Here is a 72,089-nt window from a genome sequence, read left to right as displayed (position 1 = left end):
TCTGTGAATACTTATTCATACACTGTTTAGTGTACGAGTATTTCGAAAACCGTAGCATTCGATCAAATACCTACTCATTCAAATACTACTTGCTCATCTCTAATGTTTTTTCATTATTTTTAGATGTGGCATGATGAAGGTCATTGGACCGAAACGTCCCTGCTTAACATTGGATCAATTTTTCATGTATACCTAAATACCGTTCTTTCCATGGCGCATCAACCTATGTTATCTTCACAATAAATGTATTTGTTTATTCATCACTAAATCAAGAGTGTGCAGCAGATAATATCTTTTTTAGTCTCACAAGAAGACAGGGCACTGAAGAAAGGAGGAGGGGAGGGACTACCATTCCTTTACTTTACCAGCCTCCCTGCAGAATATGCCATCTTCCCAAGTGTCCGGTGTCTGCTAAAATAATTGGATATGAATGAAATGTAAAAAAAAAATAAATAATAATAATAATAATTCAGGGCCACACAGTGGCTCAGTGATTAGCACTGCAGCCTTGCGGCACTGGAGTCCTGGTGTTCAAATCCCAACAAGGCCAAAAAAACATTTGTAAAGAATTTGTATGTTCTCCCCATGTTTGCATGGATTTCCATCCCATATTCCAAAGACATACTGATAGGGGGAAAAAATGTACATTGTGAGCTCTATGTGGGGCTCACAATCTACATTAAAAAAAAAAAAAATCAAATGGAAGTAATCTGAAAGAAAGATGACATATTTTCATTGTTCATTTGCATTTTGACAAAAAGTGTGATATCTCAGCAACAGAAGGAAAGATTACCAAGGGAAAACACTGATTCATGTGACCCTAGCCTACCTATCTATCTACAGAGCTGGGGTAATGATGCTGGGTTATGGTGATAGAATCTCTTTAAAATATATTAAAATCTTAGCTGACAAAGTAAAATACATTGGCGCAATCACAGCTAAGGGCTCGTTCACATCTGCGTTGTTCGGTCCTTATTGCAGGTTTCCGTTTCCTGCATAAAACAGATGCAGGAGACGGAAGCCTGCAGGAGACTTTCTCACCCATTCATTTGAATGGGTGAGAAAGCTGTCCGGCCGTGCGCGGCAGTGAGCGTTTTGCGCTCTCCGCCGCGAAACCGGGTTTTATAATCCGGACACAGAGTCGGACATGCACTACTCTGTGTCAGGATAAAAAAAATCCGGTTTCGCGGCGGAGAGCCTAAAACGCTCACCGCCGCGCACGGCTGGACCCGGTCTATGGTTTCCGTCTTCTGCCATGCAGAAGACGGAAACCATAGTACAGAGACATGAACGCAGGTGTGAACCCAGCGTAAGTCATATACAGAACAGATTTCAAAGATTAATTTAGACCCAATGATGCAACGTTCTCACCTTAAATATTTAATACATTGCTCTTCTTTTCAGTTTTACAAACCTATTGCTAGTATTGATAGGGATTTGTAAAATCACCGTCACTCTGGTGCCAGAAAAGTTACAATTAGGCATTGTTGGTGTGTGTTCAGACATGCTGTGTTTCTGGTAACCAGTGGAGACCTTTTAATAAGTGGTGGCTTCATAGTTTCTGTGTAGTCCTTTCAAAGTACTCCCAAAGAGACTCCAGCTTATACTGTAGATTACCTATTCAGAAAATCACTTCTAATGACTTGTATTCTGAAAAGTTTCTCTTGTGGATCAATGCATAACATTTTTTATTCTATTAGATAGTCATAGCTAGGGTTGAGCCAATCTTGAAATTTCAGGATCGCTTTTAAAATCCGATTTCCAATCATTTTCCATCTGACCTCGATTTCGATCCTAATGCAAGTCAATGGGATTTTTTTTAATTATCGAAGATCGGATTTTAAAAACGATCCTATTCACTACACAGCATGAGTCCAAAAATTGTTTAAATTTTTTGGAATCCACGCTGTGTAGTGATTAAAAAAAAATCCCCCGGCTACTTAGCCCCCCTGGAGTCCGCTTGCCTTCACAGATCCCCTGCCGCTCCCCGTTCTTCTCAGTCCAGTCCTCTCTCATTGACATGCCTTCAGAGCGCTGTGCATGCCCCCACCTCCCTAGGCTAGTGTTAGAGATGATGGGAGAAGAACATTCCCAATCTTTTTTAGGCGGGATCGGAACCCGATTGCGATAGTGAAATTTACTCAATCGCCAATCAGGATCCGATCTTTTCCAATCCCGATCGCTCAACCTTAGTCACAGCGCTTCTAGGAGTTGTGAAGACACTTTTAACAGCCTTGGTTTTTTGGTCTTCTTACTGAGTGGTCTTCAGTTTGCTAGGGCTCGGATAGATTTTAGCGCACATGCTCAGTGGAGGGCTATTTTTGTTTTTTTCTGGTAGTGTAACTGAAAGGTTAGCCTACATTCAGATAACCAAGGTGCAAAATGGCCAGAAAACATGAATTTTTCATAGTCATCTTGAGGGACACCTATTTTCACAGAACACACCATAACTTTTGAGTGTATGAAATGATCCCTACAAATGGCCAAAAGTAAGACATGACCTATATTTTGACAGTCTGTGACAATGGACTGTCAAATAAACAGTCATATGAATAGCCCCTATTCACTGACATTGAATTGCTATGTTACAAAAAACAGACGTCACATGGCCATTGATCACTGTAGTGTGAATGTAGCCCTATGACTCATTTGGAGGGTTGGGGTAGTGTGTTTTCAACACTGTATTATATTCTAGTTGGAATGGTTAAAGAGGATCTTTCACAACCTCTACTGCCTAAGTCTCTTTAGTAGGAATCTCAGTATGTATTCTCCTCACTGCAATACTGTTCCCTGCCATTGTTTTTAAGGTTGTCATGCTGACATAAGAAGTTTTCACTGACTTTGAAACTAATCAAAGTTCTGTAATATTGAACCATTCAACAGCTGAGTAGGGATATTGAACACCCTCCTGCCTCAGCCACTTTACGGCTAAGGCCCCATGTAGTGAGCTGCAGCCAAAAAGTAAGGGGAAAAAGACCGCATAGGAAACGGATTACAGAAATCCATGCAAGCACCACATGATACACATTGCACAAATCTGAAATAGTGACCTGAAAAAAGGGTGAAAAGCTTCATGTTAGAATTGCTTGAAAGTAATTCCCAGTAACAGCTGCTAGGGAAAGGGAAGACAGAGCTAGTGAACCCAAAAACTAGGCCCACCCCGTGTCCCTACCTATTTGCCAAAACTGTCCTAATGACATGGAGAACAGGACAACAAACTCTACTCTATCTAAGTGATACATAGAACAAGACAACACAGAAGAGGAGTCAGCAAGCCAAGGGACAAACCAGAAAGACAGAACAGTACCAAATTACAATCCAAGAGAGTAGTCAAAAAGCCAAAAACCAGAGGTCACTAAATACCATACAAGGCAAGGAAAAATGCTTAGAAAGTTCAGAGAAAAAAAATAGCCCGCAACCAAGCGTGGGCTGCTGGTCAATTAAGGAAATCCAGAACCCGCCCCAGGCTTGATTGGCAGATAAGCCTTCAATCACAAGCACATAAAACTTAACCCTAAGGCTCTATTCACACAGAGTAACGCCAGGAGTCATTTGTGTGTAATTTGTGTGTCTTTTACGGCCGTCATAAAACGTTTACATAGAGTTCTATAGGAAAAGACGTCCGTAATTTACGGCCGTCATTTACGGCCGTCATTTACGGCCGTAAATGATGGCCGTAAATTACGGACGTCTTTTCCTATAGAACTCTATGTAAACATTTTACATAGAGAATATGAGAATATGATTCATATTCTAGTTCTCCATGAATCACCACAGTGGTGGGTGGACTAGATGAAAGAATGACAGGCGTAATGTACTTTTTCAAAGGAGATTTATGAAACACATTGTGAATATGGAATGTCTTAGGCAGTCATAGTTTAAATGACACCGGATTAATGACATCAGAGATGGTGTACGGCCCAATATAATGCAGAGCTAATTTTGCAGATGGGACACTAAGGCGCAGATTTTTAGTGGACAGCCAAAGCCGATCTCCCACCTTATAATCAGGACCTAGTAAGCGTCTCTTGTTTCCCGGACTCTTTTGATTTTATGGGGCTTTTATCCGTCTCAACAGTTCATACTGTGTAAAGTTGTCTATAAGTCTGTTCAACAGTAGGATTTATAGATTCAGTTTTACGAAAAATGAATACCTTGGGTTAAAACCAGTGTTACAGTTAAATGGCGACATCTAAGGGTGGAGCTCCTTCTGTTATTTATTTTTTTTATGTAGATTGTGAGCCAATATAGGGCTCACAATGTACATTTTCTCCCTATCGGTATGTCTTTGGAATATGGGATGGAAATCTATGCAAACACGGGGAGAACATACAAACTCCTTACAGATGTTTTTTTTTTTTTTTTTCCCATGGCAGGATTTGAACCAAGGACTCCAGCACCACAAGGCTGCAGTGTTAACCAGTGTGCAGTGTGTTATTGATCGAAAACTCCATCAAAGGAAGAAACTTCTTTCATTGTTCCTGGGTATCCGACATGCAACATCTCAGGTATTGTTCAAGAGACTGGTTGAGGCTCTCCATTTGTCCATTGGTCTTCAGATGGAATGTGAGGAAAAAGACCCTGAGACGGCCACAAAATTCCCTCCAAAACCTGGAAACAAATTGTACTCCTCGATCAGACACAATATTTTCTGGTACCCCGTGCAAACAAAGTATGTGGTTAATAAACAGAGATATTAAGTGTTGAGAACTAGGGGTATGAAAGGGCACATTTTATATAATCTATCCACCCCCACCCATACCATCATTTTCCCTTGAAAAACAGGCAGATCAGTAATGAAATCCATTGAAAGATGGGACCACGGTCTTTTAGGTATAGGGAGAGGGTAAAGAAGTCCCTCTGGTAACCTTCTAGGTACCCTCTGCCTAACACATACCTCGCAGACTGAAACAAACTCATATACATCTCAGGACCATCTAGGTCACCAGTATGAACATAAGAGCAGATATTTGGTACCACCAATGCCAGTATTTCCCTCTAAAGTGAAGCAGTGAAATTCCTCCAGCACATGATGAAGATGAGATGAAGATTTGGGGTTACAAATAATTTCCAAGTAGGGGTATTCTTGGGAGCAAGTTCTTGTGGCTAGATCAGAGTTTATAGTGGCAACTACCACTCCAGGGGACAGGATTTTTCGAGGTTGTTTTCTGGGGCATCACTGGCACAAAAGATCATCGGCTCACACGTTTATAGTTTGCTGGATACAAGGTTACAACAAAGTTAAAATGCATGAAGAACAATGCCCAGGAGACAAGGCCTATGAGACAATCACTTAGTCCCATCCAAATACTATAAATTCTCATGTTTACTAATTACTGTAATTTTATGCTTAGCCCTCTCGAGGAAGTGTCTCCATTCTTCGAATGCCCACTTAATAGCTAAGAGTTCATGATTACTCACATCATAATTGTGCTCAGTGGGGGAGAACTTCCTCGAAAAAAAGGCCACAGGTCACAATTGTGTGAGGGTCACTGGGGCCTGAGACAAAACTGAACCAACCCCTTAATTCTACATCAACCTCTAAAACAAATGGTTCATTCAAGTCTGATGGCACCAAAACAGGAGGCTCAACACAATATGCAGTGGCATAACTACCACCATAGCAGCAGAGGCAGCTGCCACAGAGCCAAGAACATTAGGGGCCCGGCGACAGCTACCCCTGCTACCCCCGCTCTTATCATAGACAAATTGTTGTAACTACGATAAGAGCAGGGGAAAGCTTGTAGGATCTGTAGGAGAAGGACCTTGTGTGACGTCACCCGTCACATGACTAGGTGGGCGTGTCTTTATATCCTGTGCAGTCCTGGAAGAGAAGGAGAGATTTGCTGCTAGGTACTGAAGGGGAGGTGGAAGGGAGATGCAGGATGGAGAGTGTCTGTCTGTCTGTGTGTAAGTGTGTGTGAGTGTGTATGTGTGTGTGTGAGTATGTATGTGTGGTGTGGAGGAGGGGAGAGGAAAGTGTCCTGATATCTGTGTATTAGGAGGAGAGGTCTGTGTGCTGATATCTGTGTATTAGGAGGAGAGGTCTGTGTGCTGATATCTGTGTATTAGGAGGAGAGGAAATTGTACTGAGATCTGTGTATTAGGAGGAGGGGAGAGGTCAGTGTCCTGATATCTGTGTATTAGGAGGAGGGGACAGTATCCTGATATCTGTGTATTAGGAGGAGAGGAAATTGTACTGAGATCTGTGTATTAGGAGGAGGGGAGAGGTCAGTGTCCTGATATCTGTGTATTAGGAGGAGGGGACAGTATCCTGATATCTATGTATTAGGAGGAGGGGGAGGTCAGTGTCAGTAGCTGGATCAGTACTCTACACATTGTTTGTATTCAGACTTGTCTGCAATTGCTGTTATTAATGACTGTCTAATAGTAGTCAGGGGGCGCTCTGTGTATTGTATTGTATTGTACTGAAGTGGAGGGGGATGTGAGATGCAGGATGGAGAGTATGTGTCTGTGTGTGAGTGTGTATGTATGTGTGGTGTGGAGCAATTGAGGAGCAACAGTAACCTAGGGGCAGAGATGGAGGGGAGGATATGAAAATGGGGGTAGAGATGAGGGGTGCATGAAATTGGGGGCAGATGGAGGGAGGGCATGAAATGTCACGTGACATCCGTGCATTATTAAAGATGGCCAACACCACCAAAGACTGCAGCGGAGCCGGGGACAAGTAAGTAACTTTTTTTTTTTTTTTATGTCTGTATCTCCCCTCGGTCTCCGATTATTATACTCTGGGGTCTGAAAATACCCCAGAGTATAATAATTGTTCGTGGGTGTTCATTGGGCAGGGGCCACAATGGGGTATAATACTGTGTGCAGGGGCCACTATGGAACATAATAGACCGCGCAGGAATGCAGCGTGGGGGGGGGGGGTCGTCAGTCAATAGGTTTTAAGTTGCTCAAATTCCCATACAGCCTCAAGAGTCCAGTTGGTCAAATTGGCATCTTTCTTAGTGAGATCTGTCAATGGCTTAGCTATGATAGAGAAATTTTGATAAATTTCCAATAGTAATTGGAAAAGCCCAAGAAGCATTGCAGCACCTTAAGACTAAAAGAGTTTTCACAATGTTTAATAGCCATGACCTTGAATGGATCCATACAAAAAGATTCAGGAGTAATGACATAACCCAGGAAGGCGACTCTTTAGACTCCGAAAAGTTATTTGGACAGACATTTGGCAAAAAGATTATTTTGACTTAACAGCAGCAAAACATTCCTAACGTATTCAACACGTGTAACCAAATCAGGAGAGAAAACTAGGATATCGTCCAGATAGACAACCACATACCGGCCGTGCAGATCTCTAAATATATCATTGATAAAATGATGCAAAACTGCTGGTGAATTAGACAATCTGAAGGGCATAACCAGATACTCAAAGTGACCCTCCGGGATGTTAAAAGCAGTTTTCCACTCATCTCCCTCCCTGATTCGGATCAGATTGTAGGCCCCCTGGCAATCAATCTTTGAAAACCAGCAGGCACCCATTATCTGATTGAAAAGATCAGGAATCAATGGAAGAGGGTACTGGTTCCAGACAGTAATCTTACTTAGTTTATGGTAATCAATGAACGGACGCAAACTCCCATCAACAAAGAAGAAACCAGTTCCATGGGAGAATTAGATGGCAGGATATGTCCTTTCAAAAGACTATCGTGGATGTATTCTTGCATAGCATCACATTCAGGAGCTGAGATTGAAGATCCTTCCCCTGGAATATTTGGAGAATCAGAAGAACGGGAAAACCAGTCGCGGTCACACGAAAAGGTGGAAAAACAAATCCAGAGGACCCAAGAGTGGAAAAAATGTCTCTTTAATACCAGCAATGTAGCACTGGGATATTTGGAATCAGGAAGGAGATCAGCACCACAATCATAAGGTCTATGTGGGGTTAAGCTGTTAGGACCTGAACCTAGGAACTTTAGTATCCCAGACTGCAGTTATTCCAACTGAGCTATTCCCAACTTCCTGGGCAGCTCCGGTGCTGATCTGAAGCCTACTTCACATAAGACAGGTAAGTTATGATTGCCGACACAGAGCGCAGCTGTTAACACTTTAGTTGCCACAGTAAAACACGAGAGGACAGTGATCAGTTGCCATGATAGCCTATTGAAGGTTCCCAGGCTTGTCATTAGTATGGTTCTATTACATGCTTGCCAAAGGCAGCGTGTAATAGAAGTCAATTAATTTTACTATAGGCTGCAGTACATTAATATTGCAGTGTATAATATTAGCGATCAAAACTCCTATGGTTCAAGGTCTCTAGAAGGGTCTGAAAATAAAAGTAGAAAATTTTTTTTTTCCAATTCCTCATTCTGCAATTTATTTCCAGCTGAGCAGTACACTCCACAGGATATTGAATGGTGTCATTATAAAGTACAATTTTCATTCGCAAACAATAATGAGGGGAGGGAAAAATGGGAATGCAAAAACAAAAATTGGCTCAGTCCTGAAGGGGTTAATGAAACGGCAGCCAATCAGTCAGTGACGTTATCTTTTGCCAGAATTGTATCTCACTGTCTATCAAAGGTGTGACATATAACAAAACACTAGATAGTGTACGACTGTATGACTGTATGATGGGATACTTTTCTGATATGTGCACTTTTGTACACAGAACTATATTTACACAGCATAAAGGTTTCAATATTGTAGCATAATGTCAAGGACAATAAGCAGACATTCAGGGAGTGTACTTTTGTGTACATTGGTGCAGCATCCACGATGGATACAAATTTACTTTAACTTAATGATCAAGCAATTATCTTTCATCGATATAGGATATCCACAGCCCTATATATGGAGGATTTGCACCAATCTCTAAAATGTACTCCCCCAGGCCCTATACCCTGCTACTTAACTGACAGGAACCTTGCTATGAAGACTTTCAGCTATGGTGAGGTTTTGCGGAAACAAGGTAGCTCTGAGCTACAAACAGCATAGATCAGTGAACTATGTTGTTTCCCTACTTCCCATAGAAGTAAATGGGACTTACTGAAACTACATAGATCAGTGAGCAATGCTGTTTCCGTAACTCCCATGCACTTCTATTGGAATTCCGGAAACAGCATAACTCAGAGCAAACTGGAAAACTTTAACTTGACTTTTAACTCTATATACCCCATGATGTAAAAAACCTTTTCTTGATAATTTCTGTTGCAATTATTTTTATTAAATCTAAACATATGAAAAGTTATAATAGTGATGAAATACAATTGTATGTATGAAAACAGAATTGTTAACATAACTAAGAAATAACTCTTGTGTCTCCTGCTACCAATTGTGTCACCCGTCTATCTCATAGATTGTAAGCTTTTGCGAGCAGGACCCTTTATGTGAATTGACTATTACTCTGTAATGTCTTTTTGTCTGTATTTGAACCCTACAATTTGGAAAGTGCTATATGTTGTCGCTATATAAATAAAATGTATTATTATTTTTATTATTAAGAATTCTTAAATATTTTGGCTCTTTGTCGAAAGAAGAGGAAGGAAAAAATAGGAAAAAAGGAAATCATTATGAGCAATAACTGGCAGAACAATATGTTAAAAGGTGAAGTTCAGCAATGAGAAATCAGTGACCAGCACAACCAGTTGTCCCGGAACTTAAGTAAACCTATGCTGGCTACATGTCAATAAGATTTTGCAATGGTATTTGTTACTGAGTCTTATAGTAATATCTGGTAAATAGGAGATGTCAGGATAGCACCGTAGTACAAACCGGCACAAAAGAGATGGTAATCACATGAATAAAATCACGTGAACAAAGTCACATGATCAAAAAATTAAGAATACTGCTGCATACTAGTACAGCAGTGTAAGCCGAAAAAGCCAGCACAAGACAGACGATGGTCAAAGTCACATGATACGCGCGTATCACATTGAAACCAATAGGGAAAAAAGCAGCCCATTCATTTCAATGCGGAGCACTCGTATGCTGGCTCCCATTGAAACGAATGGGATCTGCTTTGTACGCGCTGATTCTGAACATGCTTTACGTTCAGAATCAGCTCAGTGTGTACTTAGTGTGAATGCACCCTAATAACGCAATGGATGTGAATAGACCCCTATTGTTTCCATCTGGAAACCTGGATTGCAATTTCCATATCCAAAAAGCTTATTTTTTAAGAAGTAATTGACGCCAGTCATCCCCACGTACTGGTCATGTGACAATCTCTATAGCAAAAAGTGTAAATGAAGTGACATCCCTGTTATGGGTGGTGACGAAATGTTTCACCAGACTGAAAAGGATTTGGAACAGTCTGACATATGTTCAGAAATGCGCACCTTAACCGGTGTAATTGTGTAGCCCACGTGTAAAAGATCACATGATCTGCACCTAATAATATAGACAACATGATGACTATTACAGTGGATATAATTATTGTTCTTGTAAGTTGTTAATTTATCCTTGGGTTGAAAGTAAGAAGTTTTCATGGCAAACTGACATACTGAACACCTTGAAAAAACACACCTATAGAAACCTTTTACATATAACCATGTGGGAGAAAATTGACTATGATTTTTGGATGTGAAAAGACTGGGTAATAATAGATCTCTTAATGAACGTCCTCTACATGAAACATAATTAATCCCAGTACCTAAAATCCGATTGATATTAGGATCAGCTTGCAGAATGGGAAGATTTTTCTAAATAATGTGAACAATGTCCCTATATTGAAGACTGAAAGCAGTTGAGAAAGTGATTTTGGTGGAATAATCATTACTTCTTTCTGCAGTATCAGACTGTAATAAAGATAAACACCAATAGATCACCAATAGATTTTGCTCTATTCAGGTACCATTGAGGATATTTGTGATCTCATTATCTATGTAAAATCTGAGAACTGTATGTCTCATAATCCAAATCTGATGAACAAACACATCTAGTTCGTATTAACTCACCAACAGGGATAGATGTTATTGTGTGCTTTGGATGACTACTGGTTGCTAATAAAATTGCGTTGCCAGCTGTAGATTTACAATGTAATGTAGTAACAACTTTACCGCTGTGTACATCACCTGTTAATGTAATATCTAAAAAACATAATATTGCGGTTAAAATTGTAAGTGAACTGTAAATTACAATTATAGTCATTAATGTATTGGATGAAGTTTGGTATGGGCATTACATCTCCACACCAGACAGTCAAAATATCGTCAATATAGTGCCCATACCAATGTAAGTATCTTAAAGAGAACCTTTCATCAGATTGGGCACAGGCAGTTCCATATACTGCTGGAAAGCTGACAGTGCACTGAATTCAGCGCACTATCGGCTTTCCCGATCTGTGCCCAGGGGTAAAGCGCTATCGGTCCCGGTACTGTAGCGCTTTACAGCTAGAAGGGCATTTCTGACAGTTAGGGACGCCCTTCTGCCCAGCAGCGCCTATCGCGCTGTACTGTGGAGCCGGGAGGAACTCCCCTCTCAATCTCCTGATAATACTCGTCTATGGACGAGCACTGTGAGCAGAGGGAGGGGGCGTTCCTCCCCGCTCACAGCAACAGTAGCATTTGTTGCTTTAAGGTTGTTTAAAATTCCATCTATATAGCGTTTTGTAACACAGCTTGTGATGATCTGAACTGAAGATCTAACTATTATGTTAAAGGGATTCTATCATTAAAATGCCTCTCCCTGCGTGTTCTTCTGGCGCTGCCTTCAAACTTCTACACATGCGCAGTTGGCTCTGCCGTCAGACTGCGCATGCCCTTGGCCATTTTCTTGTGGCCACTTACCCCAGCTTACTGTGAAAACAGCCACAAGAAAATGGCCACTTACACCAGTTTACTGTGTAATTGGCCACAGGAAAATTACCACGGGCAGAGCTGACTGCACATGCCTAGAAGTTTGAAGCCAGCGCTGGAAGAAGACGCATAGAGAGGCCGTTCCATTTGAAGATAGAGGCAGCGCTGGAGACTTCTGTCGCAGCATTGGGGATGCCACCAGTGCTGCGAGAGAACTCATTTGCATACAGAAGAATACCGGGATTTCTACCGAACGGTGGCAGGAGAAGAATAGCCTTTCTTAAGTCTATTCCTACGTGGTAGGGACAAAAAAATAGCATTTTAATGATAGAATCCCTTTAATGAATTAATGCACTTTTCTTTTGTGAACTGAAAGCTTATTACACAATTCCATTTGAATAGGTGTCCGAAAATGAGGACCAGATACTACACTAGATGCTGAGCGCTGCTGTGCCCTTCGTATTTTTGAACTAGCACGATTTGAATATGTGCACCATTGTGTCAAAATCTAACAAGATAAAAAGCAGAAACTCCCTTCTAAGATTTTGTTTGGTTATACAAGTACCTCAATACAGTATGCAGCAAAGACTTTTTTTGACATTTTCAATTATATGCGATTTGGGAAGGTGGGGGGAGGGGTGAGGTTCAGGATTGCACCATTAACACTCCAAAAACCCTTGTACAATGTGTTTCTTGCTGTGACTGTCAGGACAATTCTTTACAGGAAAAATATTTCTAAGAAATGATCTTATGAAGAAGAAATGATTTTATGAACATGTGCACACTATCAAGTCGGCACATTTTTGCTGATCTGTGGCATATCTCAGCCTGTGCTCCTCATTCGCCACTTTTGTAGACAGAATGGCGTGCGTTATACCACAAATCTACGACATTCCTTGACCTGGTGTGGAATGAATGTAGACTGGCGTAAGAATTGCTAAACTTAATAATTTCTCTCCAATGTGAGAATAAAGCATTCTGTAACATAAGCCTGGGTACAAGATGATATAGTTCTCTTTTATCAGCTCCTCTTGATCATCATGGATCAGAGAATGACCAGTCCGATATCCTGTGTTTCCTTTAATATACAGAGCAGTAGGTGATATGTATTAAAGCAAAAGGGTCCCTTTAAATTTGTCATGACTCTGACATGTACCACGATATACAGTATATCATGACTCTGACATGTTGTGCCGTGATACAGTTTTATATTAGTTGCGGTCACTGTTACATATCTGTAACAAGTGCTGAGCTCTTATTCCCACATTGTGTTTTTGATTTCAGGTGTTTTTGCCATGCTGACTTGTCGAAATTCTGTAGAGTGTACAATGCATGTAGCCTTGGCCTAAAGGTCTCCATACACATTAAATGTAAGTCAGCCAAACCCTCTGAGTTTGGACAAAGGGTTATTTGTAGCACAATGAACATTAGTTTACAAACTGCTTCATCTGTAAGCTAGTCCCAGTCTCCGGTATTAAAATGACATGTATAATTGGTTAAGTGTGCATGAGTATGGAAGAATTGGGAGGAATAGCTGTCATCCTCGCAATTCGGCCTGAAAACACTCCCTCCTCCGGACTAGGTCCATTCATTGGGCTTAATTCGGAGCAGAGTGCGTGGCTGGATGCCGGTGCAGTTCACCGGCTTTCAGTCGCGGCTACCTGGTTTTTGGATCAGAACGCCTCAGGTTCCGATCCAAAAAACCCTGTGTGAACTTACCCTTAGGCTGAGTTCACACAGAGTTTTTTTGGACAGGAATTTGGTCAGGAATCCACCTCAAAATCAGCCTCCAAAAAAAGCCTCCCAATAGAATTCTAACACTGGACTAACACTGTTATATGTTAAGCCAATCTAAGTAAAGGAGATCATTGGAGTGATTTGCACCAAATTTATTAAAATAATTTCAAAATAAACTTGGCTTATATAAACCCATCAGAGAATCACATGTATGTCTGCTATGTGCAAGGGGTTGGGACTGCACCTACAGAACTTTACCATCCATACATCACCATACAGTTGTGGGAATAGGTGAGAATACCGCATTAAAGATCTTTATTCCCCTCCTATTAGCATTGCATTTTGCTGTCTTGCTGGTGATATAATGCAGTATACACCTGCTGGCTTTGTTCTGACCTTAGGCTATAAAAACCTGGGATCAGTTTTATTTGTAAAGGTATAAGAGATAAAAGCAACGGACATGAACAATAGTAGAGTAATGGACAGACGGATCCTCCTTTGTCTGTGTCAGTTCCCATTGACTATAAAATACATGACAGACATTTTCTTCCATCATGTTTGTTCACTTTTGTAAAGGGAGAAAAATCCTGTCTATAGAACTTTTTGTTTTATCAGAAAAGTAAAAAACATGATGAAAAAAAACTTATAAAGGGTTTCTGTCTGCATCTGTGATTTAATGTCCGTTGCTCTCATCCTGTGATACATGAGAGTGTTATTAAGGCGTTCAATTTTCATACACCCCTAGACCTGAGGATAGGCAAGGTGGAGGGGTAGATGTCCTATCACCACAATGTACTTTTCAGGTCATTCCTCCTGTACCATCGCTCTCTTTCCCCTCGTTTGAGATCCACACTATCAGATTCTTCCACCCTTTCTCCATGCAAGAAGCTGTCATCTGCCTCCCCCCTAGTTCCCCCTATCAGTTTTTAGATCAATTTTCTCTATGGCTTCCCAACTTCCTATCATGTGAAATTTCTACTCTCATTATGGGTGACTTTAACATTCCAATTTATACCTCAATCTCCCCATCTACCTCTCACTGTCTATCACTAGCCGTCTCTCTTGGTCTCTCTCAGCTTCTTTTCTCACACACAAAGATGGTAATAGCTTTGATCTTGTCTTCTTACAGCTCTGTTCTGTCCCTGACTTTACTAACACTCGCCTACCGATTTCTGACCACAACCTTCGTTCCTTTAACATCAAAGGCTCTCGTTTTTCGCAAAACACACTAACCTACCACACATACAGAAATCTATGGTCTGTAAACACACAGCACCTCTCAGACACACTACAGTCATCACTGTCTCCCGTTTCTTCTCTCTCCTGTCCTGAACTGGCCACCAAACACTACAATGAGAAACCACCCTGGATAAAGTAGCACCCTTGACCATCCCAAAATCCCTACACAGACACTGGCAACATAAGCACACTCCTCAAACATGTTTTCTTCAGTGATGTGCCAAATGTCTATGGTGAAAATCTAACACATCTGCAGATTTTCTTCACTTCAAGTTTATGCTCAAAACCTATAACTGTGCCCTTCACCTTGCCAAACAAGCCTAGTTCACCTCTATCATCTCTTCTCTCTCCAATAACCCTAAATGGATCTTTCACACCTTTCACTCCCTCCTAACGTCTAAGGTGCAGGTGCCTGCCACAGACCCCAATGCTCAAGACATGGCCTTGTACTTTAATAACAAAATTGACAAAATCCATGAGGAAATAACCCAATCTCCAAGCAGCATCAGTCCCCTTCTCTCTCTTGCTCCTCATTCTGAATTTTCATTATTTTTATTTTCAGTAACAGAAGAAGTCTCTTCTGGAATCTTTCCCTCCTCCTTCAAACATGCTGTCATAACCCTACTACTGAAAAACCCTCCCTTGACCCATACTGTGCTGCTAACTACTGACCTATCTCCAACCACCCCTTCATCTCTAAGCTCCTAGAACACTTAGTCTATTCCTGCCTAATCTGCTATGTCTCTGCTAACCCTCTTCTGGACCCCATACAATCAGGTTTTCATGCACCACATTCTATAGAAACAGCCCTTATAAAAGTCTCCAACAATCTCTTGACAGCTAAATCTAAAGTGAACTATTCACTACTTATTCTTCTGGATCTCTCAGCATTTGACAATGTAGACCACCAACTCCTCCTCACTATGCTCCGCTCTATTGGCCTGAGGGACAACGCTCTCTCCTGATTTTCTTCCTATATCTCTGGCTGCACATTTAATGTATCATTTGCTAGTGCTATTTCTTCTCTGCTCTTTGCGATTGGGGTTCCTCAAGTCTCAGTCCTAAGCCCCCTCCTCTTCTCTCTTTATACAGTCCCACTTGGACAAACCATCAGCAGATTTTGTTTTCAAAGAGAGACGGATTTATGACTACAAGTTTATGACCCTGCTTCAAACGTTGCAGAAAGGGATGAATCTGTCACATGGGTTCATGGCATCCTACAGAAATCACTGAACTGAGACAGCCATAAAAGACATTCTCTGAACTGATAAGAACATTGCAAACTGATGAATTGTTTATTTGTATGCAGCAATAACCAACCTTCTTCCACCCTCCCTCCTAGAATTCTATTCCTGAGTGTCCTTTTGTAAATAAATGTGCAGCCTTCAGAAATTGTTTTTAGATATACCTGAAGAAGCCGAGAGCTTCGAAACGTTGTAATGTACCATCATTATTAGTTAGCCATTAAAAAAGGTATCAACTACTGAAGACTCTCAAGTTTTGTTTTTTTATCTTTATGCTGATGATACCCAACTATATACCTCATCCTGTGACACCACCCATGCACTACTACAGAACACCAGTGACTGTCTCTCTGCCATCTCTATCACCATATTTTCTCTTTATCTGAAATTGAATCTTTCAAAAACTGAACTTCTTGTGTTACCTCCATCTTCTAACTAACCTAACCCTGATACCTCCATTTCTGTCTGTGGCCTTGTTATTACACCGAGGCAGCATGTCCACTGTCTGGGGGTTGTACTTGACTAAAATCTCACCTTTACCCCACATATTCAGACACTTGTTTGCTCTTTCCACCTGCACTGCTGGTGGTAGTAGGTTTTTCCTAGGGCACTTCCTGTAGTAATATCTCCTGCTTGATGGAGGTTGGGGTGCCCTTGATGGTGTGGTGCAGAATTAAAGAAAAGAGGAGACAGTGGGAAATGTTGCAAATAACTGAAGACTCTTTACTGTAGTCAGCAAGGCACATGCAATTTTCAAACATTGTGCAAAGAGTCATCTAAAAATGGATACACACAGTGCCGCACCTCCCATGAGGCGACGTGAAGCGAGCGCTTCAGGCGGCACTATGCCAGGGCCTCAGGGAGGGCGGCATTTTTGCTAACCTAAGCCAGTCCAGGACAAGCTGTCCTGGACTGGCTTATCACCGAGCGGTGGTTTGGGGAGGCCACTGGAGCAGTGCTGCTCCAGCAGCCTCCCCTCACGCTCAGGCAGAGAGCAGGCAGTCTCCGGGCCTACTCTCTGCCGGTGAACGGGGCTAAGCCCCGCCCCCTTCACTCGGACACGCCCCGATCCGCCGACCACGCCCCCGATCTGCCGGTCACACCCCCGATCCGCCCCCTCCTCCCGGCGAGGGGGGGGGCGGCTTTCTGCAGTTAGCCTCGGGCGGCAAAAGGAGCAGGCTCACCCCTGGATACACAGTATCTTGAACCTTCTGGGCTGGAGCAGGGACCCAGAGACATTTCTGGAGAGAGTTACCATGTCTTAATCCCTGTAATGAAGGTTCTAGCCTACAGTGTGCATTTCTTCCAAAATTTCAAATCTAATGTCCAGACTGCAGGATGTAAGTGCAGTCAAGGGTGTCAGGCACCGCCAGAAATTTAGTAAATTTGGTGTCTATCATCACTGAGAGTTGTGGAGAACTGGTTAAAACATAACTTTTAATAGGTGTCAGGTAAAAGAGTAACATAGATACAATAAATCCAAACTATATTAGCCGTATACACCAAGTCAAATCTAAAAATTGAAGACATTTAATGTATTAGTGTATGGAGACTCAAAATCAACCCAGAAATTACATGTATGCATAAGATTATACCAGGTGTTGTTAACCCTTTCAGGACCAAGGGTCATTGATACCCCAGTGCTCAGGCAAAATTTAGCAGTTTTGGTATTCATTGCTTTACACAGCAATATCTTTTTAATGGCTATTTTTACCATGGGTTTTTTCAGAACACATAATGCTTAAAATAAGTAGCTGTTAAATAAATCCTATTAATATTATAAAGGTGAAAGTTTGTGAGTTTGTGAGCTTGTGGGTTTGTGTGTTTGGATGTTTGTGAGTTTGTTCCTCAATCACAGCCAAACGACTGAATGGATTTTGGGGAAATTTCACACACACACACACACACACACACACACACACACACACACACACACACACACACACACACACACACACACATATTTGCCAGGAAAAGGTAGTAGGCTACTTAAAATGTGGGTCACTCACCCCAAATCGCCACCGTAACCCTCCAAACAATCCTCCGGGCTCGCCTGTAGAGCCTGGCATTCTGCCAGTGCTGGTCTGTCCATGCACCTCCTATTGGTGCATGGCAGGCTGTGGGCGGGCTATAGAGCCAGGACTGCGGCACCATAGGTTGGGGGCTGAATGTGGGCGTGCCGATTGAGCAGGGACACAGTGAAGAAGATGGCGGCAGCCCACATCGTCCCAGAGCCGCAGCTATCCAAGCCCACCTGCACACATGCCGGACGGAGGAGGCTGCTGCACCCGACACTAGACATACAGGTCAGTGCAGCGGGGGGAGGGGGTGTCCCGGAGGGAGGGGGTGTCTTGGGGGAAGGGGGTGTCCCCAGGGATCAACCACGTTCCCCAGCTTCATGTCTCCCTCCTACATCGGCCCCAGTGTATTAGCATTTACCTTGGCCACGCTCCCTCGCCGCCGCTCTCTCACCCAGTCCACGTAGTTCGCGCGCTGCTGCCTGTGTGTGTTCTCTATGCAGCAGTGCATGGCCCGGTGTCATAGCAACCTGACGCCGGGGCCTCGTTAGGACACACACAGGCAGCAGCCCACGAACTAAATGCACTGCGCGCACTGCTGGTTTTGGAGCAAAGATTTAGAGGGACTTTCTGGAGCTCATGTTGTTTTTGCAGAGCCCTGGAGGTGCTACTAAATTGGAATTACCCAAGACGTGACCCCATTTTGTAGGGGCAATTTTAGGGTCACTACAAACAAGACATTGCATCCAAAAACCAACCAATCTAATCTAAACCTGAGCTCCAAAAGCACATAGAGCTGCTTCACATCTGTACCATGCTGTGTGCCCAAACAGCAGTTTATGTCCACGTCTATGACACTGTTATATCCATGATAACGTACTTAAAGGGGTATTCCCATCTCAAGGATCCTATCCATACTGGTAGCTTATGTAAATTGAAGACTTTTACTAAAAATATTGCTTTAGAAAGGCAGTTTTGTTTGCCTGCTATATGACTTATTCCTCCCATTCTTTACTCAGCGTTTCCATAATGCCAGGCCTGTGTGATAGGACAAGTGACATCACTTACTGTTCTCACTGTTATTTCGCAGAATGGATGGAGGCTGTGAATCAGCTCAATATGCACCAAATACTATCTTCAACCAATATAAGAAGCCCTATAGGGGACGTGTTCTTACCATAAACAAATATAGTACAACTAAACAAAAAAGATATGGAGAATAGCCAACATAATAAAAAAAATACCAGAAATTTATTGAAAACATGTTTCGAAAAAACATATAACATACATAAATGAAGACAACAGGCAAATACAATACTGCATAAACACAATTGTCAGCAAAAAATTAGGGGGAGGATAACCATGTACACCCTAACAATAAATAGATATTAAATCATATGTAAAACATTCGTAAACAAACATAAATTGATCACATGGGAAAAGACTTACACACAATGATGAGCAATGTCTGATAAGGTGGCGAAGTGCATAACTATAATAGTAGTTTTAACCCAAAATTGGCCCAAATAGAAAGATAATGTTAACCCCTTAAGGACCAGGCCATTTTTTGGTTTCGCATTTTCGTTTTTCCCTCCTCACATTTCAAGAGCCATAACTTTTTCATTTTTCAGTTCACAGAGTCACATGATAGCTTATTGTTTGCAGGACAAATTGTACTTTGTAATGGCACCATTCAATATGCTGTGCAATGTACTGGGAAATTTTTTGATACTTTTAAAAAATGATAAACTTTGCAAAATAGAAAAAAAAATTTGTGTCATCATGTTCTAACACCTGTAACTTTTTCATATTTCCATGTATGGAGCTGGTTGTGGTGTGTTTTTATGCGGGACAAGATGACGTTTCTATTGATACCATTTGGGGAAAGATCCGATGGTTTGATCACTTTTTATTCAATTTTTTATAGGAGGCAAAGTGTTGAAAAAAACGCTTTTTGGCTGTTTTTATTTTTTTTGCCGCTACGCCGTTCGCAGTACGGGATAAATGTTTTAATATTCTAATAGTTCGGGCATTTTGGAGCGCGGGGATACCTAATATGTTTATGTTTAATGTTCTTTAATTACTTTTATAGCTGATCTAGGGAAAGGGGGGTGATTTGAACTTTTATATTTTTTTTATTTTTTTAATACTTTTAAAAACTTTTTTTTTTCTTCTGTTACATTTATGATCAGACCCCTTAGGTACCTTGAAACCTAGGGAGTCTGATCGCTCATACTATTCACTGCAATACTACAGTATTGCAGTGAATAGGAAAATCGCAGCACTTCTATTAGAGGCTGCCTCTGGCATCGTCTAATAGATCTAGTGCAGAGACAAGCCTGGAAGCCTTCAATAGGCTTCCGGCTGTCATAGCAACCGATCACCGCCCTCTTGTGACGTTCAGGAGGGCGGCGATCGGCGAAACATGGCGGCGCCCATGCCGCCGGCGCCGTTTACACACTGCGGTCACGTTTGACCGCAGTGTGTAAAGGGTTAACAGCAGCGATCGGCTCGGGCACCGACCGCTGCTGTTAGTGGCAGGTCCTGGCTGTATTATACAGCTGGCATCTGCCGTGTATGGAGCGAGCTCAGCGTGTGAGCTCGCTCCATACATCCCCATGCGACCCATGACGTACAGTTACGTCAAGGGTCGCTAAGGGGTTAATAAGTATAGGAATCATAGTTCCAAGTATTACATACGCATATCAACAAAGTATTACAGGAACCAGGAGAGACACTGCCCACTAACACCACCTGACACGCGTTTTGGCAAAAATTGAATTAATCCGAAATGCACTGAAACGCACGTCAGGTAGTGTCAGCGGGTGGCGGCTCTCCTGGTTTCCATAATACTTTGTCGATATGGGTATGTAATACTTGGAACTAAATGTCATGTGTCACTAAGGGGTTAAATCCCACACTCCATGCCTGGACGATGAAGCAGAGCTCTGATTGGGTCAGCATCTTAAGGTTCTGACAGGTGGAGCAGACCCAGACATGACTGGTGGTCATGGTAACCTTAAAGTGACAGCTGCAAGCTGGAGAAACAGGAACATGGAAATTCCTGACATTGTCTTTTTCTGCGAACTAGGCAAATAGGATTAGACTTCCCAGTGATCCACAAATATCCTTACTTCAGTAGTACTCAATGGATGGCAAACCCTTTTGCTAAATTAAGTTTTCATTTTTTGGCATCCAGGATTTCAGAAATTATGTGTACCATAGATAAGAAATGTTTTATTGGTGGAGCCCACCTATAATTTAATTCACTCTAGTTTTACCTTTGTTTCTATTATTACATATGAAAAAACTGGCATCAACTTTACCAAGTCTGATCAAAATGATGATGTGCTATGATTCAGAATACTTTTCTGGACAAGTTATGTATATGATGTTCTTACGGGCTTCGGTTTTACGGCGTTCACTGAGCAGCCAAAATGACATGTCCCCTGTATTCTGTGTTTCATTACGATTTCGGGGATACCAAATTTATATGGTTTTATTTACATTTTAAGCCCTTAAAAAAAATCCAAAACTGTGTTAAAAAAATTTTTTTCTAAAAGTCGCCATATACTGACAGCCGTAACTTTTTTATATGTCTGTATATGGGGATGCATAGGGCTTGTTTTGCGGGGCCGAGTGTATTCTTTAGTTCTACCATTTTCGGGAAATGCTTTTGCTTTGATCACTTTTTATTTAAATTTTTATCAGAATCAAAACAGTGAAAAAATGGTGGTTTGGCACTTTTGACTATTTTTCCCGCTACGGCGTTTACCGTACAGGAAAAATATTTTTATAGATTTGTAGAGCGGGCGATTTCGGACACAGGGATACCTAACATGTATGTGTTTCACAGTATTTAACTACTTTTATATGTGTTCTAGGGAAAGGGGAGTGATTTGCATTTTTAATACTTTTAAAAAAATTATATACATTATATATTTTTTTGCATTTATTAGACCCCCTAGGGTCTTGAACCCCAGGGGGTCTGATCACTAATGCAATGCATTACAATGCTAATGCATTGCAATGCATTGCAAAAAATCATCCTTTCTTTTGCAGGCTGCATAGACCAGCCTGCAAAAGAAAGAGACTGCAGAGTCATGGAAACGTGACGACGGCCCTGGAGCTTGCTTGCTCCAGGCGCCGGCGATCACCGGCAAAATGGCGGTGCCCATGCGCTGCCAGGAAAATGGCGCCTCCAGCACCTTTGCCTGCGGCGCTGGAGGAGTTAATGTCTCCGATCAGTCCGGAGACCGATCGGAGACATTAGCGCCAGTTGTCTACTGCGTAAAGCAGTAGACACCCGACGGCTATGGCGGCCGCCCGACTCCCGGGCGGCCGCCATAGTTACACACCCAGCATGCGCCGTACTATTACGGCGGATGTCAGGAAAAAGGGTTAAAGACTATTCCAATGTGCCATTAGTTCAAAAGGTGATTTTCTAATTATAGAATCCCTCTAAAAAACCCTTGGAGTTTTTTGTAACAAACCAAGCTTTGGCCTCACTGCTTAGGCTACATTCTCCATAAGTCAAGAGGGGCCTAGAGGTCAACCACTACAAACTAAGGCTGATTAAGCTTCTTTGATTTCTTTTCTGTTTTCTTTTGATGGTAAATTACTCTTTCCCTTTGATGGAATAAGAAAGGTAAAGAAGATACACAGGCTTTCACTGTCAGATAGGAGAAAATCAATCTGCCAGTTGGTCAACATATAGTCAAGGAGGGATTCTGTGGAAGGAGACTTTGGCAGAACTGGAGGTATGATTATTGTGTGGAGATGGAAATGATGGGATGATTCTGTTCCCAGTAATGTTATATGTAGGGTTGAGCCAATCTTGACTTTTCAGGATCGATTTTAAAATCCGATTTTCGATCATTTTTCATTCGAACCCGATCTCGATCCCAATTCCGATCCCAATGCAAGTCAATGGGATTTTTTTATTAATCGGAGATCGGATTTTAAAAGCAATCCTATTCACTATACAGCATGGAATCTAACAATTGTTAGAATCCTCGCTGTGTAGTGAATCACTAAGTAGCCAGAGGACTTTTTTTTAATCCTCTGGCTACTTAGTCCCCCCTGGTGTCCACTTACCTCCAGAGATGGCTGCTCCGCTGCTCCAGTGTTCTTCTTCGCCTTGCTGCCGCTCCACGCTGCAGTCTTCTTCCCTCGTTGCCCCCTGCCTCCCAGGTTAGGAGAGTGTGGGCGGGTACTGGGAGAGGAGACGTCACGTCTCCCCGCCCTGTACCCGCCCACACTCTCCTAAGCCACAAGCCCCGCCTTCGTAGCTCTTTAAACACTAACCTGGGAGGCGGGGCAGTGAGGCGAGAAGACTGCAGCGTGCAGCAAGGCGAAGAAGAACACTGGAGCAGCGGAGCAGCCATCTCTAGAGGTAAATAGCTACTAGAGATGTTATGTTAGTTTAGTCTCCCATTAGAACGAATGGAGGCAGTCGGCGCGCAGAAGGTTAAGGCTGTGTGCCGGCTGCTTCCATTCATTCCTATGGCACCACAGCGGAGCCTTCACACTGAGTATACACTATATACTCAGTGTGAAGGCTAAGCAAAGCATTGTGGGAAATAGTACCGATCTTGATCCCACCTAAAAATCGCGATCGTGATTGGAATCCGATTTTTTCCGAACACGATCGCTCAACCCTAGTTATGTGTTAAGCATTAATCGGATCTGGCCTCAGACAGACAAGGAAAGGGAAATATGAATACTTTTAAAATATATACAGATGGGAGGCGGTTGACAGTCATGAGGGGAAGTTATGCAGGCGACCCTGTGAATCCAGTATTGGCACCAGGGCAGTGGCGTAACCAGGAATGGCAGGCCCTGTGGCAAACTTTTGAAATGGGCCCCTGATCGATGCCGAAGACCCCGACTGACCCCCCCCCCCGCATTCCTTCGCGCACTATTATGCCCCATTATGGCCCCTGCACAGAGTATTATACCCCATAGGATTGGCAAGTATATAAGGCCCTTTACCAGCTGGAGTAATTCTAGCCGGTAACAGCCTATTAAAAAAAAAAAAAACAGCAGTATCGGCTGTCGCCAGGCCCCCTAATGTGCCGGGCCCTTTGATAGCCACTACTGCTACCCCAGTAGTTACGCCCTGCACCAGGGGCTGTGAGCCTTTAGTTACACCCCACTCTTTTCAGCCTGATTTTATAGAAATAACTACTTATCTAGTTGTTCCTGACTTTCAAGGTAAATGCACTGTGCTTATAAAACAATAATACAATCCTGTTTGCATTAACTGCCCGGCAACATTTTTAGACCGCACGCTTGACTTTTCTCATTTATGGCTTTTATGCTTTATGGCTGTAGCTTATGATCAACCACTTATATTTTGGCTGTATTCCCATACACATACAGACTAGAAAGCCATTCTATTACTTCCTCTTACAAGTACTGATAAATCCAAACAAAATTTTATTACCACCTATAACGGGGCACACCCCAACATCCACCAAATATTGGAAAAGTATTGGTTCATTTTATGTGGGGACCAATTTTTGAAAACAATACTACCCAGACACCCCAGACTGACCTTCCGGAGGGCTTCCACTCTCAAGAATGCAGTAGTGCTAAGTAGATGGCGGAATCCTAACCATAACTCTGGTGGCAACTCCACCCCCAGAAAGTTTCAAATGTCACCACAGCAAATGTAAATACTGTCTCAATATTGCGCACAATGTGAACCAGATAATCAGTACGTCCATGGGGGGAATCATTTACCATTCCTCATCACTTATCCTGTTCCTCCAGGATAATTTGTGGCTGCACAATTAGAACAGTAAGATAACGTTTGAAAAAACACAGTTTTTTCAAACGTCAATAACAAGTTTTTACAACACAGCGTGTCGAGACACCCAGCTGCTGTACACAATGGTTCATTTGTAGGTTTTACTGTGACTCCCTCGGACCACATACCTGAATACACCGCAAACAAATTTAATTTGTTGCGCAAAAAAGAGATGTTCTGGATTTACAAGTTAAACACCTTGGTTCCGGCAGGTTTAAATGAAGTGCTTGAGGATGTCACGAGCTGAACCATTTTAGTTATTTATAAACATTGTGTTATGTGATTATTGATTTGTCTGTCCAGTATGAACTGTGATTCACTTCATAACCATGTAGTACAATAAGCTTCCTATTAATTTTATATTTTTATGGTGGATTTTCAGCATATGTTTACATATCATTCATTTATATATTTATTATGTGTTCACTTATTATTGATTTAGTGTATGCTGATGTTATTAATTTTACATAACCTATATTTATTGTTATTTATTATGATATATAAATAATAATAATACATTTTATTTATATAGCGCCAACATATTCCGCAGCGCTGTACAATTTGTAGGGTTCAAATACAGACAGAAAGATACATTACAAAGAAAGTCATTGCACACAATGGGACTGAGGGCCCTACTCGCAAGAGCTTACAATCTATGAGGTAGAGGAAGTGACACAAGAGGTAGCAGGGGCGGCATCGGAGGTAGCATTGCTTATACAGTGGTCAGAAAATTTTGTAATAGAGGTTATTGTCAATACATAAGCATAAAACTGTATGAGCCGTCACCAGTTGTGTACTTGGACATATAAAGTTAGACTGAAACAGCATCATATCAGGTGGGGTAATGTGGGAGCTGGAACGGAGAAGGGTTCATTTTAGGGATTCTAATTACAGTACGGAAGGGTTTACATTAGACATTGTGATAGGCCTGTCTGAAGAGATGTGTCTTTAGTTTGCGCTTGAAGCTGTAGAAATTGGGAGTTAATCTGATTGTCCAGGATAGAGCATTCCAGAGAAGTGGTGCAACTCGGGAGAAGTCTTGTATACGAGCGTGGGAGGTTCTGATAATAGAGGATGTAAGTGTTAGGTCATTGAGTGAGCGGAGAACACGGGTTGGGCGGTAGACAGAGATGAGGGAGGAAATGTAGGGAGGTGCAGCATTATGGAGAGCCTTGTGAAAGAGAGTGATAACTTTATATTTCATTCTATAATGAATAGGCAGCCAATGTAGTGACTGGCACAGACCAGAGGCATCACTGTAGCGTCTCGCCTGATAGATGAGCCTGGCCGCTGCATTCAGAATAGATTGTAGAGGGGAGAGTTTAGTAAGGGGAAGACCGATTAGTAAGGAGTTACAGTAGTCAAGGCGAGAGTGAATCAGAGCAACAATATGTATCTCTAATGTATCTCTGGTAAGGAAAGAGATGGATATTCTGGATAGGTTTTTGAGCTGGAGATGACATGAACGTGCGAGTGATTGGATATGAGGGGTGAAGGAAAGGTCTGAGTCAAACACAACTCCGAGGAAGTGGGCCTGCGGCCTAGGAGTTATAGTAAGGTCTGAGACTACAATGGATTTATCAGGGACAGATCTATTAGATGGTGGAAACAGTAGTAGTTCAGTCTTAGAGAGATTTAGTTTCAGATAGAGCGAAGACATGATATTTGAGACAGCAGAGAGACAGTCACTGGCGCTCTATATTAGTGTATGGGCAATGTCACGGGAAGATGTGTAAGCCCTGTACAGACCCATATGTATGATATATATATATATATATATATATATATATATATATATATATATATATATTTTATTATCTGATAATACCATCCCTCTGTGAATACAACTGCTCATTGTCAGGGAATCCCTGTAGCACTGAGATTGTATGTGCATGCAGCTCTCGGCGCTTCACTGACAGACGCTTGAATGCCCAGAATAGAGCAGTGCCAGTGTCTTGTACAGCGCTGACAGCAGCTATGGGACCCGCACGGCTCCGATTTGAGCATGCGTGAGTTCCCTACTATTCACATGATAGCGGCTGATTGTATTGCCACTCTCAAATCCCTACTGCGCATGCGCAGCCTGTTTCGTGCGCACGGCGGGTTTGCTTGCCATGAATGCGGGAATTTACAGGGGAACATGCGCAATTGAACTCTGGAGACGCTAAGAATAGCATGGGATATGGGGGGGAATCCCCTGGAAGTGAGCAGCCAAGGTAATCTTCTCCCTGTATGTTAGTTTATGGACTGTACACTATACCCTATGCATTTGGTACATATGTAAAGTGATATGTTTGAATATTATGACGATAATTTTGCTGTTTGGGGTGATTGGACACGCCCATTTATTCATGAGTGGGTGGTACTTTGTCTACCCCATTTTTTATTTATATGAGTGTAAGGTCTGCAGGAGGTGACTTGTGCTGATTTGTCTTTTACACTTGAGGAAGGGGTCTAGAACCCCGAAACGTGTTGTGTATGTTTTCTGGACAATAATAAAGAAGATTTGGTTTATTTATCCATTGGGTGAAGTGCGGTGATCTCAGAATATCTTTGGTCTTTCTGGTTCTTACAAGATCTGGGATGTTGATATCCTCATGAATGGATGTGAGAATTAAAACAGAGATGTAACTTGAAACTCTTGGGACTCAATGTAAAACCTCTATCTAACCTATCTCACGTATGTCATTTAGAATAGTGGTATACCTTCACCATTTTATTGTACACTCTCCACATAAAACAGGGTGTTCTAATTTGACCTTAGCCTGAATGACGAAACATATTTTTAAGAATTAATAATAAAAGTTATATATTATTTACTGTATATGTTTTCTTTTTCTCTTTGTTGTTTTACAATAACTCTGTGAACTGCATTATTTCATCTGTAGGACCAAATAGATCTTAAACCCAAATGAGGCCTTTATATTCCATCATCGAAAACCCTGAGAAGTATTTTAAAGTCAATCCCCAGGTGATTCCCAGCACCCCATGGACACCTTCCCCCTTAGATGCCAGCAGCATCCCATGGACCTCTGCCCCACTTAGATGACAGAAACACCCCAAACATCTCTGCCCCCCTAGATACCAGATAGCTTAGATAGCTTTTATAATAATTTAGATACTTAGATAGCTTTTTTAATAACTAATATCTAGCTTTTGTATAAACTGTCCTCAAGTTCCATCTACAGTTAAAGAGGACCTTTCATCACCTCCAACAAGTTCAGCTCTTTAGATCCACTGACTATGGCACAGTTGGAATTTTTTCTCTGTCTCCCACCATTCCTAAGGAATCAGTGCTGTTAGTTTTGCTGACTGATGTGCTATTTAAACTCTGTAGCTTTAGAAAGGCGGTGTTACACAAGCAGTCAGCTTTCTGTTTTGCAGGTCCACTTGAGGACCCAGAAAACGGAAATCTGACCCGCTTAAAAAGTGGTTACCCACAGTTAGACTATAATGGGGTCCACCAGGTTTCTGCCCAGTTTCCCCCAAAAAATGCCAGAAAAATACAAGCAGGACTATACGCTCTGCATTTTTTAAGCATGTTCGGGGACGGAAACTCTGAATGTATACAGAGCGCTAGCGTGGACCTAGCCTTAGGCTGGATCGAGCAAGCTCTGACACTGGCTACTTCTGATTGGAGCTCTGCTGTCACCTAGTGGCATTTGTTATATTTGGTTACCGTAAGTTTCCTATGGATGTTATATACTTATCCTTTGTCACTGTAACTCCTCACTGGACTTCTACATGCATGGTGTTGCTAGAGGACATGAGTACATACAGAGTTTACTATCTTCCATTGCTGGTGCAAAAGACTGCAACTCACTCTCATCAGAGGCGTCTCCCATGAATATCGGTTGCAGAATAGTCAAATAGTCAAAGGAAACCGAAGGCCCCCTTCCCAAGGAGTGACACGCCGCTCATTTAGACACGTAAACACGTGTCAGAGCGCGGCGCTTCAAAACAGATCCCATTGACTTCAATTGGTGCCGTCTTACGTGCGCTACACATTGAAATCAATGGGAGGCTTTACAACCCATTGATTTCAACGTGTTACGCGCGTTAAACGGAACCCATTGAAGTCAATGCGATTATGTTTTGCAGCGCTGACTCTTAGGCGAGTTATCGTGCAAGAATCAGTGTGAATGCACTCTAAGACTAAAACTCCTAAACTACAAGTACCAGCACCAGATCCAATCTACTACATAGATGCACCCACACAGCTGCTTCCGCCTACCAATGACAAGGTAACTTCCAGCATCAACCCATTATATATTCTAGAGACTAAACCACATCTGAACCCCTATGCAACATCATTTTTCCCTGATACATCTCAGCTTTATATGCTAGAAGACTTACACGCTCCAGAGGAATGTCAAGTCAATCTGGTGTAACAGGCCACAGTTACACCCACAATCCAGACTACGCCTGGGGTTAAAGGGATTCTATCATTGGGAAAACTAATTTTTAACTAAGCATACTTTGCATAGCCTTTAGAAAGGCTATTCCAGACATACCGTATATACTCGAGTATAAGCCGACCCTAATACAAGCCGAGGCCCCTAATTTTAACACAAAAAACTGGGAAAACTTATTGACTCGAGTATAAGCCTGGGGGGGGGGGGGGGAATGCAGCAGCTACTGGAAAATTTCAAAAATTAAAATGGTTGGAGCTTTTGGGTGCAGTAGTTGCTGGGGAAGGGGAGGGGGTGTTTTGGTTGTCTGTCTGCCCCTTCCCTGAGCTTGAGGATTGTTTTTTTCCCCCACTTGTAATTCAGCCTGGCTGAATATAGGGTATCTGCAGTGCTCCTATTAACGCCTTCCCGACGGAACAGGAGCACTGCAGATCCCCTATATTCAGACCGGGCACTGTCAGTCACAGGGATACCTAATGTTTCACAGTCATTTTCTACTTTTGCATGTATTCTAGGGAAAGGAGTGACTTACAACTTTTATTTATTTATTTATTTATTTATTTATTTAAAGCTTCTCCCCCCCCCCCCCCCCTATTTTATGGGAGATTCTATACATTGATATTGCGTCTGGTCATAGATCCCCCCTCCTAAAAAAAATTAGAAAATAAAAAAAAAATAAAAATTATTTTTTTTGCTGACTTGAGTATAAGCCGAGGGGGGCTTTTTCAGCACAAAAACTGTTCTGAAAAATTCAGCTTATACTCGAGTATATACTGTAGCTTTAATTTGTTAATCCTCTCAGCCGATTTCGAATTATCCCGCTTTTATTGAAATGCTAATTAGTCAGCAAGGTGCACTCCGGAAATTCAGCAAGCACTATGTCCTATATGTACACAGGGGGAGGTGAGAGCAGGGAGGCTGCTGCTGATGATGATGAGGATGACTCATCAACCTCAGCAATGAGTGATATACACAAGAGTTACTTAATCTTTTAACATTTTATTGGGGATTCAGCTTTGTCAGGCACATTAAGAGCTAGTTCACATGTAGTTATTTAGTACAGATTTTGATGTGGGAAGCCACGTCACAATCCGGACCAAAATGCACCTTTCGCGGCAAGCCACGACTGTTGTGGCTTCCAACAGTTGCGGCTTTTTGCTCTGGATTAGGCCCAAATTAGGCCCAAAGGCCTAGTCCGGAGGGATTGACTTCACGCAGACGCCGTGGCGGTTTCCGCTGCGGAATCCGCTTCAAGATAGGTCAGGTCGCTTCTTTTTTCCGCGAATGGTAATATACCAGAAACGGAAAAAGGAAATGACCGGTTCCCATTGAATTCAATGGGAGGTGGTTTTTTGACCCAGATTTTGATGCTGATTGTGAACTAGCCCTAAGTAAGAAAGCTAACTGACTTAAATCTGAAAACTCTAAACAAATAGACGTTTATTACTTCAGCCAGAAAAACTTGACTGTTCATAATATAATACAAGTCATAACATCTTGAAACGTCAACTTATAAAGGTGGCTTTACATGGTGCGATTATCGGCTGAATGTGTATGGGTCACCTGATCAGGGCATGATGCGTCATAGACTGATCAGGTGAACCCGAATTCCCGTGGGAAAAGGAGACAGCGCGAAATTCAACAGCTGCAGACAAAGAAGCAAGAAATGGCGGCTGGTGGAGACATGAAGGAGGGATAGAGGAGAACCAGGACATGTTGGTTGGTGAGTATGTCATTTTTTTTTTTTTTCCAGCGATTTCTCATCAGTGATAAGTCACTTATCGCTCAATGCAAGGGACAACAATCCAGGACAACAAATCGCCATTAGTCATCCCATGTATTGGGACCTCTACATTAGCTACAATATAAACGCTTAAAGGTAAACACTGATAACAACATTAAAATGATGATGCTCGTTTGCAAGATAAAGTGCATGTTCTGTTGTTGAATGCAGCTTGAAGCTTGCAGGATATGTCAACCATTCCATGGAGGCATTGACATTTGTGTAGAAGATGATGTCACAACTCGACAGATTTACTGTGGCCATGCTCTCTGGATCAGACTCCATTATGAGACATTCCAGAGATGTTCACATATTTATTCACATTTTGGTTCAAGTAGTCCTGTAGTTTTTTTGTCAACTCAGTTTTCATTTGTTGGATGAATATATCTCTGAGAAGGAAGTGGTTGTCCTCTGTTCCTGTCAGAATGTAACTGATCGCCTGGAAGCATTAGTCTTTGTTTGTGTTTCTGTCTGGCAGAGTCACTGGGACAATCATCATTGGACTAGGGTGATGGAGAAGTCTCTTCATCCTGGTAAATCTTAAGGTTGCTGTCATGGTAGGTGTTGTTCAGTATCTTGCCAAGCTTATTGTTCTTAAATTTTACTTGTTCCTTGGTCAAGGATTCCGCAACTACACAGGGTCCAATCCAGCATGGTTCCATCTTACTACGCTGATTCTTGATATAAACGATGGTACCAGCAGTGATTTCTTTGTTGCTGTTGTGTCGGCAATCAAAGGCGCGCTTCTGGTGTTCCTGGGCAGAGTGGATGTTGGTACTGACGGCTGAGCATAGCTTTTTAAGAATGGTTGTTAGTGTACTTAGCACATCAGGGTTAGCATCACCTGAAATGGTCATGGGGTCCACAGTGTCATTTTCTGAGGGATTGAGGTCCATAGGAAGCTTGGTCGTGGACAGCTCACAACCATCAATTGCTTCTAACCCCATGACAAAGCATGGTGGGGAGCTACAAGCTCTATATTCAGCACTCACCACTGTCTCCTCCTCATGCATGGAGATATGTGGAAATTAAATTGGCCCTAAATGCTGCGCCAAGGAGTGTCTGGTGATGATCTACCCTGATGGACAAGCTGAGAAAACTACTATCTATAATAGACAAAAAACCTCTAAACCCTCAAAACCTGCTGTGGTCATGTAGAGACGTCCGGGAGTACGGCCACAGGTTAAGTTGTCTCTCCCATCAATGGGAATACTCATATAACCATGCCAATGTTAATTGAATGTAACCAGATACCTGATGAAAGAGAAGAAATTCTAACCCAGAGGCAGCACATCATCATACCCACTTACAACACCTAGCTAACGAAATTCTTCCTATGGACATGAATGCAGATATTCTTATCTTACGTGGGAGAGACATTCTGAGGGTCCACAAGGTGCGATGGTTCAGGTGATGCCTCATACACGTAAAGACTGGATTTAGGCTGTGTAATTGTGGGCAATGGATAAGAGCCACCAGTCGTCTGACGTTAACTCCTTCAAAACATATGTGCTCAAAAATGGTCGCACAACTCACTTCAAGTGATGCTCTGATCACTATTATTATTATTATTGTTTATTTATATAGCACCATTAATTCCATGGTGCTTTACATTTGGGAGTTTACATACAATACACAAAAAATATAATATAATACTAACAATGACCGACTGGCACAGTGGGGTAGAGGGCCCTGCCCGTGAGGGCTTACAATCTATGAGGGAAGGGGGATAGAGACAGAAGGAGAGGGGGGAGACGTAAGATGTAAGAAAGGCTCCCTAACTTTATCCAGATTCCTGATGTCATTCATACCCCTTATGATGATGACCTGGGGAAATCAATGTTTTGCACAATGCAGGATGATGACAGACTCACCTTGTCCATGGAAGACAAAGAGTTTATTATAATAATGGACAATGGCTTCTCCAAAATTGAATCTAACCATTGTGCTGCACCCTTACCATTTCAACCTGTTAGAGTTAGGCTTCCAAATAGCTGGGAACAGGCCTTATCCATTATAACAAACACTAAGAAAGAAGCCTGAAATTAAACATCATTTTGTGGCCTTTATGGATAAGATATTCTGCAATGACCATGCAGAGCCAGCTCCACATTTGCAAGAGCATGAACAGTGCTGATACTGTATCTACCTTCCTTTGGAGTATATCCCCATGAAAACCTAAAAAGACCAGAGCCGACTGCGTATGCCTGCGGCCACAAGAAAATTGGCCGCTTACATAGTAAATAAGTGGCCATTTTCTTGTGGCCTGTGGTCATGCGCAGTCGGCTCTGTCCGAGGCCTAGAAGTTTGACCACCAGCGCCGGAAGAAGACGCGTGAAGAGGCCGTTCCTGAAGATGGAGGCGGCGCTGGAGAGTTCTCTCGCAACATTGGGGACGCCCCCGGTGCTGCAAGAGAACTCATTTGCATACTGCCGAAAACTGGGATTTATACCGAACGGCGGCGTGGAGAAGACATCTAAAGGTAGGAGAAGAATAACCTTTCTTAAGGCCATTCCTATGTGTTAGTCACAAAATATTGTGTTTTAAAGATAGGATCCCTTTAACTAAATACACATAGGAATAGCCTTAAGAAAGGCTATTCTTCTCTTACCTTGATTGTTCTGATCCACACCGCCGTTCCTTACAATTATCTTCTTTTTTCCATATGTAAATGAATTTTCAGACAGCACTGGAGGCGTTGCCCTGTGCTCAAACATCACTGGAGGTGTCCCCTGAACTCTCCAGCGATGACTCTGTCTTCTTTTCCGGACCGCCTCTTCTCTCGCGCTTCCATTGCATCTTCATCCAAAAGCGCTGACTATAGATGTCCGTCCGTCATTTTCCTATTTTCTATTGCTTTTATACTATAAAAGAACTCAGTAGGTCTCTTATAGGAGGTTCTGGTTCTCTAATTGATGATTTAACTGCTTGAAAACCTGTCTCTTTTAATTGTAACCAAAGGAATATATCCCATTTGTGTACTGCCTCCAGGAAATGCAAATTCTATAAAGTAAATTAATCTATAATAACCGTTGAAATGTAATGTATTTATGCGTTTTATGGCAGTTATTTGGCATTCTGTTTTCTGGCGCTGTTTATATGAATTGGTGTTAGGATTGTACTTTTTTAGACATATTTTGTTTTTATTATAATTATATTATGAAATGTGATACATTTATATATTTGTTGATAGTTATTGAGCATTTGGTTATGGTGAGTGGCACTATTTATATAATTGTAGTTATTTACGCTTATGAAACACAATTATGTATTTGTATGTATATGGTGTTGCACTTTGTCATTTACATTGTTCACTTTTTCCACGGGAGGTGACTGTAGTGCTTATAGTGGGTTTGATATTTTGCACTTATGTGCTGGAATTTGATATTTTTGTAATTATGTATTTATCATATATAGAGATGAGGGAACTGGTTCAGAACAAACAGGATCCATTCCGAATTTTCCAAAAGTTTCAGATTCAACCCAAACCTAAAACTTATTGTGTTTGCCACCCATGACCAACAATTATAATCTTCAAACTCGAGTAATAGCAATAATAATAAGGAAAGGCCCGGGGGAGGTGCGGAAACATATTAGATGCTTATACTCACATTGCCTCACCTCTCCTTGGCTTTCTTGGGATGTCTTGCGGTCCCTCTGATGCTGGGTTCACACCAGCGTTTGGCCCTCCGTATTAGGTTTCCGTCTTCTGCTATCATGCCGAGTTCGGCGGTGAACGTTTTGAGGTCTCCGCGGTGAAACCAGTTTTTTAAACCAGACAGAGTACTGCATGTCCGACTCTGTGTCCGGTTTAAAAAAAACGGTTTTGCCACGGAGAGCATAAAACGCTCACCGGTGCTCACGGTCGGACACTTTTCAAACCCATTCAAATGAATGGGCTTGAAAGACGCCAGCAGATTTTCGTCTCCTGCTCTGTTTTGTGCAGGAAACGGAAACCTGCAGAACGGAGTCCCGGGCGCAGATGTGAACGAGCCCAGAATCCTTCCAGCCTCATGGGTAACATTACAGGCACTGGGGGACCACTGAGGCTTGTCGTTGGCCTCAATGTTCACATGGGGCAGGTTGACATCATGATGCTTGTGTTCCCTGGAGCCCATGAAGTCACCCAGGAGGCAGGAAGAGGAAGCCAAGGAACTGCTGGACACCACAAGGGAGCCCAGGCAGTGATGTAATCACTGTGGTCACAGGGGATGCGTCAGCGACTGGGCCTGGAGCAGCTATGGCGCCCACAGCCAGCTGGAAATGGCAGGGGCCTCAGACCACCATAATAGTGGTGGTCGGGAAACCAGGCTTTCCTCGACCGCAATACATGTTAACAAAAAGGGGCCCCATATGTAATGCTCCACAGTGCCCTCCATGGTTTAAAATGAACCCTGAGCCCCACACAATATAATATACCCCACAACAAAAAAGCCTTCCCACAGGACCCCTCCCCCCACACACATAATGCTCCTTACAGTATAATATGGTTCCCACAGTGCAGAAGAATAAATCTCACATTATAATAGGACCTGCCCACATTACCCCACCCCCAGTATAATTCTCAACAGTGGCCCAACACAATATAATATGCTCCCAGAGGACCCTCCCTAATATAATGCTCCCCACAGTGGCCCAACGCAGTACAATATGCGCCCCAGAGGGCCCCCAGAATAAGGCTCCACAGTGGTCCTACACTATATAATATGATACCCAGTGCCCCCCAGTATATCAGTATATACTCCCCTGAGCCTCGAGCTGCTTCAGACAAACCCCTCAAAATCCATTTTAATGAATATTTGTTTCAGTGCTACTATTATACTAAGGGGTACCTCAAAATCAGTACCAGGTTCCGCCTTGTTTTCAATGGGAGGCAGAGATCAAAGCAGGACATTGAAAAAAAATAAGCGTCATGCTCAATCCTACCACAGAGGTCGTCGCTGCCCAATCATTAGGGTCAGAAAATGAAGAGGAATCTGTGTTGAATGTCTGCCTCAAACTCCTCTTCATTTTCTGCCATATAAACATACCCTAACCACACAAACACACCGTGATGCTTGAAAATGTTTAGAGTAGAAAATCTATTGTTATAGTTTCTAGAAATGCTACAGCAGGCCCTGTCCTTGTTCATAAATTAGCTAGACTAAAGGGTGAAAGGGGGGGAACCTGTCATGTCCATTCATTATCGTGGACATGCTTGCAATCGTGCAATGCTTCTTTTCTCCTGTGGTACACTGCAAAGACAGTCTGGGATCAGTGTATTATGTGCTTATTAGGGCCCATGCTGCTTACTAGCGTGCCCGCCTGCGGCCTGGTGAACAAAGACTGACAAGTGCTGAACTGATATTGCAGTTACTGCTACTTTTATCATCTTGTAGGATTTCCCACCACTGACCTGTTTTAGTTGGTCCCACACCAGCTCTTTAATACATTGCAGTGCATTACCATCCTGAAAAGCACCAAATGGTAAGACAATAGCTTAGATTAATGACTCATGCCAACTCAAAGTAATTTTATTTACAATCGAATTATACATTATACTAACTTTCGCAGGCTACTTGGAGTTAATGTCTCTCAAACCTTCACAACTGTATAAAATCATATGTTCACATGCCTACAGGAACGTTGAATAGACATGGCACAGAAAATCATTACAGCATTTCCCTGTATTAACCATTAAGATGCAGCACAAGCCTTGTCTGTTTCAATGAGAAAGATGTAAAATGGAGGGAATAAATTTTATGTGCTCTTCTGAAAATTAAGGTTAGTATAAGTTTCTGAATGTGATCTGCTGTACAGTTCTGTACAATGTAAATGATGGAGCATATATGTGCCCACTTGATACATTCATTGTGCTCCAAAACATAAGAATTGTTACATAGCTAGCATTAGTTTATAGGAGACGTGTCTGGCTTACGCCAACACTATATTTGGGCCCATACAATGCATACTTATCAGTTACCAACATTTTACCAAATAAATAAATACAAATAACAAGAAGCATCTTTAGATAAAGCCAAAGTCCTTGTGTCAAAGAAGTCCCTTTGCTCCAAGAGGCAGTCTTCAAAAACACTGTCACAAAATAGTTTTTGCAAATAAGTTGACAAATGTCTCTCAGGTCAGAAGTGGCTTCAGAAATGCAAAGTCCACATTAGTCTTCAAGATTGGGAAGAGACCCTGCCGCAGTGTGTCCTCCACTATTTGTGCTCCTTAGTTGGTGCGTAGTAAAGTTCCATTGGTTTATTCACCTTCCAATACTTTTCACTGACTAGTTCCAAGGAAAACGAACCATTTAACACCTAGAAGAAAACAGTCTTAGTTATTATTTCACAAGCATGGGAATGGACTGATGGTCCAGGTATATATATATATATATATATATATATGCCAGAAGCTGTGTATACAACTGCATAACAATAAATAAAGTTAGTTTTAGAGATGAGCAAGTAGTATTTGATCGAGTAGGTGTTCGATCGAATACTACAGTATTCGAAATACTCGTACTCGATCGAGTACTACTAGCTGTTCGAAGTTAAGATTCGATGCAGAACCAGCGTTGATTGGCAGAATACTATACATTGCTAATCAACGCTGGTTCTTCTCTTACCTTTAGAAGTCTTCTCCCTGTGCAGCGTCCCGCGTCCTCTTCTGGCTCTGAATTCACTCTGCCAGGCATCGGGCCTGGGCAGAGCCGACTGCGCATGTCTGCTTGTAGTGCGGGCATGCGCAGTCGGCTCTGCCCAGGCCCGATGCCTGGCAGAGTGAATTCAAGGCCGGAAGAGGACGCGGGGACGCTGCGCAGGGAGAAGAATCCAGCCCGACCCTCACTCATCGACTTGGTAAGTAGAATTTGATTGAATGTTGCGTACACCTGAAACGAGCATTTCCCCCCATAGACTATAACGGGGTTCGAAACCCGTTCAAACAGTGTGCGGCTGTTCGAATCGGATTTCGAACCCCGAACATTTTAGTGTTCGCTCATCTCTATTAGTTAGCGAAGTTAGTTTCCTTGCCAGTGGTTATTGAATTATCATCTCCATTCTTGTTCTTCCACTAATCCATGTAACCTCTCCAAATCACACAGGTTCACCAATGTGGTCCACAAACAAGTCTCTAAATATGTATTCATAGGAGACTCAAATGGACAGAAAAACTTGACTTCCAGTCCACACCTAAGAGCATGTAAAATCTGGAAAGTCTCAGAGTTACAATGTACTGTGGAGAATTCACGGGTAAGTAATCTAACTCCATTACTGTCTAGCACATGTCCCTTACCATCAGGGAAAACTTAGCAATCCTACTTGCTCTCTTGTTCTATTAATGTATTAATACTCTCAGTATCTTACACAAACTTCCAATGCCATTGTTGCAAATTGGATATATTGGTGTAGGCACAAACTGGAAATTATCATGGTAGTAAATGTGAATAAAACAACAATACCTGACTCTTATATTAAGATTTCACATTAAAACACAAGTAATTTTGTCCCTTCCAGTCGAGAACAGAAATGGGCTTCATCCACCCAATACCATCACCAGTGACAGGAGTGCCTTAATACTGGAACAGTGGAGGAAGAGAGAAGGGCTAGAGACCACAACTTTTATTAGTTTTCTTTCTAGCTGGAGCTTTGAGGTGTATGTCATGTCACTTTGAACTTAGAACTATTTAACTCTTACTATTCTAGAACTTGGCCACTTAGTGAAGTATCAGCCGTAGCCCCCTGCATAATGATATAACACTCACTGTAAATTGTCCATTGGCTGTAGCAATATATATTGTATACTGTTTTTCGCTGGCAGCATTTAGACTCATTTGATTTGTTTCTCCTTTACTTCGAAATTCTTCAAGAGCCAACCTAACCGCCAAGTATTTGGATAGATGATCGACCGTAGCATTTCCAGAGGTCTTTATGTACCTTTTAACATAAAAAAGAAGTTAATGAGACATTTTTGTGTATTGACAAGTGTGGTAGCAAATGTACAAATGTTGGAAGGTCCCTCACACTGTATATGCCACCCTATCTTCAAGCAACCTCTTGCTTATCTTACTTATGTAACTGGGCACATTAAATGATATCACACTCATGCCTCATAATTGGCAAGTGAATTAAAGTTTGACCCCATCTTAACCCACAAAATCATATCAATGTGCTCAGCTTTAGAACAAGCTAATGTTACCAAAGCAGCATATCCAATGTGGCAGATGATAAAACATGACTGTTGCTGAACCTGTGTCAATAGTAATACTAGAGCAAGTCAACTAAACAATGTATCATGAAGTAGTAGCAAAAAATACACAAATATAAACATGCAAATAATAATGAGTAAAGTATGAGATGCAAGATCATTATTCTATTCACTTCTATAAGACTGCTGGAGAAGCCGATTACAGCACTGTCAGTCCCATACAAGTATACTTTATGATGGTCATGCATGTTCCATTGACAAAGAAAACCCACATTCTTGTGATTACTGGGATGGATTTTGTGGACAGCCCATACGTGTTTTTAGTGGGGTAAAAACCCTTTAAGAACAACAGACTGCACTAAATCTATGGTTTGATCTTACACCATTTCAGGATCACATTAATGCAGAGACAATAAGATCAAAAAAATTATAATTTTTCCCGTTTAAATCAGCATGTCAATAACTCCTGCCCTGGACTGCAATTTATTTACATAGCTACATAATTGAGGGGGAGGGGAATCAAATATCAGTTTTACTTTATTACCGAGTCTGAGCATTATCATCCTTCTCCATTAGTGTAGGGTGGGGCCTAAACACCAATTCTATCTCACTGGATCCATCCAGCGCAGGATCCATAGTGACAGCTTCAGTGTTTGTGTCCAACTCTAAACCTGAATCATCAGAGGTCTTAGTCCTCTTGTTGCTGGGTCCTGCTTCCTGATTGCTGTGTACAGAAGCATTACTGCAGTGGGAACTGTCTGCGTTGTCTTCTGCTCCACTCCCATTATCTACCTGCTGCTTTTTTCCTCTCTGTAACCTGAAATAAAAAGCCATTCTTTCAGTAATGTCCACCATTTATCAAATTACACACAAGAGATTATAAACTTAAAACAGTCAGGAATAGATTCATAGAGATGCCCCTGTATCAGCTGGTTGATGCTGCATTGTGTGTACACTGAACTTGTAAAACAGCGAACACTGTCGGATAATCCTTCTCGAAGAGTCATAGCTGCTGCTATCCTGACACAGTCTAGTCTCCGAACCCATCCTTCAGCCATGATGGACATCCCTAATTTCTCTATATAACATATAAGGTATGCAGACAAGATAAGGAGGAGACTGGTGATATTATAAACTCATCGAATATAGAATGCAACATCGGCAACATTATATATAGGCAGCTTTATAAATATATCCCCATCTGTTATACTACCATAGAGGCAGTTTAGGATCCTAAATAATTACGACAGATCCCCTTTTATGCAAATCTACACAAGCAGATCAATAAAAATACCTCTGAAAACCATGCCAGGGTAAGAGCGCCCAGATTTGGTGATTCTTTTTATAGGTGGGACTTCATAGTTCATGAGTTTGGCTTATGCCCTTTTCTGCACAAGTCTCTCCTAATAATCTGAATGTTTACAGAGGCATGCATATCCCAAACACATGAACGTCCCACTGTACTATTAACTTGGCGTATATTTAATATGAAGCTATTTTTTAGGCAAGAGATACTTCCATGTTCCTTATATGGTGTTATTGAGTATTTTAAGAACTGTTATACACCCACCAAGTATATGTACAATCCACTTCTGAGTTTCACTTATTCTATTTGAGCCATAATGTCTAGCCACATTTTTATTTTATGAAAGTTGGAATGGTAGAGAATAAATCTTCATGTGCTATTACACTGAATAGGTAGTCGGATCTGCCTATACTATGCTACTGAGCACATTTATATATCGTTTCGTTGGAAAAGATTCTATATAATTTGTCATTTATTCAGTTACATCTACGATTATTCTGGCAATAGAAGTCCAATAGATGGGTCTATCCAGTTGTTGACAGCCTACAATGTATGTGTGTGCATACAGAGGTAACAACCACCAAGCATGACCACGCACTGGACTCCTAAGTCCAGAGTGAGCAGAGATATAAATGAATAAAGTTACAACTCTCAAAATCAAGGACCACATAACACTGAGGAAGGGTCTTGTGGTCCATCCTGTCCAAGGAGCTAAGGGGCTATCTGCTCTAAGATAAAAAAACAAAAAAAAAAAAAACAAAAAAAAAAACAGCCATACACAGTCTTAAAATAAGTCTCCACTGCTTCCCACCCATGTTTATTTGCAGCAGTGATGTCATTACGTGACAATAGCCGAGACCAGTGATTGGCTGCAGCAGTCCATTGCCGTCACTGCTGCATCCCTGTTATTAGATACTGACAGAGAGCAGCACTTTGCACTGAGTTTGTGGGTGGAATTTGTTAAAATCCATCTACTTGACCGCTACTGAAAATTGCAGTGCATGAACTTCCAGGAGCTAACCCATTACAAACTGGCAATGTGTGGCCCTGAGCACTGGGGATACATAAAGTAGGCCTGTGACCCCTTTAATCCAGGTTCAGCTTTTTGGGCTGTACTCTGCACAGATCTCATAAGAAATGTGTTCTTAGGCTTTCAGATATATTTGACAAATGTTGTAATGTTTAAGATAAATGTTATGCTGCAGCTAAAGAAATATTTTGATGCTAAAAAGAGAAAATTCTAAATTGGCTTACCATAATGTTCTTCTCCTGCGGTTTGTTTATTTCCAGAAGAAGAAACTGGTAAGCAGATTAGAATGTTCTCCTTTCCCTGTACATAGCACAAAACAGAAGATACCTCTAGTAATTACCTGTGCATTCATCTCAGGGGGATAGATTTAATACCAATAGTTACAGAAAACGTGTCTTTGCAGTTTTATTCTGTTGAGATCTCAAGCATGTGGCTGTATGATGGATCATTGCTGTACAGATCCATAATAAAGCCTCCATAGCATGCCCTAATTATACCTCAATAAACCTTCTAATTTTATCAGTAAGAATCTGCATGGACAATATGTAGCATTCTCAGTCACATCCCATTTGGAAGGGATATTTTTCTATAGAAACATTTCTTCTTGGAGAGCATATGGGATCTCATATGTATACAAACCTATAGGGACTTAGTGCGCTGTTGTACATAGGTCAACTCACAGGAAATGTCGCGTTCGCTGTCCCTTTTAGTAATATATGATAATCAAAATATGGGGAAAAAAATCATTTTATAAAAGTATTAAACATTACATTGGTTTTTTAAGGATAACATAATATTACAATATTCTTTTCTTGTACTTCAACAAACGGCAGAAAAATATAAAGTCAAATAGAGTAACACTTATATACAACTTTTACGGAGTTAAATACCGCACATTACATAACATATTTACTTTCGCAAATTTGTGGTTTTTACACATTTACATCCATTTAGTATGTACAAAATAGGGGAGGTTTATCATTATTTAAAGTCAGTTTTGCTGGAGTTCGCATAGCAAAAATTTGCGTAAAAAGTATTAAATGTTGCAGTCTCTGATAAGTTTGTGAGTATTTAAAGGGGTTTTCCATGACTTTAAAACTGATAACCTATCCCTAGCCATGCAATATTATGTTCATTGATAACATGGCCTGATCGCAGCTCAGTCCTATGAATAGACGAAGCACAGCCATTGTGTGTTTATGTACAGTGTTGTACCTGGTAAGTACTTAAAGGGATCCAATCATTGGATACCCTGTTTTTCTGACTAACATGTAGGAATAGCTTTAAGAAAGGCTATTCTTCTCCTACCTTTAGATGTCTTCTCCGCGCCGCCGTTCGGTAGAAATCCCAGTTTTCTTCGGTATGCAAATCAGTTATCTTGCAGCACTGGGGGAAGTCCCCAGCGATCAAACAGCACTGGAGGCAGCCCCAATGCTGTGAAAGAACTCTCCAGCACCGCCTCTATCCTCTTCTGGAATGCCCTCCCCGTGAAGTCTTCTTCCATCCTGGGTTTCAATCTTCTAGGCATGCGCCGTTGGCCCGGCAACCAGCCTTGGGCAGAGCTGACTGCACATGCCTGCGGCCACAAGAAAATGGCCGCTTACACAGTAAGCTATGTAAGTGGCCATTTTCTTGTGGCTGCTTACAAAGTAAGCTGGTGTAAGCGGCCATTTTCTTGTGGCCGTGGGCATGCGCAGTTGGCTCTGCCCGAGGCCCAACTACGCATGCCTAGAAGATTGAAACCCAGGACGGAAGAAAACACAGGGAGAGGGCGTTCCTGAAGAAGATAGAAGCGGCGCTTGAGATTTCTCTCGCAGCATTGGGGACACCCCCAGTGCTGTGAAAGAAATCATTTGCATACCGATGAAAATCCGGATTTCTACCGAACAGTGGCACGGAGAGGACATCTAAAAGTAGGAGAAGACTAGCCTTTCTTAAGGTTATTTCTACGTGTTAGTCAGGAAAAAAAAGGGTATCCAATGATAGGATCCCTTTAAGAGGCTTCAAACTGCGGATTGCCAGGGGGCCCAAGTCCCGGACCATCGTCAGTCTTAAGGATAGATCATTCATTAATAAGTCCCTGAAAAATCCTTTAAGTCAAACACTGTCCTGAGAGGTTTGTGAAGTGTCTTTGCGACAGCTTTTTTCCGTTCCATTGACGTATCTGGTAAATAGAGAGCTAGACAAATACATCCACTTTTCTAAGCCCCGTTACCAACAAAGCAATCATGGTGAGGCAGATAGATTGGCTACAATAGGGAAAATACAAGTTACTGTAGGCATTACAGTATAGTTATTATGGCATCAGAAAAAAACGCTGTTTTATCAGGTGTATAAACCACAGCTGCACTAAAAACCACCATAAAGCTTCAAATTAACTGTGTAGTGAAAACAATGTCATTTGGCAGTCAAACACATTGCTTTAACTTACAGTACAAATTATTTTACATCTACCCTAGAACTACATAAACTATTTTGTTCTGATACCATAAAAAGATTAAAAGAAACTAGGGCACTGCATTGTGTTAAAATAAATAAATAAATAAATAAATAAATAAATCAAGCATCAAGTAATACAATTCATAATGCTATTGCTGGAGCAGCAGTAATGAAGATCTTTATTAGCCAATATGTCATTAAGCTACTGTTCTCTATTAGCTTCCTTAAGTACCTATTGTTTTATGCGCCAACACAGAAAAATATTAGCATGTTTATATACATGAGTTTATAATAAGAATGACTCCTCGCGAGCTCTGTGCGCCACATGCTGCACTATGTTGTTGATGTAGTGAAACGTGACAGTCGTATTTATAAATTAACAGGGTATTTCAGGATTTTTATACTGATGATCCATCCTAGACTACACAGCTTTCCCTGTCTGTACTAGAATATTAAAGGGGTTATCCAGCTTCAAAAAAAATTATCTGCAGATACATCCACAGCAGTGTTAAATACTCAGTGTTCCCATGTACACCCTTTGCTTGGCTTTATTTTACTTGCAGCTCCTTGTATCACTATTACTTGCATGCAGTGAATCTGTGGATAAACTATACTTTCCATGATTCAGCTGCCTGATCTCACTCTGTGTACCACTCCACTGCAATTAAATCATAGGTAATAAAATCACTCCCACAAGGTCATGCGCTTCTATGACGTTTTGTTTGCTGACTGCACTGCACACAGGGAGGGGTAGTGAGCGTGCAAACAAAACGTCACCGCTGAAGTCAATGACCTGAAAATAAATCAGATAAACTATGCCGCATTTAAACAGGATATATATTAGGAAGTGTTTTGCAATGATGTTTCCTGTTATTTGACCCATTTAAAGAAAAAAAAATGAAAAAATTGATAACTCCCTTAAGTCCTTACTAGTAATATTGCAACATTTATGCTGGATCAGTTTTTAAACTTGCCAGTAAGTTGTAAAGTGACAGAAGCACATACCTGGGTTAATAAACCTAATTTTTGCACATCACAGCTTACATAATCACCCAAGTTACCTGTTCATTGCTTGTATTTTTAGGCCCTCCTCAATACTATGGCTTAGCGCTTGCTGATTGTTGTGTTTGCTGATCCTGGCCAAAACCCTTTCCTGATGAGCTTCATATTCATCTCGACTTGGATAGATTTTACTAATAAGGGCATCGAAGTTTGGGTCTGGTCGTAGTGATCTTTTAGATACCAATTTCTTACGACATGTTGGACATTCCTTATTTCTGTGGGAAAAAGACTGATCAATCTAAAACAATAACACTCCAAGGAAAGTAAGATTTCTTCAAATGGTTTGAAACATTTCTTCAACGTGTTAAAAAAAGGGCAGCAATTTCAGAGAAATTTCCAACACCTGACATCAGTGACCCATACGTTAAACAGAATAGAGCACTAGTCTTGTACATTTATTGTTCAACAGCAGATGAAGTCCTGTAATATACCCCTTCTTCTAATCAGTTTTTATTTTCTGACTGTAGCTGCTTTTATTCTAGTTCTTGTATGTGATTACAATTATATGATTTACTGTAACATCATGGCCATAGGCAGCAACAGTCTGAAGCCAAGTCACTGAGGTCTATGGGAGAGTTTTCAGGACATGCCTGATGCAAGGAGAAGGAGTAGATAAACTGTGATATCATCTACGGCCAGTAGAAGAAGCAATGATAGGTCGCTAAGGGCCCGTGCACACAGAGTTAACACGAGCGCATTTTAGCATAATACACGTGTAAAAATAACACTCCCATTGACTTCACGTTTTTTGGCGCGTTTTTTAAAATTTCATTTAAGTCAATGGGAGTGTTATTTTTACACGTGTATTATGCTAAAATGCGCTCGTGTTAACTCTGTGTGCACAGCCCCTTAGAGTGTCATTTGTAGAGGTGTGACCTTCTATTGTGATGCTGTCTGCCTTGTCTGTAATATAGATGAGGTCACTGCTGTAATGAAAACCCCAACAGAATTCACAAGTATTAGGCTTTAGTGAACGGCTATTACGCTTTAGAGTGAAAATTGCGGGACATTGGAAAATAAAATAAAAAAATCAAAAATTCTTTAACCACTTCAGTAACGGGCCAATTTCTGGTTAAAGACCAGAAACATTTGCAGGTTTTTTTGTATGTGCGGTTTTGGGGGTATAACATTTTTATCATTTCTGCGTCTTTTTTTGGTGACACATAGGGCTTTATTTTTTTGCATGTTTAATTTTTTTTTTATATCTGGGAAAAATAAACAAAAAGATGAGGGAAAAAATGTTTCATTTTTTTTTTTTTTTTTTACATTGTGTTCCCATAAGGTCATAATGGACATTTGGAGACATCTGATCATGATTTTTTTTTTTTGGTGATAGAGGCTGATTTTCCCTGTAACTGAAGCTTGCACAGTTAGCCCCAGTTGCAGAAGGAATACAGCCTCCTGCCCATAACTATATAGCTGATCTGGATTCTGTAGGACCCACCAGCTCTAACAGACTCTGATCCTGGCGGATCACATCACCGCTGGGTCAGAGGGGTGCCGCATTATGGCGGCGCCCATAGCTGTATATGCAGCGCTCAAACTGCAAGGATGTACCATCACCAAGAGAAAAAAGGTATATCCAACACGTCTATGTTATCGATTAAACGTTAGCTTTTAATAGCGAAGATAAATGTCCATAAAAACTTCAAGTCATGAGACAACGAGCATATTCAAACAAAGAAAAAAGATGGCTATGAGTAAGGGGCATTGCCTGAAACGCGTCAGTCGTTGATGTGTTGGTTTCGTCGGTGTGGTAGGTCCTTGTGAAAAATCTTTTTTCTTTGTTTGAATATGCTCGTCTCATGACTTGAAGTTTTTATGGACATTTATCTTCGCTATTAAAAGCTAACTTTTAATTGATAACATAGACGTGCTGGATATACCTTTTTTCTCTTGCATACATGTTTATTTGTCTGCAACCGGCAGATTTTATCCGTGCACGCTAATATTGGGAGTAATGGCTGTGAACTCCATTGTGACTGTTTTGATGTACTGTTACATAAGGAAGCCACTATCTGGATGTAAAAACCCAATGTGCGCTGCGGAATATGTTGGCGCTATATAAATAAAATTTATTATTATATTATTATTATTATTATTATTATTATTATAATGTGCACTCCGGAAGTGGTTAAAAAAAACCATGGTTCGAATAAAAATTTTGTTCAAAATATAGGCCATTTTTAGCGACTCATTTCCTTTCATTATTGTGGGATTTTCATTTTTTTATTTTTTTATTTCACCAATTGCCTCTATGTTTCAGAATTAGCTAATTATTATCAACACACACCTATCTGTATATACGTGTGTGTAAATATAGACACAGATATATACATACATCTATACACAGCATATATGCACATATCTATTTATATACATATATATGTATAGAAAAGTGCAAGTGTATCTGTATGTATATATATTATATATAGGAAAGTGCAAGTGTATCTGTATGTATATATATTGTGACAGGACCAGGGGCAAAGTGGTAGAAGGAGTATACATTTCTCCCAGGTTCCTGTCTTATATGATCTAAATGCAGCTGAAAAATAAACAGTGTTCCTTGCTAAAGGGTGTGATCAAAACCCTGGTGGAAAGTTCCGGCTGCTGGAGTAGGAGTATTGGGTGTGGCTCTACTCCACTCAACCACTGCAGGTTTTGAGATGTGTGGGGTTAATTCCTGGTTTCATGAAGAGTCTGTATATACTGCTGTATTTTGTGTTCAGGGAGCTGTGCAGAAGGCCCAGCTCTCATAGTTAGGTAACCTGTGTTGTAGGTAGAAGCCGGACAGCTAGGATTTTATTTTGTATTTATTTGGTTTTCCTGCACAACTTTGAATAAAACTGGTTGCGGCCAGTTAAACCTCATTCTACTGGACTGGACTGTCATATTTGTGTCAAAAAGTGCTTGTCTCCCTGAGGAGACTGCGATCCCTGAGCTAATCCTGTTACAATATATATTGACTGAGAAAGTCTGCCCGATCTGGTCCCAAGACATAACACTTCCCAGTAAGAATATATTCACAAAAACAAACAAGCAAAGGAAAAAACCAAAAATGTGTTTTTAAAAATATACATGGCAATTTTAATATCCACACATGCTTTTTTAAAACATGCTGTTTTCCCCACATGGTGTTGAATAAAGCATTAACATCCTTGCACATGTTGAAGAATGCCTGACTGATGGGTGTCCTAGATGTCAACCCCACCGTGCGGGAACCATCCAGTACCACAAACTGGAAGTAATCAAAACATCTCACAAATGGTGTTCGGATCTAAGGGGTTAAAGATGTCTCCACTCTGTATAACAGCAGTGACGCTGCCGCTAGGGAAACCGTTCAGCCACTGAGAAAGCACCATCTTTAAATGTCCTTGGCGTGCTGTTGAATCGCCATTTTAGCAGGACACTAAATAAAAAAAAAAAAAAAATGCTTATACATTTCAAGGGAGTTGCATGTGACTTACACTGAGCTTTGCCCAACAATATGCTGATCATCAACATCCCCAATATCAAGCAAGTATCACTATCAACAATCCCACATGTGATATTGCCAGGCATCTTTTTTGTAAAGGGCAGTAATCATACATGTGAAAAAGCTATGGAGCCCTGGTGTAAAACAAAAAAGCTCTGTTCTCGGTATAGTGATCAGATCAGGATAGCGCCGATCAGCTCAGAATGGAGCTGACAGCTATCTACTCCATTCTCTTTGCGGAACAATTTGAGTGTCAGATGTTGGACGTCCCCTCCACTGATCTGGTATTGATGACCTAGCCTTAGAATAAGTCATCAATATTTTTAGCCCAGAAAACCTGTTTAATAAATTATAAAGACAAAATAAACCTGCAAAACAAGTGTGAGAGAGAAACCTTGATCATGACTTACCCACTTCTGAGGGCGGTTATGATACAGTCTGCACAGAAGCGGTGCAGACATTCCTTCGTTGTCATCGTGTTCTTCAGCATGTCCAGGCAGATGGGACACATCAGCTCACTGTGCAGGCTTCTTGGTGATACTACAATTTCTAGGCCATCTGTGATCGCTTCCTGTTACAAGAAATGGGATTGTGTGAACAGACGTATAACAGATGTAGAGATGTGTTCCTAGTGCATATCTGGGTGACTACCTGTGGTGTCCTCTGCAGCTCGTATAGGCTTAGCTCCCAGGTTTTGCTCAGTGGTTGAGCACCGTTGGTTTGGACAGCTTGAGACATGGTTACTGAAAGGTAAATGGACAAATGTTATCAGCTGACGGGAGGGTTACCCAGCAAACAGACAGCACGAAAGAGAGCCCAAAATAATCTAATCTATTCACCTGTTCAGAGTAGCATTTGCTTCCATGTTTCCCTATGTCACAACGTCCTATATAATACACTACAGCATTTGTTTTCCAGTCTTGAAGGCTGCCATTACTATTCTATTAAAGGGTTGTCCAGTCCAAAATGGTAAAGAAAAAAAAAAAAATACTCTCCTTAGAGGGGTTTTATGGAATTGAGAGATTGATGACCTGTGCTTAGGATATATCATCTGTGCTGATCAATGGGGGCCACCACACAGTTCATTGACATCACCAATATCTTAGTCTCAGAATACCCCCAAAGCTCCTGTTCCTACACTTTCCAGTGCCACCAGTCTCTGTACTTGCTGCTGCCTGGACCTGTGACAGCCACAGTCAATGTCAGAGATCTGCTGTGCGGTCACATTTAAGTGTGAACAGAGACCAAAAGGTGCAGAGACTGGTAGGGGACCTTAGCATTGGAACAGGTACAGAAGGATCTCAGTAAGCCAAGTCTATTTGTATTATTCTTCTTTCCTCATCTCACACTACTGTACAGAGGTGGCTTTGGGGAGCATAGTGCCGCTTCTATTACTTGAGCGAGAAGAGCTGCGCCCGCCCGCCCCCCCCCCCCCCCCAAGCTCTGCTGTCACTTCTGGTGTCTGGAGATTGCTGAAACAGCTGATCTGCTCGTAGTCCAGGGGTCCAGGGACCTCCACAGATCACATACTGAAGAACTATCCTATGAATAGCTCATCGCTATGAAAAATTATTTTGATGCTTGACAAAACCTTTAAGTGGGAAGACAACCCCTTTAACTGGGTGATCATAGAGGGTATATATGGAGTATATAGCCATAACCAGCCATGGTTACACAAAGGCCCATATGCACAAATAATGACTTACCATTTATACCAATTACCTGAAATAAAATCACAAACACACCAAATTCTTCATTGGATAAAAATTGGCCGTGATGCCTTTATTAAGGGGTTACATGAATAGTTAATAACCATAAAATATTTTATTAAATAACCAATAATTAACCAAAATCAATATTAACCAATTAATGATCACCAAACAATTAATTAGACACAGTCCCCCCCAGCATTAGCTGGGGGACAATTCCCACAAGCCATGACTCAGAAAGTCATGGCCCCCCCATAGCACCGCAGGCCTTGCTCAATTGCATTCTGCAGACCAATATTAAAAATATCCAATCCAATATCTGATAAGTGGACTCCATCATTGCGAAAAAATCCAACCAAAAAACCTTCCAGATCATTATGTCTATAGCTTAAACCTCCCAAGCAGGGCAAAAATTTGGACATCGCCCTGTTAATTCGCTTTTTAACCCCTTAGAGACACAGCCCAAAAGTGACTTAAGGACCAGGCCTCTTTTTTCAAATCTGACATGTGTCACTTTAAATGGCGATAACTTTGAGACGCTTTAACTTACACAAGTGATTCTGAGATTGTTTTTTCGTAACACATTGTACTTCATGTCAGTAGTAAATTTTCGTCGATATGTTTTGTCTTTAATTATGAAAAAATAGGAAATTTGGTGAAAATTTTGAAAAAAATGCAGTTTTCAAACTTTGAAATTGCAAGCCTTTCAAATAGAAAGTCATACTACCCGAATTTTTTCATAAATATAATTAACCATGTCTCTGATTTATGTAGCAATCAAATTTTAAGCACCCTTTCATTTTTTTCAGATATTACAAGGCTTACAAGTCAAGCAGTAATTTTCCAAATTTTCAAGAAAATTTCCAAAACACATTTTTCAAGGGACCAGTTCAGTTCTGAAGGGAACTTGAAAGGCCTCTCTAATAAAGCCCCCCAAAAGTCACCCCATTCTAAAAACTGCACTCCTGAAAGAATCCAAAACAGCAGTTAGAAAGTTTCTTAACCCTTTCAGCATTTCACAACAATTAAAACAAAATGGAGGTCAAATTTACATTTTTCAATTTCTGTCACTAATATATTCATTTAGCCCTAGAATTTACACATTTACTAAGGTTTAAAGGAGAAACTGCACCCCACATTTTGTTACACAATTTCTCCCGAACACGACAATACCCCATATGTGCTGGTACCCTAATGTACGGGCACACGGTCGCTCTCAGAGCGGATGGAGCGCTAATTGGATTTTGTAGGCCAGATTTTGCTAGAATATTTTTCAGGCGCCATGCCCCGATTGCAAAGCCCCCAAGGTGCCAAAACAGTGGAAAACCCCAAAATGTCACCCCATTTTGGAAACTAGACCCCTCAAGGAATTTATCAAGGGGTATAGTGAGCACTTGGACCCTACAGGTGTTTCACAGATTTTTTTACCATTGAGATGTGAAAATGAAAAATTACTTTTTTTTATAATAAAATGTCACTGTAGCCCCAAATTTTTCATCTTCACAAAGGGTTAAAGGAGAAACTGCACCCCACATTTTGTTACACAATTTCTCCTGAACACGACAATACCCCATATGTGCTGGTACCCTAATGTACGGGCACACGGTCGCTCTCAGAGCGGATGGAGCGCTAATTGGATTTTGTAGGCCAGATTTTACTAGAATACTTTTCAGGCACCATGTCTCTTTTGCAGAGCCCCCAATGTGCCAAAACAGTGGAAACCCCCAAAATGTCACCCCATTTTGGAAACTATACCCCTCAAGGAATTTACCAAGGGGTTTAGTGAGCCCTTTGACCCTACAGGAGTGTAACAGAATTGGCCCAACAAAAGGAAAAGTGACATTTTTTGCTATAAAATGTAGCTTTAACCCCAAATTATGCATTTCCACAAGGGGTTAAAAAAGAAAATGCACCCCACAAATTGTCAAGCACTTTGCCCCAACTACAGAAATGCCACACATGTGGATGTAAAGTGATCTATGGGCACACTGTAAAGTCCAGAGCTGAAGGATCGCTATTGGGATTTTGGAGGGCAAATTTAGCTGAAATCTGTTTCAGGCACCATGTTGCATTTGGAGAGCCCCTGAAGTGCTAGAACAGTGGAAACCCCCCCAAAACGACCCCATTTTGAAAAATAGACCCCTCAAGGAATTTATCAAGGGGTTTAGTGAGCACTTGGACCCTACAGGTGTTTCACAGATTTTTTTACCATTGAGATGTGAAAATGAAAAATTACTTTTTTTCCAATAAATCGTCCATTTAGCGCCATATTTTTAATTTTTGCAAGTAGTTAGAGAATTAAGAGCCCCCCACAGTTTGTTACACAATTTCCCCTGAACACGGCAATACCCCATATGGGATCATAATCTGCTGTATGGGTACATGTTGGGGCTCAGAATGGAAAGAGCGCTATTTGGATTTTGGAGGGCATATATTGCTGGAATAGTTTTGAGGTGCCATGTCGCATTTGCTGAGCCCCTAAAGTATCAATACAATAGAAACCCCTCAAAAGTGACCCCATTTTAGAAACTACACCCGTCAAGGAATGTATCAAGTGGTATTATGATTTTGAGACTAAAAATGCTTCCCAAAAATTGAAATTTTTAAAGAAATATGCCATTTTGGTATCCAATGTATTGCACCCACTTTGTGTTGTCAGAGACCTGCACTCCTAAAACTATTAAGTGGGCCTTCCCGAGGGGCAAAAAAATTATATATGTGGGTATAAACTGCTGCTTGGGCACACAGCAGGGCTCAGAAGCGAAGGAGCACTGCGCTTTTTAGCTTTTGGGGTACAGATTTAGAGGGACTTTCTGGGCGCCATGTTGTTTTTGCAGAGCCCTGGAGGTGCCAGTAAACTGGAATTCCCCAAGAAGTGACCCCATTTTGTAGGGGAAATTTTAGAGTCTCTGCAAAAGTGCCATGGCATCCAAAAACCAAACCGTCTAAGTCTGTGCTCCAAAAACCAAATAACCTTCTTCCCTTCTGTGTCTGGCTGGGCCCTAATATCAGTTTATACCCACATATGACATTACATATGTTATCCCGGGTACACCAGTGTCATATATGTGCCCTAATATCAGTTTATACTCACATATGACATTACCCCGGTTACACCAGTGTCATACATGTGGCATACACTGCAGTTTGGGCGCACAGCAGGGGGCAGAAGGGAAGGAGCGCGATGCGGCTTTTGGAGCACAGATTCAGATGTTTGGTATCTAGACGCCATGTCATGTTTGTAGAGCCTGTAAGGTACCAGAAAAGTGGATTCCCCAAAGGAGTGACCGCAGTTTGAAAACTGCACCCCTAAAAGAATTTATCAGGGGGTGTAGTGAGTATTAGTATCCTGGACGTGACTGCACAGCGGATGGCGAAGAGGGAATATATAAGCGGTGCGGAGGACATTGCAGACACTAAATTCCCTACTGTACCCCCAGTAGCTCCTATGATTGGGGAAGTCACACTGGGGTCACTTTGGGGGTCACTTCTGGTATATTTTCCCTCATAAGCTGTAAATCTGGGGTGTCCCCTGATATTCGCTCGCACAGCTTATACATTCCCTGCCTGCCGCACCCAGTTGTGTTCTAATGATTTGGCGATTTGGCGTGATTTTGTCTTCACATTGGTAGAGGCTATATTTTCTTTATTTTTCTGCTGACGTGGCCATATAAGGGCTTGTTGTTTGCGGGATGCGATGTATTTTGTAATGACACCATCTTGGGGTGCCTAAAACTTACTGATTACATTTTATTAACTCTTTTTTTGCTGGATTTAAAAGAGAAAAAAATCAATTCTGGTATTGAGTTTTACCTTTTACATTTTTCGCCATGCAGCATACAGTATAAGTAACATGTGACCTTTATTCTGCGGGTCGGTACGGTTACGGCGATATCTCATTTATGTTATTTTTTTATGCGATACTAAGTCTGCAGAACAAAAACACATTTGGGGACATAAATCAGTGATTTTTGCATCGCCATCTTCTGAGAGGCGTAACATTTTTATTTTTCGCTTGACAGTGTTGGTTGAGGGCTTATTTTTTGCGGGACAACCTGTGCATTTTATTGGTACTATTTTGGGGTGCATATGACTTTTTGATCACTTTTTATAGCACATTTTGTAAGGTGAGATGGCGAAAAATCACTACTTCCGGCGGGTTTTTTCCGTTATTTTTTACCGCCGTTCACTGTGTACATTAAATATTGTTTCAGTTTTGTTCTACAGGTTGTTACGGACGCGACAATACCAAATATGTATTGTTTTTATTAATTTCTTGTGTTTTTTTTACATAATTCATTTTTTATAGAAAAAAGGGATTTTTGGGACTTTATAACTTTATTAATTGTTTTCAAATACTTTATTTTTTTTTTTTACACTTTTTTTTACTTGTTCTTGTGTCCCTATGGGACACATGGATCAGTGATGATTGCATCACTGATTCTCTACTATAGACTGAGACACAGGCTGCAGTGACAGCCTGCACGTGTCTCACTCGAGAAACAGGAAGTGAGCTGTGCGGACGGCACAGACTCACTTCCAGAAGACGCCGGGAGCATCACCAGGTAAGTGAGTGCTCAGGGCTGTCTGGGGTCACTAACCAGACCCCAGACTACATATTACAGATACCGGCACCCACCGATCTCACCGCGGGGGGTGCCGGCGGGGGGGGGGAGAGATTGCGGCACCCTTTGTTTGCGGTGGTCATGTTTGACCATCGCAATCAAAGGGTTAAAACCTCCGATCGGTAAAAGTACCGACCGGAGGTTATGGAAAAGGGTGATAGCTGTCAGTAACAGCCATCACCCAGTTCCGATTCCGCCCGCTCAGCTAGTGAGCGGGCGGAATCACCATGACGTACAATTACTTCATGGTGCGCGAAGTACCTCGCGTCCATGACGTAATAGTACGTCAAAGGTCGCTAAGGGGTTAATCTTCTCAATAAAAGCATTCTCCTTGCTCAACCAAATAAACCTTGGGACCATTTCTGAATATATCAAAATAGTATTGGGAGAGATGCATTTAATTAAAGCAAAGTCCCTTCTCATTTGCCACAAAAAATCCAAATGTTTTTATTCTGCCCACATTGTTCCCTCCTGAATGTATCAACAAAACATTAAGAGCATGAATCAAATTGATTAAACCCTTCCATTGTAAACCCCTATAACCATACCAGAAAATTGTAACCATGGAAGAGCCAAAGGAAAGGTTTTCCGTGTAACTTCTGTTCTGGGCCCTATTTTGAGCCCAGTGAATAAACAAATGGCCCAAAATCCAAATAACTAACTGATTACCTAAAAAAAAAAGAAGAAAGAACAACAACTTCTAAATCATCAACTCAGGATGAATGTATAATTTAAATCTACTACAATCCCACCTACCTACCTGTTTTATTACAGACTCATCTAACCCTAAATTAGCAGCTGCAGTAGCAGCGCCTATTCTGAAAGAATGTGAAGTAACTTTATACTCACCCAATCCCAATGATATCAGGCATTTACGTAATACAGCATTAAATTGATACACCGTAACCAGAGAACCATTAGCATGAATAAACAGTGGGCCTTCCACAGCTGGCCTTAATCTCAACCATGTGTTCAAGTTCACTAGCGGACATAAATAATTATTTAAAGGATATAAAACTATCACTGAGCCTTTACCTAACTGATCTGTTTTACTTCTCCTAATGCATACTGACATTTTATCTTCAAATATCTTAACCACTTCCGGACCGCCCATAGACTATACGTCCGGATAGTGGTTGCCTAGTTCTGACAGGACGTACTGGTACGTCCAGTCAGAACACAGTAGCTGCACAGAGATCGTGCAGCTACTGAAGCTGGGAGCCGGCTGTAACTTCAGCCGGAGCTCCCACAGAGATGGCAGGGAAGATTTATTACCTCCCCTTACATATATATATAATAAAAGTTTTTTAAAAAATGTAAATAAAATACGCTAATAAAACACCGTTATTAAAGGTTATAGCCCCACCCCCGATGACACCATATAAAATAAAAATTACAGTAACGGAGAGGAAAAACTATATTATAAAGTTTTTCAGTGACACTGTGTTATTAAATATAAAAATAATAATAATAATAATAATAATAATAATAATAATAATAATAATATTGAAAACCAGACAATTTCCCTCCTATTTTGTTTATGCTTTCCCGGATATAAAAATAATAAAAATTTTAAAACACATTTGAAAATAAAAACATAAAAATAAAGCCCTATGTGTCCCCGAAAAAAGATGCAAAATTAGTTGACTGAGACATACGAGAAAAATGTTACAGCCCTCAAAACCACACATACAAAATAAACCTAAAATGTATCTGGTCCTGGACCACAAAATGGCCTGGTACTGAAGTGGTTAATGTCACCAAACTGAAGCACAGACAAAACTCTTACTTTTACTAATAAATTCATTAACTCTCATGGCGCTGAAAAAGGCTAGAACAAAAGTAGCCCTAAACAAATGCACTTCAAACTCATCAAAGCAAATTTGACTCAATTTAACCCATAGCTGACCTAAAAGGCCAACAGAGATAGGACATCTAGTATCCTTAGACGGGTTAGCTCTCCTATAACCTTTTAAAACCACCTGTACCGGGTAAAAACTATTAATTGATCTGCTTCCACTTAGCCGAAGAAAAAAGGAAACTCCAGATAATGTCCTGGAAATAGAAGAAAAGGATAAATTCCTGTTGATAAGATCAAACAAATAATAAAGCCATTGACAAACTGATATTCAAACAATCAACCTGAATTGAATTACAGAAAAGCATCCACCTCATCCATGTGGCCGAGTAAGCGGCCCATGTATTCGGAGCTAATGAACATTTTATAAAATGAGCAATTAGTCCCAGACTAGATCCCACAAGTGTCATGGACCGGCTATTCCTTCCTTGGCAGCGTCCGGCACCAATTCCCGTTATCTGACCAGCTGAAAACAAGACAAAGCATCTGCTATAATATTCCTACTACCTTCAACCAGATATTATTAATCAGAGAGCATAAAACCAAGTGTCTTAAAAACTTCACTACCTGGCCAGACTTGGAAGAAAGCACATTTACTGCAAACACTACCCCTTTGTTATCAGAATGTATAATAATCCGTCTGTTTGCAAATTTGCGACCCCAAAGAACTCCTGACACTACCACAGGAAACAATTCTATTAAAACTATGTTACTAATTACACCATTAGTCACCCAAGAGGGAGGCCACAAGTCAGCTGACCACTCACCATTGTAAGGCTCCATAGCCAATACTTCCAGCTGCATCCGGGAAATAAATTAAATTCTGCTGCAGGGGCAAATTCAGATTGCCAATGTGTACATCTGTTAAATTTAGACAAAAATTCCAACCATATACTCAGGTCCTCTTTCAATTCCCTATTCAATCTAATGTGAGACCCTGGTGACTTAAGGCCCCTGTTTGCAAAATACAACCTCTTGGAGAAAACCCTGCCCATTGGAATTACCCTGTATGCAAAACTGAGCATGCCCAATAATGTTTGCAATTCCTTCAAGGTAGATTTCTGTTTAGCTAAAAGATAATCAAACAACGCATCTTATCCAACTTCTCCTGAGGCAATCTGAATTCCATTTTGTCCGCATCTATCACAATATCCAGAAACTCCAAAACTGTGCATGGGTAAACTGTCTTTTCTTCAGCTATTGGCAAACCAAACAAAGTAACTATCTCTAAAAACTTCAACATCAAACAACAACTATTTACAGATTTACCTAAAAACAAGAAATCATCTAAATAATGTAATAGATAAGCAAAACTTTCTTCATGTTCAACAACCCAATGTATAAAACTTGAAAAGGCTTCAAAATAACGGCAAGATAATGAAAAGTCCATTGGCAGGCACATGTCAAAATAAAATGTATTGTCAAATTGGAAACCCAAAGAGTTAAAGCCTTTCGGATTTACAGGTAACAACCTAAAAGCAGATTTGATGTCCGCTTTCGCCATTAAAGCACCCTGACCAACTGATCGAAGTAACTCTAATGCGTCATGAATAGAGGCGCAGCACACTGTGGCCTCAGACTGACTCACCAGATCGTTTGATGAAGAATTAAGCAGATAAGACAAATGATGTATCAGCCTGAAGTCACCAGTTTCTTTTTTAGGAACAATCCCCAAAGGGGAAAGACGAAAATTAACAAAAGGCGGAGCCTCAAATGGCCCCGCAATCCTGCCATTATTCTAACTGTTTATCGCGACAATTCTGCAACCATTTGCATGAAGACTCATTGAAGGCAAAGCATACCCCCTTTCTCAATGAATTAGAGGTACTTGCTCTGCCCCCAAATGAACGTTGTGGCAACATCAAGTGGAGCCACAAACCGACATCCTTCACCCCCCACTTCAAAGAAGGGTGAATAGCTAATTTCTGACTGAACATTTCATCATAAGACAGCCATGCAGTACCACCAAAATTTCGGTATGCCTCCAAAACTATGTCAATATGCTGGTACAAACCAGAACACAAGGATGGGAAGCGTTCACCCAGAACAGCCGAATATATGCAGAAGGCTTGCAGCCAGTTGTTAACTACTTCAGTACTGGGCCAATTTGTGGTCCAAGACCAGACACATATTCGGGTTTTTTTTGTATGTGCGGTTTTGAGGGCTGTAACATTTTTCTCGTATGTCTCATTCAACTAATTTTTGTGTCTTTTTTTGGAGACGCAGATCTGAGTTGAATACTGACGCGATTAAAGCAAGGAGCTGTCACAGCTCAGCTCCTTGCTTTGCTGCTAGTCGCTGTGTAGACGCGATGTGATGACGTCAAATCGCGCCTACAACTCTGTGTGAGAGAGAAAGAGAGGCGCGGAGAGAGCTGCGGGGGAGCGAGGAGAAGGTAAGTTTAATGTGTACACCGAGGTGGAACGTGAAACTGGGGGCAGATGAAGGAGGGGACGGCATGACACTGGGGGCAGAGATGGAGGGGGGACATGAATCTGGGGGCAGAGATGGAGGGGGACATGAATCTGGGGGCAGAGATGGAGGGGGGACATGAATCTGGGGGCAGAGATGGAGGGGGGACATGAATCTGGGGGCAGAGGTGGGGGGGGGACATGAATCTGGGGGCAGAGATGGGGGGGACATGAATCTGGGAGCAGATGAAGGGCGTATATGAAACTGGGGGCAGATGAAGGGTGTATATGAAACTGGGGGAGAGATAGAAGGGGGGACATATAATTTACAGGTGACTGCAGGAGCACGTGAAAAATGAATGAGAATGGGCGGAGTCAACAAAAGTAGGCAGAGCTAAATTTGCCGCCACGCGCCGCACATTTTATCCCTCTTTCCGCTTTTCAAAAGTTGTGAGCTATGCACTCAGGAGGATAGGAAGCAACTAACAGTTGTTTAATATGGCACCCGCCATATTGCTGTCTGTCCTCCTGAGTGCAGGGTCGGCCCGTCACTTTCCTCAGCACCAATCTGTGTGTGGGGAAGGGGGTGACTAAGGAAGGATCATTATACTATCTATACACTAAATTAGCATTTTCTTGTTTACTACTGTTGGTACTCTTTGGCCATCAGGTTGCCCATCATTGACGGAGCCTTGCCTAGCTCACTAGCTGTTCTGCTCAGCAGCTACCAGGTCTTAGAGGGAACATTGCTGTCAGAGCGGGTCCGGCTGTGAGCGTTTTATGCTCTCCGACGCAAAACCGTTTTTTTTTTAAATTGGACACAGAGTACTGCATGTCCGACTTAAAAAAACCCGCTTTCATGGCAAAGAGCATAAAATGCTCACCGCCGCACATCTTTCAAACCCATTCAAATGAATGGGTATGAAAGAGTCCTGTTTCTGTTTTGTGCAGGAAACGGAAACCTGCAGAACGGAGACCCGGCGCAGATGTGAACGAGCCCTTAGAGTTACAGAGCTGATCTGAGTCCTGTAGGACCCAGCAGCTCTTGTAAGACACTGAGCCCGGCGGGTCATGTGACCGCCGGGTCAGAGAGCGGCCCCATCATGGCAGCACCCATAGCTGTGTATACAGTGCTCATTGAGCGCTGTATACACAGCGATCGAGATGGCTGGGAAGGGAACAAACCTTCCCTGTCTTCTCTCTGGGAGATCCGGCTGAAGTTACAGCCGACTCCCAGCTTCAGTAGCTGCTCGATCTCCGTGCAGCTGCTGTGTTCTGATTGGATGTACCCGTACGTCCTGTAAGAACTAGGCAACCACTTCCCGGACGTTTATAGTCTATGGGCAGTCGGGAAGTGGTTAAAAGATCTGGGTACCATCCGCTGTCTCTCATCCTCTGGTTTGTCTTCCTTTTTGTCACTGCAGACCTATTCCCTTGAAGATGGTAACAATGACAATATGTCCACAAATTCATTTCTACATATTTTTTCCTTAATACTCTGACTTAAATGAAAACCTAGAGGGGACAACTCACAGCTAATAGCTTCCTTGACACACATTTCATTAACCCCTACACCTTTATCTAACACTGGTACAACATTTTTAGAAACAGTAGTAGGTAAACTAACACTAGGAATACTACCGGGAGGTTTAACCCAAGCCCTGGCTATGGATGAGGAAGGAGGAGCAGCAGAGTGAACCAATTTATTCAATAAGACAGACAATACATTGGTGTTCTCACCCTCCTGCTGCTCCTCCTGGCACGATCATGTTCCAGCGCTAGAACCTGCTGGCTGTTTATAGCCCTTCAGAAAAGAACCACCAGCAGCCACAGACCCCTGGTCCTGGAGCTAACATCAGACTACTCCCAGGCATCTCCTTCTCCATACAAACCAGCAGCGTTGGTCTGTTTTATTCCCTGAGGAGTTTTGCAGCTTTCCTTCCCTCACTGAGCTGTGACACGCTGCAGCTCCCCCCTCCTCTTGTGACTAGGAGGAGGAGGTGTGTAGGTATTCGCTTAGCCGACAGTCCATCAGCTGGCACTGGTCCCACCTCTTCCTCCTGCCTTGGAACTCCACTTCAGAGGCTTCCAAAGCAGGGACAGACACGCCGGCTTCATCCTCCAGCTGCAGGCACTGCCTTAGCCACTGTTCACCCCCCCAGCAGTTTCAGCTTTAGCAATCAGCTGCCAGAGAAGATCTTCCATGGCAGGGGGCTGCTCCATCTGGATCCTGGGTAAGCTGCCACAGAGCCCTCACCAACTGCTCCTTATAAAGCTCCAGTTTCCCGCCACTGAAACCAATGGGCCGATCAGCTGGTGTATCCGCTGCCAGGCAGAACCCTCATAACCTGCTCATGCCTTAGAGACACAGCTGATCAAAACCTCTGCCACAGCTTCCATCTGTCCAATCAGCTGATGCTCCTGGGCAAACTTCAAGAAACTTCTAGAACCTGCTCATGCCAGGGCACCGCTGACCCGAAGATGACCTCCCATACAGTAAAATCACTGTGAACATAAAATAGGTTGGGAGAACACACAGAACTACCATACCATGTAATTAACATAGATTCATCATTAAGACACGGTGCCAGGGCCTGCACAACCATGGGGCCCATTCCTTAGGATTCCATGGCCCTAACATTCATCATGAATCCACTGCAGCGGCCTCCAGCTGATGCAATGTAACTGGTAGCATGTCAGGGAATGCAGGTACTTGTAGTTCCACTGTCACTAGTGACCATGGGCTGGACAGACTGATGGATGACAGACTACACAGCCATGACAGCCCTGACAGCTCCTGCAGTATAACAAGGTGTACACATGGCACACTGTCCCCTAAGATGGCAGCAGCCATTGTGCTGCATCTTACAAGCTGACATCTCTACAAGTCACCATATCATTCTGTTAGTCACACCCCCTACAGTACGTGCCATAGAAAATGGTGCAGTAAGTGATAGGATGTAGATTTACCGATTCCAGCTAGGAGACAACACACTGTAACGAAGCATCAGCTGCTCAGTAGCATCGCATGCTGTACACATAAGAGCTAGCACTGGCCTCATTGGTGTAACATCAGCCCTGTACATGGAGCTGCACATCTGGCCAGTGATCTCCCTCTCCTCAGACAATGGCATCCCCCGCACAGAATACTACGACCTCCTAGTGCTGTTCACTATGGAGGATGGCCACAATATGGAGGCACACGATGAAGGACAATCATACTCACAGTGCTCTCTGCGGCCGGTGTGTGCTCAGTGCCGGGGCTGACGAGGAGGATGATGCTGCGGGGAGCTGCTTACTAGCGCTCGGCTTCTACAATATGGCGTGGACAAAGCAGCATCCGCAATGGAGCTCGGGAAGATACTGCACAGAGTGAGGGGAGGAGAGACTGAGGAGGAGGAGGAGGGGAGAAGATGCCAAAATGTGAGACGGAAAGGGAAGGACTGGATGTGCAATGAGAGACGAGGACGGCACAAAAGACAGGCATTACATAGGGGGGAACTGCTGATATGTCACCGGGAGGTGAGTGCATGTGTGTATATGTACAGTATATAGAGGTGTGTATAATGTACAGTATATAGGAGGTGTACACCAGTGTGTGTATAGTACAGTATATAGAGGTGTATACCAGTGTGTGTATATGTACAGTATATAGGAGGTGTACACCAGTGTGTGTATATGTACAGTATATAGGAGGTGTACACCAGTGTGTGTATATGTACAGTATATAGAGGTGTACATCAGTGTGTGTATATGTACAGTATATAGAGGTGTACACCAGTGTGTGTCTATGTACAGTATATAGAGGTGTACACCAGTGTGTGTCTATGTACAGTATATAGAGGTGTGTATATGTACAGTATATAGGAGGTGTACACCAGTGTGTGTATATGTACAGTATATAGAGGTGTATACCAGTGTGTGTATATGTACAGTATATAGAGGTGTATACCAGTGTGTGTATATGTACAGTATATAGGAGGTGTACACCAGTGTGTGTATATGTACAGTATATAGGAGGTGTACACCAGTGTGTGTATATGTACAGTATATAGGAGGTGTACACCAGTGTGTGTATATGTACAGTATATAGAGGTGTACATCAGTGTGTGTATATGTACAGTATATAGAGGTGTACACCAGTGTGTGTCTATGTACAGTATATAGAGGTGTACACCAGTGTGTGTCTATGTACAGTATATAGAGGTGTGTATATGTACAGTATATAGGAGGTGTACACCAGTGTGTGTATATGTACAGTATATAGAGGTGTATACCAGTGTGTGTATATGTACAGTATATAGAGGTGTATACCAGTGTGTGTATATGTACAGTATATAGGAGGTGTACACCAGTGTGTGTATATGTACAGTATATAGGAGGTGTACACCAGTGTGTGTATATGTACAGTATATAGGAGGTGTACACCAGTGTTTGTATATGTACAGTATATAGAGGTGTGTATATGTACAGTATATAGGAGGTGTACACCAGTGTGTGTATATGTACAGGATGTAGCGGTATACAGCAGTGGGTGTATATGTACAGTATATAGAGGTGTACACCAGTGTGTGTATATGTACAGTATATAGAGGTGTATACCAGTGTGTGTATATGTACAGTATATAGGAGGTGTACACCAGTGTGTGTATATGTACAGTATATAGGAGGTGTACACCAGTGTGTGTATATGTACAGTATATAGGAGGTGTACACCAGTGTTTGTATATGTACAGTATATAGAGGTGTGTATATGTACAGTATATAGGAGGTGTACACCAGTGTGTGTATATGTACAGGATGTAGCGGTATACAGCAGTGGGTGTATATGTACAGTATATAGAGGTGTACACCAGTGTGTGTATATGTACAGTATATAGTAGTGTATACCAGTGTGTGTATATGTACAGATTGTAGCGGTATACAGCAGTGGGTGTATATGTACAGTATATAGAGGTGTACATTAGTGTGTGTATATGTACAGTATATAGAGGTGTACACCAGTGTGTGTATATGTACAGTATATAGAGGTGTACACCAGTGTGTGTGTATATGTACAGGTTGTAGCGGTATAGAGCAGTGGGTGTATATGTACAGTATATAGAGGTGTACATCAGTGTGTGTATTTGTACAGTATATAGTGGTGTATACCAGTGTGTGTATATGTACAGGATGTAGCGGTATACAACAGTGCGTGTATATGTACAGTATATAGAGGTGTACACCAGTGGGTGTATATGTACAGGATGTAGCGGTATATAGCAGTGGGTGTATATGTACAGTATATAGAGGTGTACACCAGTGTTTGTAGATGTACAGTATATAGGAGGTGTACACCAGTGTGTGTATATGTACAGTATATAGAGGTGTACACCAGTGTGTGTATATGTACAGTATATAGAGGTGTACACCAGTGTTTGTATATGTACAGGATGTAGCGGTATACAGCAGTGGGTGTATATGTACAGTATATAGAGGTGTACACTAGTGTTTGTATATGTACAGGATGTAGCGGTATACAGCAGTGGGTGTATATGTACAGTATATAGAGGTGTACACCAGTGGGTGTATATGTACAGGATGTAGCAGTATATAGCAGTGTGTGTATATGTACAGTATATAGAGGTGTACACCAGTGTGTGTATATGTACAGTATATAGGAGGTGTATACCAGTGTGTGTATATGTACAGGATGTAGCGGTATACAGCAGTGGGTGTATATGTACAGTATATAGAGGTGTACACCAGTGTGTGTATATGTACAGTATATAGAGGTGTACACCAGTGTTTGTATATGTACAGGATGTAGCGGTATACAGCAGTGTGTGTATATATACAGTATATAGAGGTGTACATGAGTGAATGTATATGTACAGTATATAGAGGTGTACACCAGTGTTTGTATATGTACAGGATGTAGCGGTATACAGCAGTGTGTGTATATGTACAGTATATAGAGGTGTACACCAGTGTGTGTATATGTACAGTATAAAGAGGTGTACACCAGTGTGTGTATATGTACAGGATGTAGCGGTATAGAGCAGTGGGTGTATATGTACAGTATATAGAGGTGTACTGCAGTGGGTGTATATGTACAGTTTTTAGAGGTGTACAGCAGTATGTAGTGGTGTACAGTATAGAGAAGTATACAGCAGTGTGTGTATATGTACAGTATATAGAGGCACACAGCACTGTGTGTATATACAATATATAGAGGTATATAGCAGTGTGTGTACAGTATATAGATGTGTACAAAAGTGTATATTTACAGCATATAGAGGTGTAAAACTGTGTATATGTACAATATATAGAAGAACTCGAAATAATGTGTATATTTATGATATTCTAGCAGGAGAACCCGGCTTCACACAGGTATATTTCATTTTTTGTTTGTGTTGTGGCCCCATAAGAATTGCCAGTTTTGCACTGGTCTATTCTGTATGTCGTTTGTGTGTGTCCAGAAGCGTCATGTGATCATGTGTATCTCAGTTTAGATATCAGTGAAAAACCTGCGATCGGATGTTATAAATACCTGGAGTAAAGCTGTGTGAATGTGAATTTGTGTAACAGTGTCATCAACAGCGCCCTGCTCCTTTAATGCTGACCTACAGCAGTGATGTGTGATACTATGTGCTGAGCCGTGTTTCTATTCCTCTGATGTGTGATACTGTGTGCTGAGCTGTTTATCTAATCCTCTGCATGTATCTCAGTGTTGTATTCACCTGGAGTAAAACTGTGTGCATGTGGAGTGACCGTGTATATGGCAGTTGGAATATGAGTGAAAGACGCACAGGTTTATATTGGCTAATGCAGGTCATTTTTTTGGCAATACTGTATCTCAGGAACGGTACATCTGACAGAGTTAAGACCCGGTCAAAAACCTTCTCAGACACCTGATGTTTCTATGTGCCAAATTTGGTGAAGATCGGACCAGTTCTTTGGTCGCACATAAAGAACAGACAGACAGAAACTCATTTATATATACACACATGGACAATTTGTTGGTACCCCTCGTTTAATGAAAGAAAAACCCACAATGGTCACAGAAATAACTTGAATCTGAAAAAAGTAATTAATAAAAATTCTATGAAAATGAACAAAATGAAAGTCAGACATTGCTTTTCGCTTCAACCGAATTAAAAAAAAAACAAAACAAAAAAAACTCATGAAACAGGCCTGGACAGAAATAATGGTTCCCCTGAAAATAAAATGACCAAAGGGATATGTTACACAAGGTGTGTTCTCTAGCATCACAGGTGTCTACAATCTTGTCATCAGTCAATGACCTGTATATAGGGCTACAGATAGTCACTGTGCTCTTTGGTGACATGGTGAGTACCACACTCCACATCGACCAGAAGAAGCAAAGGAAAGAGTTGTCTCAGGAGCTTAGGGGGCGTTCACACTAGCGTCGGTCTCCGATGCAAATGTCTGCGCAAAATCTTGCTAGCTGTGTTCGTACATTTTGCATTGATTTAAATGACACATCATGTGCGTTCTTTACAGTCCGTGTATGTCCTTAAGTGTCCGTTCACAAAGATGTCCAATTTTTCAAGCGGACAGCTAAATCCTACCCAGTTTCAGAAAGTTTGGTCTCAGTCGCAGGTCATGGGTCTTGCAACAGGATAATGACCCAAAATACACAGTTAAAAACACCCAAGAATGGCTAAGAGGAAGTGGTCTTCTATAAGCCCTGACCTAAATCCTATTGAGCATCTATGGAAGCAGCTAAAACATGCCGTCTGGAAAAGGCCCCCTTCAAACCCGAGACAACTGGAGCAGTTTGCTCATAAGGAGGGGGACAAAATACCTGTTGAGAGGTGCAGAAGTGCCATTGACAGTTACAGGAATCGTGTGATTGCAGCGATTGCCTCCAAAAGTGGTGCAACAAAATATTAAGTTACAGGAACCATCATTTCTGTCCAGGCCTGTTTCATGAATTTTATTATTTAAAAAATTGTATTGAGGCAAAAAGCAATGTCTGACTTTCATTTGCATAGAATTTTTATTTATTATTACTTTTGTCAGATTCAAGTTCTTTATGTGACCACTGTGGGTTTTTCTTTCATTAAATGAGGGGGACCAACAATTTTGTCCATGTGTGCTCTTGGTTGTTTTTTTTTTGTTTTTTTACATAATAAAGCATTTGTATGTGGCAAAATGATATTTTTTGTCTTTTTATTTATTCATATATTTTTGTCTTATTTTTTTTAAACCCATTGTGGGGCTTGAACCAGCAATCATCTGATGCTTGTTCAGAATTCTACACTGCAATGCATGAGTATTGCAATGTACAACAGCCTATGCATAAGCTGAGAGTCCTGAGTGATAGATTGCTAAAGGCAGAATTTAACGTGAGTGAAAAAGGTGGGCCAAAAATCATTGATCAGATCGCGTGCTGTTATTGGACCATCAGCCCTGCCCCCCTGGTTAGCACCTATGATCGGAGTTATACACCTGCTGTCTGTGGTGCCACGGCCATGATAGTATTGCTCCTTAGCATTCCATGACGTACTAACTGTTTTTGTCTTTCTGAATGGAGAAATATGAACCTATGAAGTCTAGAGGCCCATTTCCACAAACATCTTATCTGTACATATTAAGGCAAAGGCCCCCATGGGGCGGTTTTTCCCGCAGCGCTTTAGACAGAAAGTTTGCAGAGTTTTCCTCCACGGACTTTCTGTTACAGTTATACCTATGGGAAAACCGCTGGTGTTTCCGTAGGTGTAATTGACATGATGCGATTTCCAGAACTGTGCCAATTTTGGAAACTGCAGCGTGTCCGCACCACAATTTTTACCGCAATGTGGGCATTGGATTCACTAGAATCCCATCTACTTTGCCCTTACTGTAAAATGCGTTGTTTCTGTCCCACGGGGCCCCGGCCTAAAAGGGTTTTCCAGCCAGGCTGAGGCCACATGTTGCAGAAAAACAGCTTTTTTGTTGTAGATTTTGCTGCGTTTTTTTGAGCCTAAGCAAAGGGTAGAAGTGTACAGACTTCCTATATATTACTCTACTCCCAGGTTTGGCTAAAAAAAAACGCAGCGAAATCTGCAACAAAAGAAGCTGCGTTTCTGTAACGTGGCCTAAAATGAAGTTTTTATATTGAAGACCTATCTTCAGGATACGTCATTAGTATGAGATCCGAGGTGGTCTGACATCCAGACCCCACATAGGTCAGCTGTTATGACCGCCTCCAGGTGCCAGATGTGGATGGGGAGCGCGTGTAGGCTGCTCCTATCCAAGTAATAGCAGTGGACCTTCAATTCCCCAGCACCACCGCCATGCATATTACTTGCATAGAAACAGCCTGCATGCTCTCAATGTCCACTGCACCAACTTCCGGTGGATGGAGGCTGCTGGAACAACTGATCTATGCGTTTGGGTGCCATGGTGTGTGATCAGATATCTGTCAATCACATGACCCTGAACTGATTTATATCCACTGGAAGCAAACAAAGAATGACAACAAGCAGAGATCTAGAAAACCACGAAGAATTAATGCACAAAGTATATTGGAAAATTGCATAACTTTTCATTTTGCAATATATAACCTAATTATTTGCGTGAACTGGACAACCCTTTTAATTGGTTTTTGGAGCATTTTTTCAACGCCAAGTACCTTTGTAGCACTCGTGGACTCATTTACTTATCTGTCTACTCGTGAAATCAGTGTAACATGCCATACAGTACGATAAGGGGTTTTATCAAGGCCGACATATGCTTCTTTGGTCCTTGTGATGCCAGAGGATCCACCTTGTTCATAAGACACATCCTCGGGCAAGGCCATGCACCTGCACTGAAATAACCACCAGCCCACAACCAGAGCAGATTTCAGGTATTGGTTACCTGAGTAAAAAATGCTGCGGAGTCTTCCACCATCACAATTTGTGCCACTATATACCACTATATACCGTATTTTTCGGACTATAAGACGCACTGAACTATAAGACGCACCTAGGTTTTAGAGGAGGAAAATAGGGAAAAAAAATTTTGAAGCAAAAACTGGTAAAATATTTAATATATGGGAGTTGTAGTTTTGCAACAGCTGCAAGGCCACATTGACAGGTGACCCTGCAGCTGTACGGGGATGCATAGAGCGTTTTTTTTGCGGGGCCAGCTGTAATTTTTAGTTATACCATTTTGGGGGATATCTATTGCTTAGATCCCTTGTATTGAAAAAAAAACAGGAGGTGATTTAGAACATTCTGTCTATTAGTATTACGGCTGGTCATAGAGACCAGCCGCAATACTAATATAGCCGTGACAGGCCGGGGAGCCTCATTAGGCTCCCGGCTGTCACCCGAACAGGTCGGCTCCTGCGATATCGCCGCGCAGGAGCCGGCCTGCAACTTTACAGGTACGGGGCCGGTGGGGACCGGCCCCAGGGGAGAAGGGGCCACGGATACTGACCCGGCATCCGCTGTACTAGAGAGGCGGATGCCGGGGAGGGATAGACGCCGGGGCCTGAGACATCGCTACGATCCTCTGCCATGCATGAAGCCAGCGGCGGGGGCACGGAGGAGCCCCTGCCGCTGCTGGCTTCATGCATGCCAGAGGAGCGCAGCGATGTCTCAGGCCCCGGCACCTGTAATGGCGTCTATCACTTGCCGGCTTCCGCCTCTCTATTACAGCGGATGCCAGGCGCCACCTTCAGACTATAAGACGCACCCTTCTTTTCCCCCAAAATTTTGGGGGAAAAAAGTGCGTCTTATAGTCCGAAAAATACGGTAACAATTGGTTCTGTGCCATGTTAGAGGGAAAGCAGCAGATATAGGGGATGCCAGTCCAGCCCTGTTTACAATACGTGTTTGACATGTATGCTGGGAACAGTAGAAAGGTACGGTATATCACTATATACTTTATTACTGTGTATTATATAGAATACTACAATATTCTACACCACAAATAAAAGTGTACAATGTATCCAGCTGCACAGTAGCTAAAAAGATGAATGGAGCCCTATGGCTTTTCTCCGTATAAATGTTATACGTAGATCACACATGTTGCTCCTTAGTATGAAATTTAGGACAAGTACATTAACAAGGAGCAAATCATTATCATTCTAAAAGGAATATTAAAACCAGGATAGGTATTATTGTATTGTCTATTGAAACCTCTGCTGTATTCCACAATCTAGAGGTCTGTGTTGCTGTTCCCTTTTAATATTAATGTAAATGAGAATAATAAAACTGTCCTTTTCTCCATCTGCAGTATGCCGTCGTGCATCGTAAACGGATGTAACAGCTCATGGAAGATTAAAGATCCTGACTTAGTACTGCATTCCTTTCCTAGGGATATAAGTATAATCAGAAGATGGCTGCTGGAGACACCTCAGGACTTTGGAGACCTCGACGCCATGTGTCAAAAAATTTTTCTTAGTGCAAAAGGGGCCTTTCGTATCTGCTCTAAGCACTTTAATTTTGACTGTTATGAGGTCCGAGGAACAACTCGATGTTTAAAAAAAGATGCTCTGCCTACGATATTTCCATCAGAGTCCTGTGTCGGTAAAACCTCCAAATCTAAAAATGTCAAGAAAGATGACAGACCAATGTGCAGCTTTGCAGGCATTGACAACTTTGATCATTTATATGCTCGATCGCCAACCCTGTTATGTTCCAGTACGATATCTGTGCCCATTGCTTCTCCCTCTGATGTGATCGATGTTGATTCTGAACAAAGCTTAGAAGAAACTGCGGTGACTGTTATTGAATTACCGATACATCAGTCTTCTAAAGAGCATCGTAGGAGAGGATTGATGCGAAAGGGTGTCCGCACCAGTCACACTCGATCCATTGGTACCATGACTGATTATTTCCCAGGCCAAGTCCATAAGTCCACACAGACGGATCCAGTGACTGGCACTAAAAACAAGAAAGTAATGGCCAATATCTCCAAGTCAAATAAATCACTTGGCATACAATGTCATGTAGTAGAAGAAGCAATACGTGGTACACTCATAAGCAGTAGGACTTCTGAAAATAACATTAACCAAGAGTCCCCAAATACTTATTCATCAAAAACCCCACAGGTATGGATTGCACCCATACCTTCAAAATCCAGAAGAGTTATTTGCAGGCAGCTGGAAAGACAACATCCAATATTTTATATGATCTAGAATTGGTTTTATTCGCGGTGGGTCGTTTGAGGGCCAAATTTTTTGAGGCTATATTTTGAAGCCGTCTTCACTGTTGCCATACGGGTGGCTGAAGAGCAACCACAGAGGGCTACAGCTTATGGAGAATAAAATCATTTCTTTAGTAACCTGAGCTGTAAATAAAGTTCTATATGTGTTCTGGAAAGAGTGTGCCCTGCCTAAAATAGGTAGAAGAGCAGACGTCTTGAAGGGTTGACCAGTCTAAGTTGACTGAGCACCAGCTCACATTAAGTTCCATGTACAGGTACATGTTGGATAGTGCTATTTGTTTTTGGCTTGTGATATTACTTTGTTATTGGTGCACTTTGCAGTGAAATATTGATCTGTAACTAGAGAAAGGTTACTAATAATAAACTACTTTCCATTTCAGTTAGCGTCTAACCGGAGTATATGGCCTAGAGATGCCGGTTTTCTGAAGTACTATGGTTTCCCAGCATACTGTATACATAAAGTAACCAACTTTACATCAGTGTTCTCAAGGCTATCAAAATATCCAGCCCCAAATCTACTTTCTTTATAAGAATGCTATCCCTAGGTCTTTAGATAATATTCAGGGCCACGGCAGGAGGGTTCTGTTAGACATGATGCTATACTTCTAAAATGAAGTATTTATTGTAACCGGACATTTCCTCTTTAAGGCTAAGGGCCCGTGCACACAATGTAATGCGGTGCTGATTCTGACATGTAAACTCGTGTCGGAGTCAGCGCTTCAAAACAGAATCCCATTGACTTCAATGGGTTCCGTCTTACACGCCCTACAAACTGAAATCAACGGGAGGCTTTTTAACCTATTGATTTCAATGTGTAGTGCACGTAAGATG

General features: G+C 41.7%; 2 protein-coding genes across 2 annotated transcripts; one reads left to right on the top strand and one right to left on the bottom strand.

Moving 5' to 3' along the window:
• Window positions 1-36,506: 36,506 nt before the first annotated feature.
• Window positions 36,507-62,622, bottom strand: RNF2 (ring finger protein 2). The gene is made up of 7 exons (XM_075286712.1): window positions 62,338-62,622; window positions 49,160-49,251; window positions 48,919-49,079; window positions 45,033-45,248; window positions 39,741-40,013; window positions 38,754-38,925; window positions 36,507-37,308 (listed from the first exon to the last, which is right to left on the bottom strand). Exons 2-7 carry the CDS (start codon window positions 49,244-49,246, stop codon window positions 37,207-37,209), a joined length of 1,011 nt encoding a protein of 336 aa, XP_075142813.1. The 5' UTR covers window positions 49,247-49,251; window positions 62,338-62,622; the 3' UTR covers window positions 36,507-37,206.
• On the top strand, window positions 61,327-71,837 carry LOC142218177 (uncharacterized). The gene is made up of 2 exons (XM_075286714.1): window positions 61,327-61,345; window positions 70,326-71,837. The coding sequence occupies exon 2, from the start codon at window positions 70,327-70,329 to the stop codon at window positions 71,227-71,229; it is 903 nt and encodes a 300-aa protein (XP_075142815.1). The 5' UTR covers window positions 61,327-61,345; window position 70,326; the 3' UTR covers window positions 71,230-71,837.
• The last annotated feature ends 252 nt before the right edge of the window (window positions 71,838-72,089 follow it).

This window comes from Leptodactylus fuscus, chromosome 9, assembly GCF_031893055.1.
Source record: "Leptodactylus fuscus isolate aLepFus1 chromosome 9, aLepFus1.hap2, whole genome shotgun sequence".
Lineage (NCBI taxonomy): Eukaryota > Metazoa > Chordata > Amphibia > Anura > Leptodactylidae > Leptodactylus > Leptodactylus fuscus.
The sequence above is the reverse complement of the archived record's forward strand: the minus strand, read 5'-3'. Positions and strand labels throughout refer to the sequence as shown.

What these genes read in the sequence shown, in the direction of transcription:
- RNF2 (XM_075286712.1), bottom strand. Translation starts at nt 49,246, where the DNA reads ATGTCTCAAGCTGTCCAAACCAACGGTGCTCAACCACTGAGCAAAACC. An exon ending in AGCTGCAGAGGACACCACAG is followed by an intron (nt 49,080 to 49,159) that starts GTAGTCACCCAG and finishes TTCTTGTAACAG; the next exon opens with GAAGCGATCACAGATGGCCT. An exon ending in CAGCCAATGGACAATTTACA is followed by an intron (nt 37,309 to 38,753) that starts GTGAGTGTTATA and finishes GTTTTCTTCTAG; the next exon opens with GTGTTAAATGGTTCGTTTTC.
- LOC142218177 (XM_075286714.1), top strand. Translation starts at nt 70,327, where the DNA reads ATGCCGTCGTGCATCGTAAACGGATGTAACAGCTCATGGAAGATTAAA.